Genomic DNA, 66139 nt, shown 5'->3' on the forward strand with positions numbered 1-66139 from the left:
TTTATTATTCGTAGACCGAGAAAAATGATATGTCACAATGGCGTTAAATAAGTTGTCAGAGCGTCTTAATGCTTTATCCTCTCATGGTCGGAGCCTTATATAGTGGATGCATCAACTTAGTGAAAATGGGTCAGTGTTACCAAATGACTTCGTAACTAGCAAAGGGCTTCGACAGGGTTATCCACTGACTCTTTATGACATATGCAAACAAAACAGTGAAAACATTTCTCAAAATCTATGGATCCCAAACAATATGCTTATTAATTTTCTTTGCTCCATTCAGTTTAGTCATTGATGACTTCCTAAAAGTACCTTTTGATGCATCGACTTTTAAAGCCTGGCTGTCCTATATCCTGGTAAACATCCTGTTTATTTTAGAGATGATTCATAATATAGCAGTTTAGAGAGAAAAACTCAATCTATAGCGTTCCTTTTTATAACCAGTGACAGAACAGTATTTGATAACCGGTGTAGTCATTTTGAAAAGTGATCCAGTAAATAATTCAGCAAGTTTCTGTTGAATTACCTTTAGTCCAGATTTGAACACTAATTAAAAACCATCGCATTCACGCACCGTTCTTTATACCTCCACCTATTTTTACACACCTCACATGACGTTGCTGTCAGACGCTCATTATTTGTTTTAGAAACTACTGTGGTTCATCCCCTCAACTACGCAAATATTTATGGATGTATTGAATCTCTTGCTCATTTTCCCCACTTTCCACAGCTACTGAGCCATCTCCCTTTATAACCGATAACCATACAATATTAATCGAAAATCTCACTGTTTTGTTTTCTTATTTTTCTTGTAGTTTTCAATAGCTCAGCATAATATGTCCCCTGTATGTCTCATGGTTTCCTCGAAACTCTCGGCTTCTCTGAAATAAGTCTTTTTCCATTTGTGACGTCTTTTCTTCCACATTTTTCACGACTTGCACATATTTTCGTTTCGGCCTAAGTGAAAGTAAAGCTGTATTGAAAGTTCCAAAACTGCGACTGTTGGCTTCACTTGATTCTGTTGCATCGAGTGGCTTTGCACTGCCTTACCTATCAATTTATGGTGGACATAATGTTTAATGTGACTTGCGAACCATTGTGCACCTTCCCTTTTTTTTTCAACTATAAGTCACTGCCAGAGGTAAAAGAAGTAATAAATGAGAGAGCAAATCGTAGTACAGACTGAGACGTGAACTCTGTACATCTGAATTTGGTACTTAGCCAGAATTTGTCTAAATGTTTATGTTAAAAAATGGTGTCCGCCTTTCGTCAAAGTATAGCCATGATTTTGTAAGATTTTGTAATCGTTGCTTGATTTTTATCTGTCGTATGTTCATTTTCCTCATAGATTCTCAGTTTGCATATCTCACTTCCTGCAAAATGAGTTACTATCTTTGTAGCTTTCAGTAAACTTTTACTCTGGATATTACTCATATATTACAGCTAAAAGTTCTATTCTAAAGTGATTTAAAGCAGTCAAATCCTATACACATTCATTAATATCGAGTTTAATACAGGCGGAAGTCGCAAGTTGTTTTTGCGTTTGGTGGTTCAAAAAATGGCTCTGAGCACTATGGGACTTAACATCTGAGGTCATAAGTCCCCTAGAACTTAGAACTACTTAAACCTAACTAACCTAAGGACATCACATACATCCATGTCCGAGGCAGAATTCGAACCTGCGACCGTATTGCGTTTGGTGGTGTTCTAGAATAATATGGAATACTTTTTTTTTATTTTCATTTATATCGAAGCGACTGCAGCGTACAATCGCGGGAGATGCATGATGAAGAAAACATGTACTTAATAGTATCATTATTTTTAGGACACCATTCGAAGAAAAAATGAATAGACATAGACAGTCACATTTTTAATGTGATAATTAGAGATAATTCACACCAAAAATATTTTTGAGTGACATCATCTTCAGTTCTTACATATAACTACAACAATATTTTAGTTATCAATATCTGGAAATGTTTAAGGATTTTTCTTTTGTTTGAGCCAGGTCTGACTTGACAGAGAATTTTTATGTAGGTATATCTAAATAATTCGATATTATATTTGCTCTTTGGGAGGATAACGTATTTATCGATTGGAAAGTATGTTTATAAGACATTTGAGTATTGTCTTTGCACATGTGCCATAATGTGTAAGGTATACAGAAATTTTGTCATTGTAAATAACATAAACTTTAAAACAGAAAAAATAGACATACCGCTCAATTTAGTGTACAGATAAAATTAATTCATTTTTACAACAATTTTAATAAGTTTTCTTTCTGTGGCTATCGCGTTTGTTCAAATTCCAAAGCACTCCCCAAGAACTTCTCACGAAGACATTGGCTGTTATCTGCTACACTCCAGCTGACAGCGGTAGATGTTGCATACTTTCTTGACGATTTTGACGTCACTTCAGAAATTAGTTTTGAAATATTAGGCACTTAAGTGATGCTGTGACAGGAAGTGACGGGCCACTCAGCCGATCAGAGAAAGTGCGGTGTTGCTACCAAGGAACACCACATGTGGGACCGGGAATTCGTTCGGCGGCGGCGACGGCGGCGGAGATGTGGGGCGCACCGCGACGGGTCCTGTGCCGAAAGAGACTTTGGGCCGGTAGCCGTTCTCGTCGGCCTCGTAGGTGACGCTGTAGGTGACGCCGCCCGCGTCCGACGGCTGCCACGAGAAGCTGCCCCTCAAGCTAGTGCCGTCCCCCTCAGAGCCGAACTGCTCCTGCCGGATGCCGTTGCTCGTCTCGTACCTGCACAGGCATTAGTGTAAGAACAGAAACAGGGCCGCGCGGGATTAGCCGAGCGGTCTTAGGCGCTGCAGTCATGGACTGTGCGGCTGGTCCCGGCGGAGGTTCGAGTCCTCCCTCGGGCATGGGTGTCTGTGTTAGTCCTCAGGATAATTTAGGTTAAGTAGTGTGGAAGCTTAAGCCGTCGGCACACGGACCGTGCATCCGAACGTTAAGCGTTTAGCGTGCCGAGTTTTTGACGTCGTAGAGTGGAATAGCACGTTCGGGAGTCTTTCCGAACGTGCAGAGCAAGATCTGGCATGTCAGATGTTCTGAGGGTGCGTCTGAGCGTTGACCAATGAGATGGCACAACGCCACCTACGCCACACGCACGCCGTCTCCCTTCAGTACAGAGTTGTGAGGCGCCATATTGGCATTCATTTCAAGCCTGTTTGTATATATGTCGTTTCTGAGCGCCAGCAAATTGAGAATCACTGGAAAACCCCTTGTTAACTATGTGATTCGTTCCAATAAAATAATGAGAAACATCATATTCGTGGCAAAAGATTATTGTAACTTCCGTATTGTGAGAATAGGCTATTTGAAGGAAGCGACACACTGAAGATGCACCCAAAACGCATTGTTCTTGGTACAATTTGTTATAATTAAATTTCAATTAGTAGCATATCTACGACTAAGGTTTTCAGCAAGCTATAATATAATATGAATAAACAAGAGCAATGTGATGTTGGTTTAGCGTAATGAGTGGCGTTAATGTTTTGTAGACATTTTCGTCGGGGCGATGGTTCGCGTCTTGACACTTCCAATTTTTTTCTTGTCATTTGCGTTTTTATTAGGTTCTGATACGTTATTATTAGTTTAATATAGGTATACAGGGTGAGTCACCTAACGTCACCGCTGGATATATTTCGTAAACCACATCAAATACTGACGAACCGATTCCACAGACCGAACGTGAGGAGAGCGGCTAGTGTAATTGTTTAATACAAACCATAAAAAAATGCACGGAAGTATGTTTTTTAACACAAACCTACGTTATTCTAAATGGAACCACGTTAGTTTTGTTAGCACATCTGAACATATAAACAAATACGTAATCAGTGCCGTTTGTTGCATTGTAAAATGTTAATTACATCCGGAAATATTGTAAGCTAAAGTTGACGCTTGAAACCTCCGACGTTCAGTTGCGTGTTGTAACAGACACGGGCCACGGTCGGCGAGCTGCATCTGCAGGGACATGTTTACGATGACGACCGTGTTTACGAGTATGGCTGTAGTGCACTGTTGCGGTTTGGTCTAGCTGTCTCAGTGTCCGCATGTAGCGCTTTTTGCTATTGTTATTCTGCATTCGTCTCCGCACGCAGACCAACTGTAGTACACCGTGTTACCAGACGTCTGTGATAGTGTAGTGTTGTAGGAACTGTGACCATGGAGTATTCGAACTCTGAAAAGGCGGAGATGATACTCATCTATGGCAAGTGTCGACGAAATGCAGCTGAAGCCTGCAGGGTGTATGCAGAACGGTACCCGGACAGAGAGCATCCAACGTGCCGCACATTGCAAAACATCTATCGCCAACTGTATGCAACAGGTATGGTCGTAGCACGCAAACGGGTCCGCAACAGGCCCGTCACAGGAGAAGCGGGTGCAGTTGGTGTGTTAGCTGCTGTTGCCATGAACCCACTCATGAGTGCAAGGGACATTGCGAGAGCCGGTGGACTGAGTCAAAGTGGTGTCATGCGCATACTGCATCGTCACCGCTTTCACCCGTTTCATGTGTCGCTACATCAGCAATTACATGGTGATGACTTTAATCATCGAGTGCAATTCTGTCAATGGGCATTAACAGACAATGCGTTGCAGTTCTACCTGTTTACCGATGAAGCGGGTTTCACAAACCACGGGGCAGTGAATCTACGGAACATGCATTACTGGTCCGTGGACAATCCTCGCTGGCTCAGACAGGTAGAGCGACAGCGACCGTGGACTGTAAATGTATGGTGCGGAATCATTGGCGACCACCTCATTGGTCCTCACTTCATTGCAGGGGCCCAAACAGCTGCAACATACATCGCGTTTCTACAGAATGATCTGCCAACGTTGCTAGAAAATGTCCCACTGGAAACGCGTCGACGTATGTGGTATCAGCTTGATGGTGCACCTGCACATTCTGCAATTAACACTAGGCTGACCCTTGACAGGATGTTCGACGGGCGTTTCATAGGACGTGGAGGACGCATAAATTGGCCAGCCCGTTCTCCTGATCTTACACCTCTGGACTTCTTTCTGTGGGGTACGTTAAAGGAGAATGTGTACCGTGATGTGCCTACAACCCCAGAGGATATGAAACAACGTATTGTAGCAGCCTGCGGCGACATTACACCAGATGTACTGCGGCGTGTACATTCATTACGCCAGAGATTGCAATTGTGTGCAGCAAATGATGGCCACCACATTGAACATCAATTGGTCTGACATGTCGGGACACACTCTATTCCACTCCGTAATTGAAAACGGAAACCACGTGTGTACGTGTACCTCACCCCTCATGGTAATGTACATGTGCGTCAGTGAAAAAGACCAATAAAAAGGTGTTAGCATGTGGACGTAATGTGCTGTTCCAGTCCCTTCTGTACCTAAGGTCCATCACCGTTCCCTTTGGATCTCTACGTAATTCGGTGCTCTCCGATACACACGATCGAACAGCGGAGGAGTGGTACTCAAGCGTCAACTTTAGGTTACAATATATCCGGATGTAATTAACATTTTACAATGCAAAAAACGGCACTGATTACGTATTTGTTTATATGTTCAGATGTGCTAACAAAACTAACGGGGTTCCATTTAAAAAAAACGTAGGTTTGTGTTAAAAAACATACTTTCGTGCATTTTTTTATGGTTTGTATTAACCAATTACACTAGCCCATCTCCTCACGTTCGATCTGTGGAATCGATTCGTCAGTATTTGATGTGGTTTACGAAATATATCCAGCGGTAATGTTATTTGACTCACCCTGTATACTATAATATTTGCTGTTATGTAAATATAAGTTAACCTTTTTTGAGGGGTGACTTTGTTCGATTGGCTTAATCTACAGGACAGCTTGCGATACTTGTACAAAGTTTTTTTCGCTCCTTTTTCTTTTACGCTTCGTAGTTCACATGTTGCAGAGGTTCTGCTACTGCGTAGGAACAGTGGTCAAGTAACACTGACTTTGGGGTTTTACTAAAATGTGGAAATGATGAAAAATATTTATCTGATGCGGAGAAGCATTCCGAATTTGCACCGCACTGTTTGTAATGGACATGGTACTTCCCTTTTCGTGGACGTTTGTGGAAATGTACGTTTTAATAGAGCTAACGTGGGAATTTTACCCGCGCCCGTTGAGTAAACAGCGTGATTTACGAACTAGAAACATCCCTCAACTGCCGCTGGAGTGCGTTGCGATCGGGTATACCACGTTGGGGCCCACGTACCGTATGCGGAAGTCGCATCGTTCCTGAGCGTTCTACACCACGTTGAACTTGACACGCTCAACGTCAACGTTCGACAGCACAGTCCATGTGCCGACGGCTTTAGGGACTGACGACCTTAGCAGTTAAGTCCCATAAGATTTCACACACATTTGAACATTTTTTTTTTAACAGAAACAATGCCGGCCTTATCTGCGTGCCGATCAGCTGTGTTGTCCAGCGCGGTCTCGAGCCTACGGCTACACATACAGATTACTGGTTATCCCGCTAGTCACGGTGCAACAGTGCCACGTCGCGCCCGCACCTGCTGCTCTGCACTATTTCTCCCACGATTTCAAAGAAACTATTCGTTAAAAAATGTTTGATTTCTACGCTAATTACGGACTTTTACGCTACCTTCATGATAAAGTGCTGATCATTTCGTTATTCGTCATAGTTAGTGATATTTTGCGTATAAGTAACACACTGCATGAAATTCTAAGATGCCGCAATTAAAAATACAGGTCGTTATGAATTTGCTTTTGGCACATGTTACACCACACATGATGTGTACGACATATAGTTAATGTACTGAACTTTTCTTTAAACTTGCAAGGCATTCAGTATCTGCCTAAAAATTCCGATCGTGCGCCAGAGGATGAAATACTCATAATATCCTTCACATCACCTCAACGGTTCGAGAGCCTAAAACGAGAGTTTGGTAAATGACATGAGGCAACAGGAGAATATTTTTGCATATGGTTAACATACAGATTTACATTATCTAACATGATATACGGTACAAGTAACTATGGAATTTTTCAGTGGAATAATGTAATTTTTTAAATGTCGAAAGGAGAGTTAGCTTCAATTGATATGGATTTTTTCGTAAAATATTGACTACACACATCTGGATAAATGAAATCTGACATTTGTTTTCTACCATTACTTCATATGTTTGTCGTTTTGCGACAAGACAAGTGAATAAATGACATGTTTATTTATATACTCAGAAAGTTGTTTTCATTAAGCTATTGATCTGATTTGTCAGCAGTACCTTGTTGAATAAACCACGGTCTCATGATTCTGCTGTAACTGCAACTGCGTTAGCATATTAGTGAGGTGACATTATGTAAACTCCGCTTTGTTACTACAAAATAAGTAAATTTTAAGATGCCAACAAGATACATCTTTGCGTTACCCAAAATGCGCCACTGGTGACGCTCTTCTGAAGAAGAACAAAGGTAAGAAGTCTGGCGCTCGTAAATCACTCCTACTATGATTTCGGTAAAGTACTGTAACCTAACGCAATTTTAATAGTGACCAGCGGGGATTAAAGACTTCCAAAGGAATCTGCAAAGGAATTTATTTTGCACTTCAATGACCTGAGAAATACGAAAACAATTCACAGTACACAGTGCACCACCTTTTTGTTTCTACCCTCATTCAAAATGGATTACTGAACTGTTTCATCTCAAATATCCTTTGATGTGTTAATGATATAATCTATTTTCATCTTCATGAGTAGTTGCAGCTGGTTTTCAAGAGGAATTTACTGCGTTCTAGCAATGAACCTATGTTCCTTTTTTTTGGCTCCAGAGTAATAGTCGTTGTTGAGAGATTATGTTTCGTAGCTATGAAGTTGTGCACTCTGCCAATCTGCCAAAACTGACCACTAGTCAAGGAAAAATACATTATCAGCATCTTTGATGAACTAAAACGCATGTGAGGTGAGCGCCTTTAGCCGTTAACTCACAGGATCTGAAAGATCGTGTACTGTTCGGTTTGTATCTATTCATATTTCCCAAATCATTGAGCTGTAGAAACATAATACTATCGTAAACTTCAGTACCATCAGTTAATTATTAAGAACAGACTGGGTTACAAGAAACCATTAAAACCGCAATAAAAGGAGCAATTTACTTTCACCTCACCGTTTAATCTTTAAGTAGTTTCAGAAAAGCGTAATCAGTAATGAATATTCAGTAGTACCTACATATCTCCAATTAAATATTAAAATTAGCCGTTTATGTACAAAGCTATCATTGTAGCAATTTTGAATTGATTAAGTTACAAAATTGAAAAACGTATCGGTTCTATCATATTTGGACTAACACAAAATTCCGATTGTAAACTGTCTGTTGCATCCGCTTGTTACCCTTTCAGGTATTAGGGTGTGACGATACCTAGTAAAAGTGCCCAAAAATCAGAAAAACAAACGTGTAGCCCCTTAGACTTCAGAATATGTTATTTTCATTTTCACTTAAAAATAATTGGTGTGATACCCTACAATTGTAGTTTCAAAGCGTGTAAGTGGTGAACTTCTACTAATAACCATAGTTTGCTGAAAATTGAATATCTGTTTGAATGATCACTTGCCCCCCCCCTCTGCCCCCCCCCCCCTCGTCACCCTCTCTTAAGCGGCCCCAGGTGTTACCCTAGAACGTCAATATTGGAACTTAAGCAGATAAGTTTAACAACCACTGCTTAATACAATCCATTTTCTCGAGATGGGAGGCCAATACTGATCCCCTCTCAACATTCAAGGTGAATTCAATACTTTAGCTAAGTCTCCAAAAGAGCAATATGCACTTACTTACCTGTGGCGTGCGTGAATAGGAGCACAACGTCTGCAATTCTGGAGGACCGGGCGCCGACGCTGCAGGTTCCGGCATTGGCATTCGCCATCGCCGAGTTCAGCCGAAGGCCCGCTGTGTATCGTCGATTTAATAAAGTCAATTACACACTAGCCTGTGTTTCTCTGCACGCTTCGGCGCGAGGTTTTCCTTTCTCCCAAACCATACCTCTCTGTCGTGACTTGTTACGACCCCTGAGCTGGGGGGGTTGTAACAAATGTGTGGCCTAACGTGAAGCAAATGCAAATTCGTAGAGACTTCTAGTTTTCATTGAACGCTATTCGAATTTTGTAAAGTCATTTACGTAGTCCCTTAATATCACAATAACTATGACCTTTAACTAAAAGGCAGAGAGTTCTTCAAGACATATGAAGCTGTAAGTAACAGAGAACCTAAACGTTTCACTGAATAGTTCATGTAATATCGTTTGACAAAGACTGCAGGGTAGCTGACGTGAGCGAGCCTCCATTCTGACAGACTAGCAGGCAGGCAGATTTCGGTCAATTCAGGTAGCAGCAGGTATGTGTCCGCAGCCGTCAGTGTCGCTGCCCTGCTGCCTGTGTGTGCTTCCTCATTGGAAAACATGCGGCCATTCTTCGCAGAGGCTCAAGCCGCATTGTTCTGGCTTACGCCATAGAAGCAGCCGCCCGACCGAGTCTCGAACTCGGTACCTGCCAGGGAGTGCTAGTTCTGCAAGTTTAGCAGGAGAGTTTCTGTGAAATTTGGAAGGTAGGAGTCGAGGTACTGGCGGAAGTGAAGCTGTGAAGACGTGCATGGGTAGCTTAGTTAGCAGTCGAGGACAGGCTCCTCGCACCGGAGTTTTTTTCATCCGCGTCGCGGTACTTGTGGCGTGTAGCGTGCATTATTATTGTACCTCATGGCGCACTGTTACCGCCGAGCGACATTTAAAGTAACATTCCAAACCGAACACGCATGACTATGCGCTTATGAAATCGCACAATGCACTCGCGAAGAGCTAAGCTTAGACGCACAATAAGTGATAGGTATTCTCTTCTCTATCACTGGCAGTACCGTCTATATTAAAATGACAACGGAGGAAGCATGTGCTGCCTTAGTTCCACAACACACACACGAACTCAAGCTTAAGCATCCTGACGGGCATATTGGGGAGCTGGTTTCGATCTTTGAACAATTCAGGTTTTTGAGCTCGCTTTCGAAGTGCTTCAAGACGTGGTCATCGAAGCCTATCGACCATACACCGGTGTTCTGGTCCACATCGCGTAAAAATGGCAGACGTTCACGACATACCCCGTGTTGAATGGAGTCCGTCAAGTGAAGTTCGATCTGTCGTAACAGCTGATAGTTGGCGTGCGAGCCATCGTTGTGTATGATGGCCAGCTGCGGGCGTGTGCTGGATGTGGACGAGAGGGCCTTGTTCGGTCTGATTGTCTCCGTCGCCGTTTGCTACAGATCCCGACCAGTGACGCAGATCCAAAAGCGACGTCACTTCTTTGCCAGACAGCTAGCCATAGCGGTGCGCAACCCGATTCGTCACTTCGTCACTTCACCGGCACTCCTCAGTGGGAATGACGGTGCCGCCGAGGCCTCACCGGCACCATCTCCTCCGGCAACTGCGCGACCGTCAATTCTCCAGAGCTTGATGGCCAGCCCACCCGCTGCCATGGACATCGATGAGAGTGAGGTGCCTGACTCTGCTTTTCTTCAGACAGGCACGACCTTCGACAGTGAACGTCCACATTCTGACACAGACCAGCGTCTCTGAAAGCAGCGGTCACCCTGAAAACGGAAGAAAAGTCGAACGCCCTCCGACGATAAACTTCTTCATGTGGCATCACGGGCAGTGGACCAGATACGAGGCAGTGATCTCCCTTTGAGCGCCCAGACGACAGGAGTGGCCGCTCCTGATGTCCCATCTGAGGAGCGTCTTTTCCACTGCCTGTTATCCCACCTGACCACGATGGACCCCATGGAGAGAGGATCCCGCCACGGCTGTCTCACCACAACCAGCCCACAATGAGTACGACAGTCGCCTGCCACCTTTTCCAGTCTCCTGGACTGACGATACAGCAGATCAAGATAGTGGCTTACCTATCAGGCAGTGTCCCACAATGATGCCTGACCCACCTTCGAACTAGTGATTGCCACAGTGTTTGCACCGGATGTTTCATGCTGGCCAGACATCTCTGCCAGACTTTTGTGCCAATAGCGGGAGCACGTCCACGGCACCACTGCATCGCGACGGTGAACCTGGCCACCATTGGCAATGTTCTGAGAGACCATTTACGCTGCTTATGTCGACATTGCCCTCCTCCAAGAACTGTCACTGATTTCTACGCCCCCACTGGTTACACGGCACACATCTCCCATGCCTCTCACAATGGTAGCGGAACCGCCACCCTCCTCCACTCAGGACTCCCTGCGGAAGACGTAGTGTACCTACGTAATGCTTCAGGTATAGCCCTCACGCTGTTCGGCATCTGCATCCTCAATGTATATGCGCCATCAGGTTCCAGTCGACGTCATAAATGATTCACCCTTTTTGCTGGCGAGGTAACGCTGCTTTTTGAGGGTAACGTGGATGAAATGGTCCTCGGTGGAGATTCCAGCTTCACACAAGGGCCTACTGACCAATTTCCACGACATTACCTGTGTGCGGCCCTCTGTCATCATCGACCAACTTCAACTTGTTGACACTTTCCTACATTCTTCCTTTCCTACACCTTTTCAGTACGATGTTAGTTGTTTTGGGATAGTAGTAGATAGGCGCAAACGCCTAAAGAGTTGCAGTTCCTTTTTTGGTTAGGACACAAGTGGCAGTGGCAAGTCGACCTTTTTTTATTTTCCCTTTCCTGTCCTGGGGCGGAAAAAAAAGTTGGTACAGCAAAGAGCCCAGGTTCGAGTCTCCATCTGGCACACAGTTTTAATCTGCAAGGAAATTTCATATCAGCCCACATTGCGCTTCAGAGTGAAAATTTCATTCTGGAAACATCCCACAGGCCGTGGCAGAGCCATGTCTCGGCAGTTTCTTTTCTGTCAGGAGTTAGATCAGGTTCTGCCGGAAGTGAAGCTGTGAGGACGGGTCACAGGCGTGCTTAGTTAGCTCAGTTGACAGTCTGCCGCCGGCAGTGCTGCGAGGCGATCACACGCCAGAGCGCTGCAGGCGAGGAGCTCACCGTGTGTTTGTGTTTACTTCGGCCGCTGTAAGTGCCGTTTTCCTTCTAGTCTACCGTGGTGTACAACTATCGGAAGAAGAAATTACATTTCAACTTTTGTTCCGACTTCACCCGATCCAACGGCCTGGAGGTAGAACGATTTATTCGCGATGAAGTTAAAATACCACGCTGCGGTGTGCGACAAGGTGCTTCAGGAGGCAAAACGTGGACTGCGCTTCTGTCATTCCGACGGCAACGTCGGACCCGTTACCGTCGATCACGCATGTCTCGGCACACGAACGATAAGGATCTTCTAACTGCCGTTCGAACTACCTGCAGACGTCGTCATCGCGGAGCTCTGTCCGTTCAGGAACATGTCGCCGAACGATGGGTACAATTTCAAATCCATCCCATTTTAAACGATGTCAGAGAGGTCCGCATCGAGTTGCAGAAACACATGCCTTCCTATCTACGTATCGGAGGCTGCCGTGCCATTATAATGTACGACGGGCAACCTTGCACCTGTTCCGGTTGCGGGAAAGGTCATCTACGGTCGGATTGCATTCAACGACGTGTCGCGCAGTTCCCGTTGTCGGAAGCGTCCGTCACACCCATGATAACCACCTTACCGGTCACTGACGCAGCGGCTCTTGCCACGTCTACAGTTTCGTCCAGTCCATCGCCCCACCTCCTGCCCCCCCCCCCCCCCCCCCCCCCCCGTCGATCGGCATCGGCACGTCCCAGTCACCTTCAGACGGTGCAGACGTCCCACCTGACAACGTTGCCGCCGAAGAACAGGTTCCCGCACCGGACGCTGAGGAGACCTGTACTTCTTCACGACACCTGTTTGACAATTTCATTGTACCCACCGACGCCTTCGAACCAGATCGACTCTCCTTCTTGCCGTCGTCCGACACTGCGGAATACGTGCGCAAACAACGCTCACCACGGGCTGTTAAGGCGTCGCCACCCAAGACGACGAAGATGACCCCACGCAGAGGTCGGCGGACAGCTTCCACGATAAACAAGGCGTTTCGCACGACGAGACCACCGTGGAGGTCGCCACGCACAATGAAACGATCGGTGCGCAGGTTGAGACGCCTGTCTCCCCGCCGACAGCTCCAGATATCTCTCACCACGATGCAATTCCCATGGACATTGGGCAGACCCACGGCACAGGAGCACGTTGAGGAATGTACGCCCCTCCTCCGGATGAGTTGCCTCCCCCGACGAGGCTGCCTGTTAACATCAAAAGCGAGGCACTGCAGCAGATGGGACCGGACTTCCTATCGATGCCGTCCTGATATTTCCCTTGATGATGGTAGATGCGCGTCCACCACCACTGAAACAAACGTACCGGTTCGTCTCACTGAACATCAACATGATAGGCACTGTACCAATCCTGCAGCTCCTATGTGACATGCTTCGGGCCTCTGACGTCTACGCCGGCCGGAGTGGCCGCGCGGTTAAAGGCGCTACAGTCTGGAACCGCACGACCGCTACGGTCGCAGGTTCGAATCCTGCCTCGGGCATGGATGTGTGTGATGTCCCTTAGGTTAGCTAGGTTTAAGTAGTTCTGAGTTCTAGGGGACTTATGACCACAGCAGTCGAGTCCCATAGTGCTCAGAGCCATTTGAACCATTTTCTGACGTCTACGTCGCCTTATTCAGGAAGTACGCGTAGCAACACTACCACCGGTCTACGACTACGACTCATACACGTCTACATGTGATCAATCTGGTCATGGAGTGGATTTCTACATACTATCGAACCATAAATATTGAATCCATACTGATGGAATTTACAGAAGGAATACCAAAGTTATTCTAAGCAGACACAATCTTACAAAATGGTCCATTTGTTTCACCTATAAAATATGGATGGAAAATAATAATCTAAGAGCATCTCAGCAATAATATGAACGTACCTATCTTTCTAGCATTTGTAGACTTACAGAAAGCTTTTGGCAATGTTGACTGGAATACTCTCTTTCAAATTCTGAAGGCGGCAGGTGTAAAATACAGTGAGTGAGGCCGACCGCCGTGGCCGAGCAGTTCTAGGCGCTTCAGTCTGGAACCGACGACCGCTACGGTCACAGGTTCGAATCCTGCCTGGGGCATGGATCTGTGTGATGTCCTTAGGTTAGTTAGGTTTAAAAAGTTGGGGGACTGATGACCTCAGATGTTGAGTGCTCAGAGCCATTTGAACCATTTTGTAATTACGTATGTTGAATTCTCTTAACCGTTGTTAAACCATTGTTGAACCAAATAGTCTCTCTTTTTTTCTTTTTGTTTAACACAGTTATAACTTTCTTATGTAAAGCCGGTCCAAAACTCTTGATAGGTTGAGAACAATGACACGAACGAGTCTTAATGATGACTTTGAATAATTCAGTAGAGCGCGAAATGTGCTACAATTGAGAAAACAAGGAAGCAGGAACTGGCTGTTGCAATGTAAACAGTGCTAAGTTCGGCTCTCTTACCACGCTCCGCCATTGTGTGTATGTGTGTATGTATGTGACAAGACGGTCACCAAGATAATTTGTATTTTATCTTGGCGATGCTTTATATGACATAGATACGGTACATGGTCAGCTATGGTTCTTGTAAATGGAACTAAACGCTAACTTCGTCCGAAAGAGTTACTCCGAAATGAAGGTATTTCTGCAGAAGAGAAAATTTAGCAGAAGAAAAAATACATACTCCCTTCTGTTTGTGGAGACAGGGATGGTGACAGGTAATCATAATTCTGAGATAGCTGCAGTACGTTCAATACGAATTTGAACCTACGAAAAACAATGTGGAAGACGACAGACATCTAACTTCATTCCACCAGATCTCACTACCAACTTCAGGACATTTGCGTGATCGATCGCGGCCAAAATTTCACACGGATAGACATGTAATTACTGCGGAGTAGATTTATGATCCTCAAACTTCCCAACGTGAAACTACCTTACCCGCTCTAGAATTGGCTCAGCAAAGAATGCACTAAATCTAGCACCTGGAAGAGAAACAAAAAATTCTGCGTAAAATCTTTTACCTTACATTAATATTACGATGAATCTATAAAAGATTACACATTTTTTAGTACATCCAGAATACACAATTTTAAAAACGTATAAATGTCTTTTTTGCGCTAGGAGCTGATTTCAATTCATTTTATATCTAATAGACGACTGGGATAAATAAGTAACTGGGAACGCTGAGCAGTCAATTTATGTTATCTGCGGCAGTAAAGATCTTCCAAAGTTTAGTATAGATTACGAAGTTTTACGGAAATGCCAGGAGAAGTATTAGGTTGGTGCGTAAGTTCGTAGCGTTCTCGTTTTGCATGTTCGTATTCTGGGTGCTACGTGTTTGTTTATCGATTGCCATTTTCTCTTTGTAGTTAAAAAAAATAAATTAAAATGGCCTTCGGGGAAAAGAGAAGCAACTATACGGATATCAAGAGCTCAGATAGAAACCAGTCCTAAGCAAAGAGAAAGCTGAAAGATGGAGGGAGTTTATGGATGGTCTATACAATGGAGATGAACTTGTAGGCAATAGTATAGAAAGGGAAAGTGGACGGAGACCGAGATGAGATAGGGAATATGATGCTGCGTGAAGAATATGACACCGTTCTGAAACGTCTAAGTCGAAACTATGCCAAGGATTAGACTTCGCCAGAACTACTGATAGCTTTGGGAGAGGCAGCCACGAACTGGTGTGCAAGTTGTATGAGACAGGTGGTATACCACCGGACTTAGATATGAATTTAGTAATTCCATTTGCAAAGAAAGCAGGTGCTTAACGTGTGCATATTATCGAACTATCAGTTTAAATAAGCCATGGATGCAAAATACTAACACAAATTCCTTACAGAGGAATGGAAAAACTGGTAGAAACCGACTTCGGGGAAGAGAAATGTAGGAACACCGGAGGTAGAACCGATCCTCCTACTGCTCACAGAAGAGAGGTTGAGCAAAGGCAAACCGACATTAATAGCACCTTCAGAAAGCTTTTGACAATGTTGACTGGAATACTCTCTTGAAATTCTGAAGGTAGCAGGGAGCGAAAGACTATTTACAACTTGTACAGGAAACAGAAGGCAATTATAACAGCCGAGGGCATGAAAGGAAGTCCTGGTTGAGAAGGGAGTGAGACAGGGTTGTAACCTGTCCCCGATGTTACTTTGTCTGTACATTAAACAAGCAACAGGAATTAAAGTTCAGAGTAAAGAAATAAAAATCTTAAGGTTTCTCGATGGCACTGTTATTCTGTCAGAGGCAGAAAAAGGAAGAGCAGTGGAGAGGGATGGACAGTGTCTTCAAAGAAGGATTTAAGATGAACATCAACAAACGCAAAAGAAGGTTAATGGAATGTAGTCGAATTAAACCAGATAATGCTAAGGGAATTAGATTAGGAAACGAGACAAAATGGTAGATGAGTTTTGCTATTTGGGTAGCAAGACAGTGATGATGCCCAAAGTAGAGAGGATATAAAATGTAGACTGGCAATGGCGAGAAAAACGTTTCCGAAGAAGAGAAATTTGTTATCATCGAATATAGATTTATGTGTTGGGAGGTCTTTCCTGGAGGTATTTGTCTGTAATGCAGCTATGTCTAGAAATGAAATTTGGGTGATGAACACCTTAGACGAAAAGAGAACAGAAGCTTTCGAATGTGGTGCTGCTAAAGAATTTTGAAGATTACATGGGTCAATCATATACCTATTGAGGAGATACTGAATGGAATTGGGAGACTAGAAATTTGTGGCAAAACTTGACCAAATGAAGGGGTTACTTGAAAGAATACATTCTGAGACATCAAGGGAACACACCTTTAGTAGTAGTATTAGACAGAAGTGTGTGTGTGTGTGGAGGGGGGGGGGGAGGGGGGGAGGGGCAGATTTAGAAGGATGTAGGTTCAGTAGCTGTTCGGATAATAAGAAGGTCGTACGGGATAGAGTAGCACGTAAAGCTGCATCAAACTAGTCTTCGGACTGAAGACGACAACAACAACAACGGCGATTACAATTCAATGTTGGCATTTGAGTTTATACATTGTCACTTTGACATTTGGAGGCACTGATTGGAGCTGTGGACGCTAGAAAATGGAGTGCTAAGCGGAGAAATCGTAACGTTTCCCACATATTCTTCTGTTTGAGCTCAATAGAGTGGCGACAATAGCGGAGGCAGTCAGGAAAACTTGCGTCGTGTGTAGGGATAATGGTATTGGACAGAGCACTCCAAGAAAAGTATTTTCTCGTATTAAGGAGGATCGTTTTGTTGTTATTGAGTCTCCATGTTCAGAAAGACCTACAGGGTTTAATGAAGATCGTTTAAACACAATAATCCACATCGATCCGCGTCAGTGTACTTGATAACGGGCAAATATGATGAACTGTGATTATTCCAGAGTAGTGCAACATTTCTCCCAATGGGGAAGGTTTAAAAATCGGGTGTATGCTCTAAGCCGAAATCACAGGAATGAGCAAATGTCCAGATACTCATCTCCGCTTGCTCATAATCAACTAGCTCATGAACAACACCGACTGTTCATATCCTGAGTCGTTACTGGTGACGAGAAGTGGTGCCTTTATGCTAACACAAGGAAAAGAAAGAAGTGGTTGAGCCCCAAAAAGGAGTATATACCTGCGGCATCCACCAAAGATAATGCTTCGTATCTGATGAAACAGCACAGTGAGGCGTACTACGAACAGGTTTTTCGAGCTCTAACCATCACTGCTAGCATTTATTGTCAAAAACTGAAACGTGTTGCAGACGCAGTCCAAGAACAACGACCGGAAGATTACGTGAAGTGATGCTACCCCATGATAACGCCAGCCGGCGTTCTGCTAGACTGCCATGAAACACTATATAGGAATTTGTTTGGGCAGTCATTTGGCACCCACTTTATGCGCCTAATATTACGCTCTGATTTTCACCTTTCCCATTCTCTGTCGTACAATCTTCAAGGAATTTCCTTTCCGGATGAAAATGCGCTCCGACCATGGCTCGGCGATTTCTTCACCTCAAAACTACGTGATTTCTACAGCCGCTGAATCGAATAGCTATCCAAGGGATGGCGACTGTTGTAAATAGCGAACGTGAATATTTTTTCAATGACTTAAGTCTGCGGTGTACATCTCTGTTGTGTTTATTAAGCTTACTGAAAAACGTTTGGAAATTACGCATCTAACCAATACAAAAATTACAGTGTGTGTGTTAAGCAGTTACGGCAAAGAATCCAATATACAACCAAATGCTTCATAGAAAACGCTATAGAAGATACGTGCTATCGATTTCAGATGTCTCAAAACGTACTGCAAATATACGTCAAAAACTAAATGCATGAAACAAGAAACAAAACGCAAAAAGCAAGATCACAAACAAGTGCACATCAAATTTAGAAGAGAATTTTACACAGGTGGCAGAGTTCTGCTTACAAACTAGTAAAATACTGAAATATGTAAACTGAAGTCCAAGCATACATAAAGGACTACAGAGAAGTACAAAAGACATAACAGTGAAAAAACTGGAATTAGAGAAGTACCGTATAATTTGCAAGAAATGGCAACAGAAAATCTTCAAGAAGCCGCTACGTATATAGTTCGATTTTAGAAAACATCTCTTTGACCAGGATATGATGAAATGTGTCTGAAGATTATCTAAGTCCTCGAAAGCAGAGCGAGATGTCAGAGATAAGGAGGCAATTATTTTAGAGATTGGTAAAACTGGGCATTTTATTCAAACAGCCGCCGTTGATAACATCAAACGTAAAACGAGTTGGCGATGGTAAGAGGAAAGATTTGTTTCGGTCGGTGTGAATATTTCTGTGAATTTTACATTGGTGAGTCATTGCATTATGATCACATCATTAATATTGTGTTGGTGCACCTCTGGACAGCAATAAAGAATGGATTACAGATTGTAGCTTGCCGATGATATAAAGCAACAGATGTATAGACACAGGTCACGTAGTTCCCATAAGTGTCGGAATAGCGGTTTGTGTGTCGAACTGGTGCTCGAGAGAGTCCTAAGTATGCTCCATCGGCGTTCAGATAAGGCAAATTTGGTATCTATGTTGTCAAATGAGTTCACTATCATGCATCCTAAATCACTTTAACAAGGTTCTTGCTGGAAAATGTCATTGCCGTCGGAGAAAACATCAAGCACGAAACGACGTAGGTGGTCCTCGTTCTCTGGCGACGAGCCACAATCATCTGCCATTTATGGAATTCGTTTGTGTCAGTGGCTTTCCTCATTTCCGGCCCTTATCGTCGGTAGAATAATTCGCATTCGTCTCTGCTCCGGTTGTATACGGAGTCCCAGAAGAAATAGTCAGTATTCTGGGATATAACAGGAACGATCATTCGGTGCAAAAAATTCTAGAATAAATGTGTGCTAAAATGGGTGCCTTAGGCCCCGGGAGTGGACAACATTCCATTGGAACTACTGACGGCCTTGGGAGAGCCAGTGCTGACAAAACACTACCATCTGGTGAGCAAGATGTATGAGACAGGCGAAATACCCTCAAACTTCAAGAAGAATACAATAATTCCAATCCCAAAGAAAGCACGTGTTAACAGATCTGAAAAGTGCCGAACTATCAGTTTAATAAGTCACAGCTGCAAAATACTAACGCGAATTCTTTACAGACGGATGGAAAAACTGGTAGAAGACGACCTCGACGAAGATCAGTTTGGATTCCGCAGAAATGTTGGAACACGTGAGGCAATACTGACCCTACGACTTACCTTCGAAAATAGATTAAGGAAAGGCAAACCTACATTTCTAGCATTTGTAGACTTAGAGAAAGCTTTTGACTGGAATACTCTCTTTCAAATTCTGAAGGTGGCAGGGGTAAAATACAGGGAGCGAAAGGCTGTTTACAATTTGTACAGAAACCAGATGGCAGTTATAAGAGTCGAGGGGCATGAAAGGGAAGCAGCGGTTGGGAAGGGAGTGAGCAGGGTTGTTGCCTATCGCCGATGTTATTCAATGTCTATATTGAGCAAGCAGTAAAGGAAGCAAAAGAAAAATTCGGAGTAGGTATTAAAGTCCATGGAGAAGAAATAAAGACTTTGAGGTTCGCCGATGACATTGTAATTCTGTCAGAGACAGCAAAGGACTTGGAAGAGCAGTTGAACGGAAGGACAGTGTCTTTAGAGGAGGATATAAGATGAACATCAACAAAAGCAAAACGAGGATAATGGAATGTAGTCGAATTAGGTCGGGTGATGCTGAGGGAATTAGATTAGGAAATGAGACACTTAAAGTAGTAAAGGAGTTTTGCTATTTAGGGAGCAGAATAACTGATGATGGTCGAAGTAGAGAGGATATAAAATGTAGACTGGCAATGGCGAGGAAAGCGTTTCAGAAGAAGAAATATTTGTTAACATGGAGTATAGATTTAAATGTCAGGAAGTAGTTTCTGAAAGTATTTGTATGGAGTGTAGCCATGTATGGAAGTGAAACATGGACGATAAATAGTTTAAACAAGAAGAGAATAGAAGCTTTCGAAATGTGGTGCTACAGAAGAATGCTGAAGATTAGATGGGTAGATCACATAACTAATGTGGAGGTATTGGATAGAATTGGGGAGGAGTTTGTGGCACAACTTGACAAGAAGAAGGGACTGGTTGGTAGGACATGTTCTGAGGCATCAAGGGATCACAAATTTAGCATTGGAGGGCAGCGTGGAGGGTAAAACTCGTAGAGGGAGACCAAGAGATGAATACGCTAAGCAGATTCAGAAGGATGTAGGTTGCAGTAAGTACTGGGAGATGAAGAAGCTTGCAGAGGATAGAGTAGCATGGAGAGCTGCATCAAACCAGTCTCAGGACTGAAGACAACAACAACAACAAGAGTTACGAGCACTTGTTCATGTTCTCTACATGTGAAACACATGTCTCCTACTGAATAAGAGTTCATAGCTGTTAAGGCATGCCTTTAATAGCTCTTCTTTATTAGACTTTTTGCTTCGAATTATCGTTCCTGTCACATCCCTGGCAATTCCCTGTAGGACAGCCTGCATAATGATACACACACCCTACCAGGCCACGTGCGCGCAACGCTACAGTATGTCATGGGATATTGCAGTGAGTGGGCAGCGATCGTAATGTTTTGCCTCATCTATGTTTCATGTGCGTGAAGATGGTCTTCACTATCTTGCTGCTAGGTGATCGGCGTGACGAGGGCCTGGGAGAAAGACTCACGGCAGGGATAGGAGGAGGCAGACTGCAAATTTTAAACAAGTTGCAGTACAACTGTGGCAAAAGTTTCTGCTCGACGATCCGTTATCAGTGTCGTAACAAAATCTGTGAATGACGTGACTACGTTCAGGGAAGAGGTTTTAGTTTTGATCACAAGCTATCAGCAGTGAAAGGCGTTTGTACACTTACAGCAGATACGACAGAGGAAACTTATCTTGCCGAATTTTGACGGCAGTAGCACCACAAAAACAAGAGCATTTCGCCTAAGGAGACGGTAGCCCTTCGTCACTTACAAGTAGACACGGTTGGGGAAAAATGCGGTTATTTTGTGACACTTCTCTGCCAATGGAAGTTATTGAGATTTTTGTGCTTCTTTCTTTTGTCGATCAGTTGAAATATTCGCTCCGTCATTCAAGTTTTCTTCTGAGTTATGTTACTTGTTTCTGTGTTTGACTGTCCAATATCTCTGACTGCACTTTCTAGAGAAGTCCAGTCCTCTGACTTGCCAACTCTGGTATTCCTTATTGCAGTATCACCATCCTTAGCGAATGTCAAAGGCGTCTTATGTTTTCTCAGAACTTCAGTACCCCACTTCCTTCCACACTGATCCTTCCTGACGATTCTCTTAAACTTCACTTTACTCCTCATCACCAATAAATTGTGATTTGAGTCTATATCTGATCCTGAATATGACTAACAATCCAATATCCGACGTTGGAATCTGTCTGACCAGAAGTAATCTATTGGAATCTTCGTGTTTTCGGGTCTCTTCGAAGTATACCTCCTCATCTTCTGATTCTTGAACAGAACATTCGCTATTACCACTCAAAATTTATTGCAGAACGCAGTTAGTCCTTCTCCTCTCTCATTCCAACAGCCAAGCCCATGTTGTCCTGTAGCACTTTCTTCTATTCCTTCACCTAGAACCAAGTTTTGTTTTCATCTCTCTTAACATAAAGGATTACCCACACAATATCCTCATACACTTCCTCTGTCTCTACAATTTATGGTTGCGACGTCGGTATGTATACGCGAACTGTTGTTGTCGACGTTGATTTACTGTTGTCTGATGAAAACAACCGTATCACTGAACTGTTCACAGCAGCTCAGTGACTGCCCTTCTTTCGTATTCATAACGAATGCTGCCCCAGTTATACTATTTTCTGTTGTTGAACACAAATGCTTTACTGTAACTGGGCTTATTGATGAGGTAAATGTAGATCCTTCTTCTAAAACTTCTAAAATAAGAACTGTATTAGTCTTGTAGAACTTACATCGACAATCCTGTGTTATGTAGTAACATTTGTGAGTACCTTTCAAAGGTCCATGGTTCTACGGACTAGTAATGTAGATGCAAAATTTTTTGAATTCTGGAAATGCGAACAGTTTAAAGCATCACACATACAGCCCCATTGATGTTTCTGTACAAAGATTGTGATTCACACGGATAACAATTTAGTAATAATTAAGTTGAGCTTTAGAGAAATTTCAGGAAGAATCAATGTGGAATATTCCACTGCGGAAGTATTGATGACTGTTTGCAGTTACCTAATGCTGTAGATAATATCTCAATACTCAATTCTGTTAAAGATCTCAAACAAGACAAACCACAGAAGTTGGACAGCACACGTACAACGAAGGTAAACACGAACAAAACCAGGGTAACTTAATAAATCAGTTGATCGACGACACAATGGAGTAAGTAAACCTAGAGGTGGCTGGTTCTATGGAACCAAAGAAAACTGCATAATGCTTACGGCTTTGGGTTCGCATTCTGTAAGTGCGAGGATCACACCTCTATCTAACTGTTTACAATTATATTTTCCGGCCGCGCGGTCTATGGCGTCTTGTCACATCCGCGCGGCTCCCCTCGTTGGAGGTTCGAGTCCTCCCTCGGGTACGGGTGTGTGTGTGCCGTCCTTAGCGTAAGTTAGTTTAAGTTAGATTAAGTAGTGTGTAAGCCTAGGGACCGATGACCTCAGTAGTTTGGTCCCATAAGACTTTACGACACATTTATAAATTTTCAATTAGATTTTCAGTGGTTTTCTTCAAGGAGGACGTGACCGATTCCTTTTTCTTCACTTGTCAATAATGAGTCTACACACCACCACCGACAACGCTGTAATGTCGGAGTGAAAACACACTTCATTCTTTCAACCTCTGGAACGCTGGACAAATGTTTCATTATAAGTCACTTGAAATGAGAGGCCAGATGTTGGTGCAAACAAAGCACCAATGTCCTGCCTTTGATTTTGACATCATGTACTTTATCTCTAAAAGCTTGTATATCAGAAACAACTTAGGCCTCTTTCCAGAACTGGTCATTTCCCTAAAATTTATGTCTGTAACACCATTACCGTACCGAACTTCAGCATGTTACTCTGCAAAAGAACGCTTTAGAGTCTTCTGTTTTACACGACTAAACGTTAGGCGTGGCACATAGGAATTACTACATAAGGAATAGCAAAGAGAAGGGCTGCAACAAAAACAGGACTTAGTAATCCTGAAAAGCAACAAAATACTTTGGCGAATGGCCTCGCCATAGTGATGACACAGATACCCGTCATATCATCGAAGAGTTGTTGGGGTTGGCTAACACATGGAGATGTCACTGTCCGGGTCTGCCGAGAGCTGTTGGTAAGCAGGGTGCACTCGACCCTTGTGATGACAGTGAAGAAGCTACTTGACTGAGAAGTGGCGCCTCCTGTCACGAAAACTGATGACGGCCGGCACAGAGGTGTGCTGAACATTCCGTCCATACCCACATTCAGTGACGCCTATTGGCTGACGGTGATACACTGGTCGGCCTGTACCGTTAGGCTTCCTGAGGTCTATTTGGATGGAGTTAGAGGTTTCGTTTTGTCTGTGTGGAAACTGAAAATGATTAGTAGAAGAACCTAAGTCAATATATTTATAGTTGGTAACAGTTGTATCTGTGAAGCTCTTCTTGAGGGACAATAGTACATATGTTTGGAACAATGTGTCTGTAAAAGAAAATACCTGAGTAGTTTCATTTGTCTACTCTAGCGGTACCGAGCGAACGTCTCCGTTTTTAAGCAGTAGTCGTGGGAAAAATTTTACTTAAGTATATTGATGTCAAGTGCGAAACGGTGTGTCTTGGGTATAAGACGTTAGTGACATACCTCCAATGCCACGGATCGACTCCATTGAAGTCATTCTCCAGCACCACAACTGTAGCATCTCTTGGATTCAACTGCGGCGCTGCTAGAATAGCATTAAGGAGAGCAGCAATCAGGAGAATCTGAAAAATATGTACAACACAAACGTTACCAGCACGAGAAACACTTAACCTCTCTGAATCCATTTTCTAACTCTCTCTCTCTCCCTTCTAACTCTCTCTCTCTCTCTCTCTCTCTCTCTCTCTCTCTCTGACTCCTCTCTGACACACACACACACACACACACACACACACACAGAGAGAGAGAGAGAGAGAGAGAGAGAGAGAAAGAGAGAGAGAGCGAGAGAGAGGGGGGGGGGGAGGAGGGAGAGAGAGGGAACGTACATACAAAAATTATAGACTCACAGTCACACTGCTACATTGCAGACCAGTTTTCGGTAACAAGAAATGTAATAACTCAGAGTGAACCAATGTTTTCGGTTTTTGTTTTTTCATTGTTCGTCTTTGAGGGTCAAACTAGTTGCTAAAAGACATTGTCATAATTCAGCTGGCTTGTACGCTTCAATTATAACTATTGTGCACGAGGGCGTAATTTTAGATGATTTGAAGTAAACTGTTTCATTACCACCGATAAGCTGATATCGCCTACATTGAGGTTATCATGTTGTACCAGACCGAAAATTATGTTGAGCTTACAGTATTTCATAGTCCATGCGGCTGTGTGGGAAGAACGACAGCTGAAAGTTTTCTTAGTAAAATTTCGGCATTGTCATGGTTGACAGGGTCGCACCTAATACGGAGGTGAAGTTTTGTATGTAAAATGGAAGAAGTACAACCCATAAGTGGCATTTATATCCCTACCAGCATATATGAAACACATATACCTCTTGAATCGGAAAACAGGTTGCGTGTTCGCTTCTGTATTGGGTGATTTACAGTTCCTTTTACAGACATCTAGGGCTTACAGATAAGACTTAGTAGATAAAGTTCTGATATGGAATCCATATCTTGAAATGCACCGTTTGGACATAAAATAAAATTTTAAAATGGGATCACTTTCAAAACTCACGCTTCGCGGTATGCACACGAACTGAGCCCCTGTATTAATTATGAGATGACATACCACTTCCGTTCCACTACCACAACGTCTGCGAGAAACGCAATTTCGCAACTAGGGGGGCTAACTGTGACACGCCGCACCCTCGAATTTGAAGAGGACGTCCTCCGTCACATATGAGAGAACCCGGCAACGAGTACTCGAAACACAGCCCATGTCATGGGTGCCTCTGGAGCACACACATCATATATCTCACTGTCTCCCCTCTGTGCGTGCCGTGAACTGGGAAATTTGATAATGATGCAATCTTCAACGTTATTAAATCCAAACTGGACACTTACGGAAATGAGTTGCTTATCAGAACTTTACCTACGAAGGCCCTCCATAACCTCTAGAATCCTGTAATATGAACTGTGAAAAGCCTAGTGTGTGAAACTTCATACGCGTATTGGTCATATCATACTGCTGTGTGATCCATGATTTGGAGTAAGAATAATGTAACATTCGTGTGATCTTGAAAGGTCGACAGAATTGCAATTTAACGTTCTTCTTCAGTCTTCTACTACTCTAGAGTGAGCTGGTGAAAGAGACACTAAATTCCCGTTCAGGATGGTCAACGTAAAATTGTGAATGAAGTATTCTCGTGGTTGCCCTCAAACGACTCAGTATCGTCCATCATCCATCTCGACACCGAGTTTTCACTCTGTAATTACCTCGTCCGGCGGGACGTTGAGAAGGAACCTCGTTTGAAGACACTGAAAATCTGGCTTCTGATTAGACTATATGTTGGTTTGAAGCATTAGGTCTGACATTTACGATGTATGAAACTCGTCACCTCCCGTAGCGAGCAAACAATTATCCACGGCAAAATCAGATGTTGATCTAAGCCAAATGTTACAAGAAAACAGAGCATCTACTTTTACGTAATTTGAGAGATCTAAAACAATTCGCGATTTCACTGTACGAAGTGATGTACCGAGTAATGGAGAGTTTTCTTATATGAAACCAAAGTTAAGTGCTTCTGTTCCCTCATCATCCTTTTAAAGCAGAGGTAATCTTCCGACTTTTACAGGTAGTTGATTCCATTACTCTCTCACCTGCAGATGTTCATGGAAGTGCTATTAGGATCTGTTTGTGTCGTAGTCGGTTTGCCACTGTGTCTCAACAGTGCGTCTCGAATGAAAAACAGCCCACAGTTGCACTAAATTATGTTTATTTTAAACCTTGACCATGGTTTCTGCTATAATAATGTAGCCTTCTTGAGAAGTCTTGCACACTGATAAATGAAAAATGTCTTAGCCCAGCGGCTGCGTCAAGACCAATAAAAGCCGGCCGAAGTGGCCGTGCGGTTAAAGGCGCTGCAGTCTGGAACCGCAAGACCGCTACGGTCGCAGGTTCGAATCCTGCCTCGGGCATGGATGTTTGTGATGTCCTTAGGTTAGTTAGGTTTAACTAGTTCTAAGTTCTAGGGGACTAATGACCTCAGCAGTTGAGTCCCATAGTGCTCAGAGCCATTTTTTTTGAAGACCAATAAAATAACTTCAACAGCCATAAGCCTGTTTCGAACATAAGCAAAATTACATATGGCACCGTATGTCTTCCGTCACTACCTCTGTTATACTCACATACGGTTCCATATGTAATTTTACTTATGTTCGAAACAGGTTTATGTCTGTTGAAGTTATTTTATTGGTCTTGACGCAGCCGCTGGGCTAGGACATTTTTCATTTACCAGTGACTTCTCAAGAAGGCTATATTATTATAGCAGAAACCATGGTCAAGGTTTAAAATAAACATAATTTAGTGCAATTGTGGTCCTTTTTCATTCGAGACAGTTTAGTAACAGTTTCTGTTGTCGCTGCCATGATGAAAATAATCAACATTGCGTGTTCAAAATCATCTAATGCAAATATTGCTTTCGTCTCGCTCATCTAGATGGCTGAAACAAAGACAAAATCTGAGAGAAAAATAAGTGCTCGTGTTACGAAAAGTGACAACAGTTACGTAAAAAGCGGTGCTCAAAACATATGTCACAGCAGTATTTATATCCACTGACTCTTCAAGCAGAGAACGACGCCTCAATTGGACGGCATGAGAGTACCGCGTAGTAGTATTAATCAACAGCCTTTAGTAATGTAGATCAGATATTTTAAATAGGCCCAGAAGGTATCCGAAACTGAAGAATCACTTCCAGGGCCCATGACGCGAGTAAAACTTGTGAACCTTTAATATATCACAGTTTAGTTAAGTTTGTGCCATGTTCAGCAACACAGTTTTCCGTCCTCACTCAGCATTACGCTTAGCGACTTGTTGCGCTGGTGCCGCAAGACGAAGTGTTTTCCGCGCACATGACTGAGAGGTGTTGGGACCATGGCGGAAGGAGCTGTGGATAAGCACAGCCAGTTGGTGGATATCCAAGAACAGGAACCTCCCTACAACTCACACGCCAAAGAGCCGCCCTTGGGACCTCACTAATGGTCAGCACAGGGCCGTTGCGTGGACACAGAGAACCCATTGATGTAGTCGGTGTCTGTGGGCTAGAGGACGGGATTCAACTGGAGACGCACACAAGGGTTCCCTATTAACTGTGTGTTTTAGTACCCGACAGCAGTAAGTAGACCAGTCGAGTGAGGGAAGACAGTGTATTGTGAATTGTATAGGCTCTGAATTAAGTGTATTGGTGAACAGCAGTATTTCACACGAAAGAACCATCTGTACCGTAGGGCATACAATGGTTTTCTTTACAAGCGACGACGATATGGATTTTCTTGTCTACATCCTTTAAGGGTGACTATTTTGTATGTGCCATTGCACAGAAGGTGATCTTGTTATTAAGAGTACATGCTGAAAAATAAAGCCTTTAAAGTGCAACTTCTAAATCTTTTTAAATCGAAAACCGTTGTTTTGTAACATTCTACAACGTAATTCTTCACGTCTACATATTTACATAGTCATCCAGGCGATGAATACATTTCTCCCAACGAGAGACCAATATGGTGATATCGTCACTGACAATGTCTGCTGGCGGTTTTATAACGTCACCTCTCGTTGCACCGCTTCGTCACTATTAAAGTGAAGTACTCGAAGGTTTTCTTTAAGTTTTAGAAACAGATGGAAATCGGCCCAAATCATGACTGTATGGAGGATGAACGATGACAGCGAACACAAGGCATCGAACTGTTGCAGATGTCGCAACGCTCGTGTGTGCTCCATATGTGGACGAATTCGAACCTCGATTCCAGCACGTTGTTCTTCACTCATAGACACAATTACATTATACACTGCCACGTTACACGCTACAGTTTGGAGGCCTCTAGCTGCAGAAAGTTGAAATACACTAACGGAAAACAAGCGCGACACCAAGGGGAAGTGCGACATAAACTAAAGTGGCTACAAGTGTTTCTACATCCGAAAGATGATGTCTGTTGAAATTTTGCGCCAGTCGTATAAGAATGGCGCTAGTAGTGCACTATAAGGATGCAAATCAGGTTTGCTTTAAATACACGCTGTTACTGTCGGGAGCATGTATTATCTTTGAAATTGGAAGTAGGGATTTTATGACAGTCAAGAATGTCTTTAGGGCTACAGTTTGTGGGCTGGAGCCTGTTGCACTTCGTCGGTTAATTACTGCTGTTGACCGATACACTTAATGCAAAGTCTGTACAATTCACTTTACATTGTGTTCCATCACTCGACTGGTCTAATTACTGCTGTCTGGCACTAAAACACAGTTAACATGGAACCCTTGTGTGCTTCTCCAGCTGAATCCCACCCTCTCGCCCAGGAAAAGACACCGACTACATCAGTGGGTTCTTTGTGTCCATAAAATGGCCCTGTGCTGACCATTCGTGAGGTGCCATGTGCGGCTCATTGGTTTGCGAGCTTTAAGGAGGGCTCCTGCTCTTGAATGTCCACCAATTGGCTCTACAGCTCCTTTCGCCATGGCCACAACACCTCTCACGTTACTCGTGTGTGCGGGTTTCCCTCTCGCGGTACCAGAGCAACAAGTTGCTAAGCATATTGCTGACAAGGGAACCTCCACATTGCACCCCCTTCAGATTTAGTTATAAGTTGGCACAGTGGACAAGCCTTGAAAAACTGAACACAGATCAATCGAGAAAACAGGAAGAAGTTGTATGGAACTATGAAAAAATAAGCAAAATATACAAACTGAGTAGTCCATGTGCAAGATAGGCAACATCAAGTTTTATATGTGTGAAGGAGCGCCATGGTCCCGTGGTTAGCGGGAGTAGCTGCGGAACGAGAGGTCCTTGGTACAAGTCTTTTCTTGAGTGAAAATTTTTATTCTTCATTTTCAGTTTATGTGACAAACTCTTTTGTTTTCATCACTTTTTGGGAGTGATTATCACAACCACAAGAAAACCTAAATCGAGCAAGGTAGAAGAATCTTTTTACCCATTCGCCAAGTATACAAGTTAGGTGGGACGACAACATATTCCTGTCATGTGACGCACATGCCGTCAACAGTGTCGTATAGAATATATCAGACGTGTTTTCCTGTGGAGGAATCGGTTGACATATGACCTTGCGATCAAATGTTTTCGATTCCCATTGGAGAGGCACGTCCTTTCGTCTACTAATCGCACGGTCGCACGCTTATGCGGTGCGGTCGCAAAGCACAGACACTAAACTTATTACAGAGAACAGAGACGTCAATGAACGAACGGACAGATCATAAATTTTCGGAAATAAATAAAGTAAAATTTTCACTCCAGGGAAGACTTGAACCAAGGACCTCTCGTTCCGGAGCTGCTCACGCTAACCACGGGACCAGGGCGCTCCCTCACACACGTGAAACTTCATGTTGCCTATCTTGCACATGGACTACTCAGTTTGTATATTTTGCTTATTTTTTCATAGTTCCATAGAACTTCTTCCTGTTTTCTCGATTGATCTGTGTTCAGTTTTTCAAGGCCTGTCCACTGTGCCAACTTATAACTAAATCTGAAGGGGGTGCGATGGGGAGGTTCCCTTGTGAGCAAGGACGAAACAATGCTGTTGCTCAATATGGCACAAAGTTAACAACATTGTGACACATTATAGGTTCACACGTTGCACCCGCGTCATCGGCCGTGATAGTGATTCGGATACCTTCTGGGCCCATTTAAAATTTCTCATCTATGTTAATAAACGATGTTGATTTCTACTGCTACATGGCGTTCTCGTGGCGTTCGATAGAGGCGTCGTTCTCTGCTTAAAGAGTCAGTGGATACAAGTATCGCAGTGGCATGTGTTTTGGAGCAGCGCTTTTTTCGTAACAACTGTCACTTTTCTTAAAACTAGTACGTATTTTTCTCTCACATTTTGTCTTTAATTCAGCCATCCAGATGAGAGAGAAGAAAGGAATATTTGTATTAGAGCAGTATCAACACGCACTGTTAAGTCACAGTGACACGCCGACTACGACAACGACAGACGTTAACAGCACCTAACGGCTGAGAGAGAGTTATGGAATCAACTACTAGTAGAACACAATGCATGCGTGTTTGCATGTTTGCATTCAGCATTCACGCGGTTACGCCAGTTATTAATGTACAAGCATTTCACATCTTCTATGGTTTATTACACGTTTACATTATCTTGTGATGTTGCAATGTTAATCCGTTAAATATGTTATCCAGACAAATGTATTCCCGGAATTCCATTACTCTATATTACTTTTTGGTGTTGCGTGTATGCGGATATGAAGAATAAAGGTGTAGAATATTAATAGTGATTGCTTTATTTATAAAGCTATAAGATTTCACATAAATAATCTACATCTACATCTACATTTATACTCCGCAAGCCACCCAACGGTGTGTGGCGGAGGGCACTTTACGTGCCACTGTCATTACCTCCCTTTCCTGTTCCAGTCGCGTATGGTTCGCGGGAAGAACGACTGCCTGAAAGCCTCCGTACGCGCTCTAATCTCTCTAATTTTACATTCGTGATCTCCTCGGGAGGTATAAGTAGGGGGAAGCAATATATTCGATACCTCATCCAGAAACGCACCCTCTCGAAACCTGGCGAGCAAGCTACACCGCGATGCAGAGCGCCTCTCTTGCAGAGTCTGCCACTTGAGTTTGTTATACATCTCCGTAACGCTATCACGGTTACTAAATAACCCTGTGACGAAACGCGCCGCTCTTCTTTGGATCTTCTCTATCTCCTCCGTCAACTCGATCTGGTACGGATCCCACACTGATGAGCAATACTCAAGTATAGGTCGAACGAGTGTTTTGTAAGCCACCTCCTTTGTTGATGGACTACATTTTCTAAGGACTCTCCCAATTAATCTCAACCTGGTACCCGCCTTACCAACAATTAATTTTATATGATCGTTCCACTTCAAATCGTTCCGCACTCATACTCCCAGATATTTTACAGAAGTAACTGCTACCAGTGTTTGTTCCACTATCAAATAATCATACAATAAAGGATCCTTCTGTCTATGTATTCGCAATACATTACATTTGTCTATGTTAAGGGTCAGTTGCCACTCCCTGCACCAAGTGCCTATCCGCTGCAGATCTTCCTGCATTTCGCTAGAATTTTCTAATGCTGCAACTTCTCTGTATACTACAGCATCATCCGCGAAAAGCCGCATGGGACTTCCGACACTATCTACTAGGTCATTTATATATATTGTGAAAAGCAATGGTCCCATAACACTCCCCTGTGGCACGCCAGAGGTTACTTTAACGTCTGTAGACGTCTCTCCATTGATAACAACATGCTGTCTTCTGTTTACTAAAAACTCTTCAATCCAGCCACACAGCTGGTCTGATATTCCGTAGGCTCTTACTTTGTTTATCAGGCGACAGTGCGGAACTGTATCGAACGCCTTCCGGAAGTCAAGAAAAATAGCATCTACCTGGGAGCCTGTAACTAATATTTTCTGGGTCTCATGAACAAATAAAGCGAGTTGGGCCTCACACGATCGCTGTTTCCGGAATCCATGTTGATTCCTACATAGTAGATTCTGGGTTTCCAAAAACGACATGATACTCGAGTAAAAAACATGTTCTAAAATTCTACAACAGATCGACGTCAGAGATATAGGTCTATAGTTTTGCGCATCTGCTCGACGACCCCTCTTGAAGACTGGGACTACCTGTGCTCTTTTCCAATCATTTGCAATAAATGATACAAACTGCCGAATGGTTAGATGATTTTTAATTTTATAAACCTTAACCAGGTTTCTGGACCACTCGGGGTATCTTCTTCCGAAGAAATGAAGTCACTTGACTTACATTACATCAAAATCATAAGCATACATTATGAGCGGAAACGCTCAAGTAGCATTTTATCTCATAATGTGTGCTTTTAATTTTAACGTAATGGAAGTTATGACTTTATTCTTTCTGGAGAAGATACACGTAATGGTATTGTAACCTGGTCAAGCCTTATTACATTGTACCTTATGCAGTTGACTATCACCATTCGTCGTCTCATGCTCCAGGCAATGTCATTGTCCATCAATATGAGATCTGAAGACGATCATGTGATAATCGAAACGGGTCACAGTCCAATAAAGGTGCCTTGGTATGTAGACTGCTATAATTAATTTCTAAACTGATATCTCTAGTGATGTTTTCTAAATTAAAATGTGCTCATGTCTGTGTCCACAAATTACTACTATTTCAACGCTACTATACAAAGGAACTAAGAGGGACGCCAACTATATTTTGGGTATAAGGACATTTTACGCAGCTTAGAAATCGCATTTGTACGTTGTTTGTTTGTGATACGCTCATGTAAGAAGGACAAACGCCTAACAGATGTCGGAACACGACAGCAGGCTTATGGATTATTGATATACCTTATTAATAAAGGAAAAATTTCCTGTAGGAGTCAACGACCATGGTGAATATTTTTGTGAAGTAAATGATCTAGATCACTAAATATATGTCTCTATTTATAACGTCGTTTCGGCTACTGTCATCACCATGTCAAAACTTAGATCCTGTAAAACAAGATCAGTTTCAATATAAATGAAAACCTGCACCACATGCTGGAATTTAGTGAATTGAAGGCCCGATTAGGTGTAGGAGTTATTGATACTGACACTTAGACTTTATTTTGTGAGTTCCAAGTTTTGATCTGATGATGGCACTACCCAAAATGACATTATAAATGTATTAAGCGATGTAGACTCTTTTATTAAAAAAATTAACAAGTTTGTGTTTATGTTTTCTTGATGTAGCTACTCACTTTGTGCTGGATCCCACAACTGTCATAAGAGTATGAACTCGCTGAGTTCAAGAGGACCACACTCAACGCCTCTCAAGATCTCCTACGCCCCAAGTGATTGGGACATAAAAAGTCAGGTACACACAGCCCAGTCACGCACTTTTTGTGACGATACGGACTGTCTCCGGTAAAAGAAGTATTCACTTGGAGAGGAGTGCGACGATGTTTGGACCACGAAGGACTACTGTTAGCTTGGCGATCACTGTTGCGGCTCCACGTGACGTGACGGCTTGGAGAGGCACGATGGCAGTGGTGAAAGAAAGAACATAAGGATAGCATCACGTTATCTTATCAGACATTCCGGTTCGGCGTACAGCATCACGTAAGTGCTCAGGACAACGGCAGATTGCATCCATCATTGCCATCGGGAGCAACAACCTAGGCGTGAGACTATGCTATTCCTTAGAGTACACTATCATCTCTGGTTTGCATAGCCGGTGATTTTCACGGCATGCAGTACACTACAGACTTGTTAAGGCCGGCAGATTTCTTTCGACAAGACAATGCAAGATTACTTGTTGCTCAAGTTGTTCTGACCCATCAATACAGAGTGAGTTAGACTGTTGATCTGGTTGTCACGTTCTCTATATCTCTCAACCTTTGGAAACATCTGGTCATGGGTTGTCGAGCATTTGCCACATCCCCAGTCATCATCCTCTATGGTTGAGGTGCATGGAGGGGACCCGTATTTGTCATCAAAACTCATTTCGACACGATAGCCTACCGGTTTAGACCCGTTTCTGCTGATAGATATGATACCGCCGCGTAATAAACTTTCCAGCCTATATGCCCCCATATCACCTACAACTTTAATCATGTGTTCTTCTTACTATACTGTAACACACTACAAGTAAAATTTTGATATTTATTGTGGTTAGTTGTATGATATTTTGCACTGTATAAAAATAATAGTATTTACAATTATAATAATCGCTTCTGAGGCTGTTAGATCTTCATTGAGCGCTACGTTCACAGGCAGGTACGGATGTATTCCAGAACTGTAGAGCATCACGGAAATCAGGTACCTAGGCTGAACAAACACTGTCTAAAGAAGGAGAACCCAGACAGAAAAAGCTTGGTGAGCTGCAGCTTCAACGGTGGAAGGACATCACAGATTCCAATGCAGTCCATTGCAATCTACAACATGTTTCCCGCTTTCTGGTGAGGCCCATGTTACCCTTGTAGTAAGCTAAAAATACATACCGACTAAAACGGAGGGATATGCTTAAAGACGCCTTAGAGGATCTCAGGATCTTTCGTCGAGGGAGACAACATACGAGCTGACAGTGGTGGACATGAACATAAATGTCTCTCCTCCCCCCTCCCCCCCAATGCATCAAAGGGAGTATCCATCACAGCATACACACTCAATCACTATCTGCGGTACTTGTGTAGCAGCCGGACGACAATCAACTACAGATCAGTAGCCACCCAAAAAGTGTGACAAAATTTGAGTGCACATGAAATAAAACTGTCATAGATGTTCTGATCAAAAGCATCTCGACATCCCAACGTACTGTGTAACCGACCACTAGGTGTCACGAGAGGCAGAGCCACCAATGTTTGAGGATGCGGTCAGGTATTGTGTGGTCAGTAGAGAAGCAGTAATAGCAGAATGGGTCTGGTCTGGAAAGCTTAGTGACTTCCAAAGTGGGCTAGTGATTGGAATTAACCTAAGTAGATACCTGTCAGGGACATTTCAGTCTTTCTGAAGCTGCCAAGTGGAATGTTGGTGATTTAATTACGCAGTGGCAACGCAAAGGAGCAACCACAAAAAAATGACAGCAGCCAGACCTCATCTAATGGCGGAAACGGACCGTAGAGCAATGTAGAAGGTAGTTATGGCTGTGAAGAACTGCAAGAAATCAGCGGAATGAATCAGTCATCATTTCCAACGAGCTACCAGCAATCCAGCTAGCACAACGAGTATGGGTAAGCAGTTGAAAATAATAGATAGCTTTAATAATTCCTTATAAGCCACAATATCTGTAGTTAAGGGTAAGTAATGGATAAGCTGGAGCTAAGACCGACGTCACAGAACAATCGATGACTACAAGTGAGTTATTTAGAATGATGAATCACGCTGTAGCTGTGGTAATCCAACGGAAAGGTTTGGATTTGGCAAATTCCTGGATGTCACTAACTGCCATAATACCAACAGTGAAGTACAGAGGAGGTTTCGTTATGGTATTAGGGTGTTTCTGCAATAGCGGCCCCTTAGCAGTTAGAGGGCCCGCACAAGCGATAAGCAAGATGGGCTGCCGACCTCCTTTCAAGAGCGCAGAGTGAAACATCGCCAGTGGATATAAACATCAACAGGCTTTCCGAATAAACATGGAACTACATCGCCAGACACGTGACAGTGTTCAAACAATCGTGGCTCACGTAGCACTCCGCCGACTCGGCCTTATAAGCACACCCGGATAGTCAGACTGGCAGTGTTTACCTACCTCTAGGGACAGCTCCAGCCAGTACTTACGACGGATCTAGCATAGTATACACTGGCCATAACATTCAGTAACATGCTGTTCATTGTAATTCGTAGAGATGATTTTGGTCATTATTTTCTTTCATTATGTAGTTTCCTTATTTGGTTTTGCCACCACAATAGTTGTGGGCATTTCATTTTCTTGGCTTTGACAATTAGTGCCTGCCAAGAAGGCATTTCTTCAAATTATAATATAGTTCGTTCATACTTGGCTGTTAGTTTTTTCCTGCCGTCCGCAGGACATCACATTTTCGTTGTCAGCGCGTGGTCCCATTATTGTGCTTAAGAAAACGTTAAATGCAGAAGAACATGAGCATACACTCCTGGAAATGGAAAAAAGAACACATTGACACCGGTGTGTCAGACCCACCATACCTGCTCCGGACACTGCGAGAGGGCTGTACAAGCAATGATCACACGCACGGCACAGCGGACACACCAGGAACCGCGGTGTTGGCCGTCGAATGGCGCTAGCTGCGCAGCATTTGTGCACCGCCGCCGTCAGTGTCAGCCAGTTTTCCGTGGCATACGGAGCTCCATCGCAGTCTTTAACACTGGTAGCATGCCGCGACAGCGTGGACGTGAACCGTATGTGCAGTTGACGGACTTTGAGCGAGGGCGTATAGTGGGCATGCGGGAGGCCGGGTGGACGTACCGCCGAATTGCTCAACACGTGGGGCGTGAGGTCTCCACAGTACATCGATGTTGTCGCCAGTGGTCGGCGGAAGGTGCACGTGCCCATCGACCTGGGACCGGACCGCAGCGACGCACGGATGCATGCCAAGACCGTAGGATCCTACGCAGTGCCGTAGGGGACCGCACCGCCACTTCCCAGCAAATTAGGGACACTGTTGCTCCTGGGGTATCGGCGAGGACCATTCGCAACCGTCTCCATGAAGCTGGGCTACGGTCCCGCACACCGTTAGGCCGTCTTCCGCTCACGCCCCAACATCGTGCAGCCCGCCTCCAGTGGTGTCGCGACAGGCGTGAATGGAGGGACGAATGGAGACGTGTCGTCTTCAGCGATGAGAGTCGCTTCTGCCTTGGTGCCAATGATGGTCGTATGCGTGTTTGGCGCCGTGCAGGTGAGCGCCACAATCAGGACTGCATACGACCGAGGCACACAGGGCCAACACCCGGCATCATGGTGTGGGGAGCGATCTCCTACACTGGCCGTACACCACTGGTGATCGTCGAGCGGACACTGAATAGTGCACGGTACATCCAAACCGTCATCGAACCCATCGTTCTACCATTCCTAGACCGGCAAGGGAACTTGCTGTTCCAACAGGACAATGCACGTCCGCATGTATCCCGTGCCACCCAACGTGCTCTAGAAGGTGTAAGTCAACTACTCTGGCCAGCAAGATCTCCGGATCTGTCCCCCATTGAGCATGTTTGGGACTGGATGAAGCGTCGTCTCACGCGGTCTGCACGTCCAGCACGAACGCTGGTCCAACTGAGGCGCCAGGTGGAAATGGCATGGCAAGCCGTTCCACAGGACTATATCCAGCATCTCTACGATCGTCTCCATGGGAGAATAGCAGCCTGCATTGCTGCGAAAGGTGGATATGCACTGTACTAGTGCCGACATTGTGCATGCTCTGTTGCCTGTGTCTATGTGCCTGTGGTTCTGTCAGTGTGATCATGTGATGTATCTGACCCCAGGAATGTGTCAATAAAGTTTCCCCTTCCTGGGACAATGAATTCACGGTGTTCTTATTTCAATTTCCAGGAGTGTATTTCACAGTATCGTGTACTGAATACAATGTAGGCACAGTTCGGAGACGTTGACTGTTTGTTTCAGCATGACACTGCACCCTGTCATGAGGCAGAATCTGTGAGAAAATGGTCTGTGGACAGTAACATATCTGAAACTGACTGGACTGCCAGGAGTCCCAACCTGAACCCAATGGAAAACCTTTGTGGAAATAACACGTTTAATTCGCTCCACACTTCAGCTTCCGACATCACTACCTTCTCTAGTTTTGGTCCTCGAGGAAAAATAATGGACTGCCATTCTTCTGCAGACATTCTAACATTTTACGGAATGAGTCCCCAGTAGAGTTGAAGGCGTCAAAAGGCGAAGGCTGGACACACCCACTAATAGGTATCTCCATACTTTTGATCACACAATGAATAAGAGTTTTAATTACGTGCCACTACTGCTCAGTTATTAAAATTGAGTCAAATTACAAAGCAGAACTACGTGTATACTTTTGTGAATAGTAAAGTAAAATGATCATAATTAAGGATGTTTGTTCGAGCACCAGAGTACTAGGCATCGTACTACTGGAGATGGTCTGTCCTTGCCTTCTTCCAACTTTTGGATCGACCTGCCGGCCAATTACAGAGAAACTTACAGTTTAACGTGGACTCCGAACTACGATAAGTCTATCACGATTAGAAATCACTGTCAAAGGTAAGTAGCAGAAAATTTTGTGTGATGGACAAAATTTGAATCCGCGACATTTGTCCTCTGACGTTAAACTAATTGTCCATTGATGTGAACACAACAGACATTTGCGCACCAGCGACGTGCTGTTGTAACACGGATACCGATACCAATAATTCTTCTTCATGAACCTTTGCTGTAGGCAGCCACATAATGTACAAAGAGACTCCACTCCGAAAATAGGTAAATACGGGAATACGTCAGATGACGTAAATATTATGTGAAAAGTTAAGTATATGTCTACTTTATACCGGTTTTTATTGTTTTCTTCGGTGTTACGACAAAACGAACTTGGAAGAGTTTGAGTGAACTAAAAGTGAGTCCTCTCTGTTGGCCATTACACAAGGTAGTTGTTGGGAACACTTACAGGTTAACTCTGACATACTGATAATATATTGCTTGAACCAGTATTTTTAATTCAGTACTGTGTTAATTAATGATAATCTGCTATGAAGTAAAAGAATTTGCTCATTACCAGGTAAGCCATCAAAGGTTTTACAAGAGTATTATCCACGAATATCTATATTAAATGAAGTTGTAATGAATTGTTTATAACGACATTCTAATGAGGATACATCTATTATAATGAGCGGCTTAAGTAACATTGTTATGAAACACGATCGTGGGTGATCATCGGACATTACCCTAGCTGCAATTTCTTGCAACGAAAAGTACATTACCCGAAAATACGATTCAATAGGACACTATCGATCGCAAAAATGAGGGGTGTTAGTTTCTCTCCTCAACTTCTAATCACACAAAGTAAAGAATTGAGTAAATAGACGTGTTGCTGTCCACGACTTGCAAATTCATTAAATAAGGAGAGATAAGAGAAACTTTTAACAATCTGTCAAATATGTTTCTTTTAAAAATAGAATAATTCTCTCCAAAACCTAGACACAAAATACTGTTTCGTAGTTATTACCTGTTACCCATGAAATATCATTGGTACTGTAGCCTCTAATGTGAGGACTAAGCTGCTACTTTTATTAACAGACAAATAATGTTGAGGATGTCAGTGAACATACTGTTTGCAGATATTATTTATAGGTTCTTCTGCTTATGTTCGTATTCTGGTATTGATTATAACACTCGCCTGGAAAATATATTAATGCAGCTTGTTGTGTATTAACCCTTTGAGTCAGAACAATGGAAAAAAATAGAAATTTTTTACAGAATTAAACTTTATCATCATAGTAAGTAACAAATAAGAGAAGAAATTGACAAAAGTAAATCTGTTGTCTTAAGGAGGTGATTTCACTTTGGAACCACTGGGAGACAGTTTAAGCACCCGTCATTTCATGTTACATATTTCAAAACAATTTCGCGTTTCTCCAAGACACAGTCCCACATCTCGAAGCTGCCTTGACCTTATACCGCCTAAAACAAATTATAGCCGTAAACAGCAAGCAAAAAGGGCCTAAAATTTAATAAATTTATTTCAAACATACACATTACGCCAGTGATTTCATTTCGAAACTACTCTTGAAAGTGGTGTGCAAACTTAAGTTTGTGTTACAACAACTTTGAATTTATTTACTTTCACTGTCAATGATCTGCTCAGTATGACCACCATAGAAAAAATCACAATCCCCTACAATCGCGTTGCATTACGTCAGAGCCGACCGTTGCTCTAACGCTGTTAATGACGGCTACAATGCACCACTTTCGAAGAAGGGGCTCTGTGTATGATTCGAAGTCTTCGATTTGTAATAGCATCGGTGGTTTCATCTGGAAAGCACTGGTACTTCAAATTTAAAAAAGTAATAATCATACCAGTGATTTCTATCTCAAACCAAGATTTTATGATTTTTACTTTTTTAAATGTGAAGTACCAGTACCTCCCAGATGTAACCACGGATGCTATTACAAATAAAAGACATCTAACCAGTGGGTTAAACGAGTGTTTACGTATATTAGGTACGATAGCAGACCTAACACGGAAACTCATGGAAATCCTTTAATGTGTCTCTCCAATCAGGAGAAAGTCCCCTTTCTACGTATGTAGCACAAACCATTTTATCCATTTCGTTAACTAAAGCGTGAACAATTTGATAGTTACATAGTGAACCTGCAATAGCGTTTCAAGCAAGATTGTGCAATTCATTCAGTAAAATGTCTTGGACAGGTCACAAAAAAGAAGTTTAAAACCAAGTTGACCTACTATGATGTACTTACTTGTAATAATTTGCTAAGTGAACGCGTAAATAGTGTTCAGTATCTACAAGCCTACTGAAATGCGAGACGACAGGCCTGCTCTACGACACCAGTGACAGTAACAGTAGCGAACAGACTTTAACGTAATGAAGGCCACCACAAGAGAACCAGCCAATATCTCGGTGACTCACCCTGGTGACGACCATTTCCTCTGGATGCGTCTGGAGGACTAGTGCCCTTCGATACACGCGCCGTATTATATAAGGCCTTCGGAGGGCATCGCTCCCCACTCACCAGTATGCACGTATGGCCTGCTCTAGGCATTTCCAAGGCGCTGTTCCGGAAACCTGTTTGTAATGGCTTCACTTTTTATAGCCCTTGTGTTTGGGATAGCTAACCATACGAAGCTTCCGATACACAGTAAACTGCAGGTCTCGGCTTTCAGAAGTTAATTCTAAGAATTGATCGATTATGGTAACAAAAACTCGACAGCACAAGTCTCTACTGAAGAAACAACAAGTATAGCAACTCCCAAAACTCAATGCGAACGTACAATCTGTTTCGCTGTTGACTAACATCGCCAGCCTGTTTACCGCTAGAGAAGTGAGTAACAAAGTATGCGAGAAATCTACATAGGAGTCACCATATCCTGCCGATGACTGCAAAAAAGGAAGTAGAGAAACGCTGTTTGAAGACAGCTCAAAAGTTCCAGATGATACCTGCATTTTATAAAATTAAGAACAGTGTCTTGCAAAAAAGCACTGCTAGGGCTTTTATTGACTTATCTTACAGAATACCGATGTAGGTACGGGTATCGTATTTGGAGATGCAAAGTCGTATTTACTTCTTTGAAACAATCGTACAGAACGTCTTGTTGCAAGACGGCGATTTCAACTGGTGACCTGGGTACACCACACGTACGTTACTAAATAGTAGGTGCGAATGGCAGTTCAGGGCCTACCATAAAATTGTAATTAGAAAATTTTTCTTAATGACTAATACAAAACAGTGAATGTTCTACTGTTGCTCAGAATTTTTGCACCATATAATGTAGGGAGGTTCTAATAAATTAACAGCAATAAAGTACAGATAAGTTGGCCAGTCTGTAGTCTTTCACACATCTAGATTACATGTAATCAACCCACGGAAATTGAAGAAAAATGAAAATAAAACAAAGCATTCTTTAATACTTGAGCACTACAGTGGACGATACAAGCTCCTGTAAGAAAACTGACCGTTACGTGTTAGTCGAGTGCATCAAGCTCTCCTAATTGGCTTTCTTGGTGACCCCAAAACTTAAGGCTGTGGTTTGCAGAAAATGGTTCCGTCGAAATGTTTCGGTGTTCAGTGAGAGACTATGTAACACGCCTTTTATAATAGATACCAGCCACTAACTTGATAATATATTCTCAAAATACAGTTTTGTCAAATGATGTCATGGTTTGAGACTGTGGCTGTTATTCGAAAAGAAAAGTTGATAGTGTTGAGCCAGCAATCAGCCAAAAATTTATTTTAAGTTCCTTTATTCAAAAGGTACCGTTACCTGTTTCGAATCTTTACAGTTTATCGTCAGACGGCTTTCATGCTTTCATTGGAACATGTGGTGCATTTTTTACTGATTAGTTGTCCTAAAATATAAATAATACGTAATTATAAGCACGTCACACAGAGGGTTGCGTTACAGATTTGCATTGGGATGTGACTCACGTGAAATTCCGGCTTCGAGTACTTGTTTTCATAGCTTTCATCCAGCAGACGGTGTTCGTAGTTTTCGCCACATTCCCATCATTGCACACATAAACTTGTATAATTGAGCGCTTCAGATTTATCGCTGAATACATGTAATTTTACCTTTTGAATAAAGGAACTTAAAATAAATTTGTGGCTTGTTGCTGTTTCAACACCATCAACATTTGTGTTCTCAAAATGCTAATTTCCTTTTATCGGTTTCGGAAATTCCGTTGCTCTATCGACGGCTTCATTGCACCTGAAACAAAGGAAAGCCATGATGCCCTCAAGTAAAAATCATTCGGACTGTGGTATATTCGAAATGGAAATGAAGATTGAGTATAAACTCTACTTCAAATAACAGGCCAAATAAATCGTCTACGTACTTGCAGCTAAAAAGTGCCCAGTTATTTCTGAAAACCTGCATGTCATGTGTAGCGTGAAATACGCTCAGCAGGCGGAAGTTATGAAGCTGAATTGATATGTATGTCAGTGGTGCCTCGTGAACGAGCCTGGTGGACGTGCTGTTTCCTTGATCACCAAATTGAAGGATGGAGGAAGGGGGGGGGGGGGGAAGGTTTGGGGGGAAGATTGTATCCAGGGCCCAATCTACTTACAAAACATCCACTTGTACATCAGTTGAATTCTTCTTTGCTAGGACAAACGTAATAATTTCTCTATGACGTTGTCGTAAGACAGGGGCTTCCACTTCAGAGTGGTAAGGTTTTGATTCTCTATGGAAAGTAGACTTACCCAACTCAGTCTTTCCTGAGACTATTTGCTTCTTAGTCATACACTAAATCTCCTGAGAGCCGGGAAAGATCGTTTCATTAAAGATGTAGTACATGGAATTGTCAGTATCGAAGTTGATAATTTATACAGCTCCGAACCTTGAAATCATATCATGCTCGTTCAATATTGAAAGTACCTCGTCCATCAGAGGTTGAAAATACGGCTTCAGTTGTAAAATTCTTTTATTATCACACGATCGGTTTCGGGCTCTTGTAAGCCGATCTTCAGGTGTCGTAACTTGGTGCTGTGGCCCCCGAGCACCGCGGTGGACGTGTACTGGGCTTACAAGGGCCCGAAACAGGTGGTGTGATAATAATAGAATTGTACAACTGAAGCCGTATTTTCAACCTCTGGTATAATGCTCAGTTACGGATGTTCCTCCAACAGGATTGTTTGTACCTCACGCATATTCTTTGAAGAGAACTCGGATGATCTGTATATTACAATAATTCATTTTTCAAAGCAACATAGTCTTAAAGTGGTCCGTAAACTGACGACAGTTTATAGAAAAGCTGGTCAGGAAATCTTCGACTGTAATTTTCGTTGTTCTCAGATATGACAGGTAAAAAATTCCAGCGTATCGGAAGAAGATAAACTTTGGCCTATCCTATAGAAAATGTGATCAGTTGTTTCAAAAAACATACAACGTTAAATCCCCGCTGCTGTTTTATTAGAACGGCTTCTCTTATCTCTGCTTTTATAATTGCATCACAGGTTTAAGTCACAGATGATATCCCCCAAAATAATTAAATAAATAAATACAAGTAAAATAAAATAAAAATAAAAAAATCAGTAGAAAACAGAATATGCGTAAGTGTGTTCCCTGGCAAATTACAACTGTTCAGAAATCTCTTTAATATTACTGTTGCAGCACACATCATAGCTCTTCGTTTTCGGTATGTTATACAGGGCATGTGTCTAACTGTTTTTCCAGCAAATATTTTACAGTTACATTTGATTCTATTGTCAGTTTTGAATTGGAACAAAAAAGGTTAAAACTACCATAGTTTTTGAAACAAAACACCTCACTCTAGTTTGGATGATCTATATCTAACAACAAAACTGTCTTAGTGAACGTGTCTAGAAGGCACAGCACCAACGTTCGAGGGCGTACTTGACATACCGAACATGTTGGAGCGGTGGTCAGCACAATGGACCCGCATTTGGCAGGACGACGGTTCATATCCGAGTCCGGCCATCCAGATATAGGTTTTTCGTGATGACAGGATTGTTTCTTCGGAAGGGTAGCGCCGATTTCCTTCTACGTCCTTGAAACATTGCGAGCTGGTCGTCAGTCTCTAATGGCCTTCCTGCAGTCGAGACGCAATCATCCTTTCTTCCGTCCTTGACAGCTGAAGCGGTGCTTTCACCGCACACCATCAGTCTAGTCGGTCCCCCTCCACGAAACCGACTGCGCAACCCCCTCCCTCCCGTTTTCCCCCTCCTGCCACATTTTCTATACGATGTCTGCGGGCTCGCTACAGCACGCCTCTCCCTGCACGAGACTCACAAACAGCTTGCCACGTGCGCTTGTTCCCCAGGCCGTAAAATGTTTCTGGGCAAAGATACTCTCTGTTTCTATGAAGCGAAAGCTAAAACCAGTAGAAACTCAGTTCTGCCTAGCGATATATTTTCCCAGCCAAAGGTATTCATTAAGAACCATCATTTGGAACATTTTATGAGTGGTGTAATGCTACCGACAGACGACGCTGTCGTCACTATGTACAATTTATTCTGCCCTCTTAGGTTCTTGACTAACGACATCCTTGGAAACTGCGTCATATTCGAAAATAAACAGCCAAATATCTGTGACAAGCATCGAATATCTGCCTTACCACACACTATATCTGCCTTACCACACACTCGTATTTTGCGCCATACTCGAAAATAAATAGCGAAATATTTGCGTCAGGCAAGGAATATGCAAGTCCTTCCGACTCGTTTCACTGACAGCTGTTTAAGCAGTGTTCTTAGATTATTGCCAAACCCTCAGAAATCGCTCATATTAAGAAAAACCGGATAAATATTTTTGACAAGCAGCAACAAAAATGTTAGTGCTGATCATTTAATCTATAGAAATTTCACCCTTCGTTTTCTAATCAGACATAAGAAGCAAAATCGAAGAAATTCATTTTGAAACACACCATTCTCATATGTAAATAACATAAAATATTACGGACCATACTTCTATTACATCAATGAGAAAGTCCCAAAATGTGTTACAAAATCTAAGACGAAAAAAGAAGTATTATCTTGTAGTAGTCCACGAACATTCTTCATTGCATACTAAAGTCAACGCTCTTTAACACTGCCGGTATGCAACACCGAAAATTTGGAATATCGGACTTCAGTATAGTTTATCTCGCTCTTGAGACTTTTACCGCTGTTACATAAATATTCACATTTAATTATGAGAAATCGATCCGAGGTTGATATTTTTGTGATAATTTTCAGTGTGGCCCTTGTCCTGAAACGACATATTGAAGTATATAATAACAAAACAGCGAAAAGCAAGTAATTTATACGACGTCTGTCGCATGAACACGTGGAGTAACACTCATTCTGACGTCACTTCTTGGTATGCCGAGCGTGGTGCTGACACGTCACATGGTTGTCACTTGCTAGTACGACAAGTGTGGCGCTAAGTTCTCCTGCTGCCGAAGCTCTCCCTACAGAAGCTCTTTGAAGTTGAGAAGCTGCTCATTGGCTAAAAGCATAGAGAGTTCAAGTCTGCTCACAAGGTAGTGGTAAGTAGCTATGCGACCAAACTGCTGAGGTCATCGGTCCCTAGGCTTACACACTACTTAATCCAACTTAAACTAACTAACGGTAAGGACAACACACAAACCTATGCCCGAGGGAGGACTCGAACCTCCGACGGGGGCAGCAGCGCGAACCGTGGCAACGTGCTCACAAGGGAACTGTAGTCCCGCAGTACGTATAGTGACGAGCTCTGCCACAGGTTGTTCTTAGCCGTACTCGTATGCAGTAAAAAACCAGAGCACACTGCTGTTCCCTGTCCCTCCTACAATTAATGAACAAAATTTTCAAACCCAGAAGTCGTGTTTGCCGTTGGAGCAGTACAGCGTTTAATTCGCAGTTTATGGAAGGTGTAGGTCGTAGGCAGTTCTCTGAAATGCTGAGGTATTTTTCATACTACATCCTGTCCCAGTCATTTAGATTACTGGGAACGTGAACCAGGATGTCTGTTTCAACTTACTCCTTGAAAAAGTGTTTACATTGCTTCAGACGTCTTTGTGATGAGTATGGTGAGGAAATTTATGTCTTTCGGGACAACAAAATGAAACGGAACCGTGTTTACCTGTGCAAATATGCGATCGATAGCTGCGTCGAATCTGGCTGAAAAGCCGGCCAGAGTGGCCGTGCGGTTGTAAGCGCTACAGTTTGGAACCGCGTGATCGCTACGGTCGCAGGTTCGAATCCTGCCTCGGGCATGGATGTGTGTGATGCCCTTAGGTTAGTCAGGTTTAAGTAGTTCTACGTTCTAGGGGACTGATGACCTCAGAAGTTAAACCCCCGCCATTTGAACCATTTTATGGCTGAAAAGTAGTTGTCTAAAGTGGTCTGTTTTCAATTATGTGTCTCACACCAAGTTTGCAGTTCAAGAAATTTAACTGCACTTAGATGTTGAATAAACTACAATTTATGGCCAGATCAATTTTAATTTATTGTGATGCATTCGGAGATAAAGAGTTAGCCATGTACAACGGTCAGTCAATGTCCTATAACGAGAGTGTTCGAGTACAGCGACCTAGGATCTGCTGAATGGAATGAACCGTCTAATGAGCACAGAACATTGGTTGAGAGCAAATGGAAGAAAGACGAAAGTAATAAGAAGTAGCAGGCATGAGAACAAAGAGAGAATTAATATCAGTGACGATGAACACTAGCTAGATGCACTTAATGAATTTTGCTAGCTAAGCAACAAAATAACTCATAACGTACGGAGCAAGGACGACATAAAAAGCACACCAGCACTGGAAAAAATAGCGTTCTTAGCTAAGAGAAGGTGATTAGTATCAAAAATGTGCCTTAATTTGTGAAAGAAATTTCTGAGGATGAACGTTTGGAGCACAGAATTGTGTGGTAGTGAAACATGGAGTGCGGGGAAAACCGGAAAAGAAGAGAATCGAAGGATTTGAGATGTGGTGCTACAGACGAATAATGAAAATTAGTTGGGCTGGTAAGGTAAGGAATGAGGAGATTCTGCGCAGACTGAGACAGAAAAGGAATATGTGGAGAAATATGACAGAATGGTAGGATAACTGATAAAGCATCAAGGAATATGTTCCATGGTACTAGAGATAGCTAAAAAAAGTAAAAACCTGTAGAGGAAAACAGTGTCTGGAATGCATGCAGCAAATAATTGAGGATGTGAGCAGCAAGTGCTATAAAGCATCACAAAGGAGACGCATTCGTGGCGGGCCGCATCAGACCAGGCAGATGTAATCAATATATTTAAATTATAAAAATAAGTGTACAATGTGCGTGCCGCTAAAACCCAGAAACGATTCCCGGTGCGATCAAGAGAGTTACATGGTGTGGAAGCCCTTTATCGCCCATCTATGAAGAAGGTTCCCGTTTTCACCTGAAGGACGTGCTTTTGAAGGCATACGGACTGGGAAGTTTCACCCTCTAGAAATATCTAGAACATCCCAGAGCATTCGAGAGTATCCAAGAGCATTCTACAGCATTCCAGAGTGTTCCGGAACGTGCCACAATGATCCAGGATTTTATGGCATGTTCAGGATTAGTTTGGAACATTCGGGAAGATTCCAGAATGTTCGGGAGCATCCCGGAACGCGCCAGGTCGTGATGGACCATCCAGAACGCACTCGAATATTTTGGAATATTCTGGAACATTGTGGATCATTCGAAGGCTTTTCGATATGTTCTGGAATTCTTCACTGGTGGGGCTACCCTTTTGTAATGGAATACTAGCATAAAGCAAGACTCGGCGTGCGTCTGAGCGCCAGTTTCTTATCGGTGACGAAGGGAGGAACCGAAAAGGTAGTGCAGTGAGTGAATAAAAACAAACAGTGAAGTCTGAATAGTCAGAATGATACAGTGACTGAATATAAATAGAAAATGATGTGTGCTAAGTGTACTTAGTGTATTTGTTAAACTTGATTTCATTTATATTTTAAGCAATGCCCAAACGTAAAGGAGGAGGAGATCTTGCCAGTACTGAAGAAAAACGGCGAAACAAAAAGAACAACCAAGAAATGAAACAGACGAAGAGCGCGAAGCATGTTTCAGCTCCCAAAGAACATGAGTGAGCACTGTCAGAAACGGAGAAACCAAAGAACAACAAAATGAAAGAACTGAAGAATCAAGAATTGCGACACACTATTTAATAAAAGACTGCACACTGAAGCCAGCCATGAAAATATCAGGCCACAATAACGTTCAGCTGTTGTGTGTTTATGGTGCCATGAAATCCTACATTGGAAAACTGTTTCCAACAGATGCACTAGCAGATCAAAGGTATCAGAACACTTATTAATGCACATTAATTTGGTGTGTCACCAGCTCTCGCTTTGTGACGGCTTTATCTCTGCTCTAAGCAATTTCAACGATGTGTCTGATTGTTTGTGCTGGGATGGCAGCCCGTTAATTCTCCAAAGCAGAACCAAGAGGAAGCAGTGACAATAGAATACGCGATGTGGAGCGATGGGAAATCCTGCCTTGTACCAAAGGTGTTCCATTGGGCTCAGATCGAGACTCAGGGCAGGCTAGTCAATTTCAGGAATGTTACTGTCCACAGATCATTCGTAAATGGAAGCTGCTTAATGACAGGTTGCTTATCATATTGATAGAATCAGTCTCTGCTTTGTTTTTGTAGTGTGCGTAGTGCGGTATGTGTTCACGTTTTTCTGCATTTAACGTTTTCTTTTTTTTTAAGCATCATAGTAAGAGAACAAACACCTCCCCCCCCCCCCCCCCCCCCTTCCGTAGCAACATTCGTCACTCTTGGCATTACGCACAGTAGGAGGTAACATTCTGCAGGTTCAAGAATGAGATTTTCACTCTGCATCGGAGTGTGCGCATATATGAAACTTCCTGGTAGATTAAAACTGTGTGCCGGATCGAGATTCGAACTCGGGACCTTTGCCGTGGTCGTGCGGTAGCGTTCTCGTTTCCCACGCCCGGGTTCCCGGGTTAGATTCCCGGCGGGGTCAGGGATTTTCTCTGCCTCGTGATGGCTGGGTGTTGTGTGATGTCCTTAGGTTAGATAGGTTTAAGTAGTTCTAAGTTATAGGGGACTTATGACCACAGCAGTCGAGTCCCATAGTGCTCAGAGCCATTTGAACCATTTTTTGATCGGGACCTTTGCCTTTCGCTGGCAAGTGCTCTACCATCTGAGCTACCCAAGGACGACTCACGTCCCGTCCTCACAGCTTTACTTCTGTCAGTATCTCGTCTCCCACCTTCCAGATTTCACAGAAGCTCAAATTTCACAGAAGCTCTCCTGCGCAGGAGGACGGGGCGTGAGTCGTGCTTGGGTAGCCCAGGTGGTAGAGCACTTGCTCACGAAAGGCAAAGATCCCTAGTTCGAGTCTCGGTCCGGCACACAGTTTTAATCTACCAGGAAGTTTCATTCTGCAGGAGTTCATGAAATCGAAACGCTTCCATCACATTTCGAAGTGTTTTAGCGTATTCATCAGTCCACGTCACTCGTTTCCAGTCAGTTACTCCACAGTGGCGTCCATCTTTACATCATTCCAAGCCTCGGTTAACACTGACTGCTGAAACTGTGGCTCATGAGGAAACGCTCGACAGTTCTATCCCATTTATTTTAGCTCTGTAACCGCACTCACTAAGCTAACTGAACTGCTGGGTGCACTTTGGAACTCAAGAGTGATTCCATCCGCCGATATCATGCGACTTTTCGTAACCACCTTTCCCGATGCTGAACAGTTCAAATGGTTCAAATGGCTCTGAGCACTATGGGACTTAACTTCTGAGGTCGTCAGTCCCCTAGAATATAGAACTACTTAAACCTAACTAACCTAAGGACATCACACACAACCATGCCCGAGGCAGGATTCGAATCTGCGACCGTAGCAGTCACGCGGTTCCAGACTGTAGCGCCTAGAACCGCTCGGCCACCCCGGCCGGCACTGAACAATCTTTGCCCGTCAGTGCATGATGTCTGCCCGGTCTTGGTTTGGCTGGAGTTGTTCCTTCGTGTTTCTACTTCGAAATCACATCACCAACAATTGTCATGGACTGGTTTAGAGCGGTTGAAATGTCCGTGACTGATTTCTTACACGGGTGGCGTCCGATGACTAGCCCACTTCTGATATCACTTGGCTCTCTTAACCAAACCATTCTGCCGTCACTGCTTCTCTACTGACAACGCAATACTCCTAGCCTCCTTGCTTAATGGCAGTTGCTCCTCTCGTTATATCTCGTGGTCAGTTCCGTACTTCTTACCGGTATCCGGATACTTTTGAGCAGATAGCGTATTTTCGAAACGGAAATGAACCTCGAGGATAAATTCTCCTAGAAATTGCAAGATAAATGATTGGCCTTCATACTTACAGTTCATTCATTTTGTTTCCCATCGAGCGAGGTGGCGTGGTGATTAACAGACTGGACTCTGATTCGTGAGATTGACGGTTCAAAATTTTCCTTCCTCAATCCAAACTCAGGTTTCCCGCGATGTCTAATCTCTGCAGGCAAATACCGGGATGCCTCCTTTGAAATGGGCACTGACGATTTCCTTCCTCATCCTATCGTAATCTGATCTTGTGTTTCTCTAACGACCGCGCTACTGACGGGACGTTAAGCTCTAAACTTCCCTTCTTTATTTCCTTTCCCTTTTGTTGGTTGTTTCCCATTAAACGTTTCAGACCTGTAATGATTTCCTCCCATTCGTAAAAACAGTCGCAGATCGCATCTGCAGAGTATTCCCAAGAGGACGGGCTCAGACACGGCCAACCATTGGGCTCATGTTTGGCAAGTTGACACGTATAGTCTAAACTGGAAGATACCTTGGCTCAACACCCCAGAGTTTCAGATATACAGTCGACTCAGAATTTAAGGGATCGATAAAAGATTGATAGCTGAACATTTTTAATCAACATGCTTGGGGGTGTTCTAACACATGTGTTCCAAGAAATCGAGGAAACAATTTTTTTTCAGCTCCTCATATAGTAGTAGTGCTGTTAACCGAAAGGACCACTTGCGTAGCAACCAAGGTATCTGGGTGGGAAGGAAAGAACCTCTGATCGATTTTCAGTTGCAGTTCCCAGCTTTTTTTCTTTCATTTGTATTTTTTGAGGTATCGAAACTGGTAGGAATAAGGGTGTTAACAAGGTAACTTAATCAATAAGAAATAGCAAAAAGTAAGCATATAACCTTCTCAAGAGGTATATGAAGACAGTAACTGTTCTCGAAAGAACAGATACCACTGATGACCGTGCAGCTTCTCTAGAATAAATGACATGTAAGCAGGAGATCCCGGGTTCGAGTCACACTCGGGGCACACATTTTCAGCTGTCCCCATACAGGTATATCAACAACACCTCTCGGCATCTGAGGATTTCCACTAATTATCATTTTCTCCAACGACTTGCTTTAGTAAGGAATTAAAATTTTAAGTCTCGTTGTATGGAAATAATTACTACTAGAGTGCTGCGAAGACGAACCCCTTGTCTGAATTGGCAGTGTACGTGAAATAACGCATTATCTACCGCCCCATATTACATCACAGGATCTGTAAAACTGTGTCTAATATTTTTCTGCTACTAAGAAACCGATGAATAATTTGGTCCTCGCCCTAAAGAAGACCTCAGCCATTCAACAGATTCGTTAAAAATTGCTTAATATACTTGCTCCACATACGGGAAACGGAATAATTCAGCTTACAAAACATATCTTGGGAACGTTGTAAAACCATACGTCGCTCATAACAAGATTTGTCTGGTATTGGATTCCTGGAATGGACAACACTGTCATGTGTGATAGCAAATTTATAGATGACAAAGGTAAACCGAGTTGTATGGTAGAACTAATACCGTCAAACCGCACATGTGTGCCGATCATCTATTGTTTACTTTTATCGAAAAGTTAAAAACTTCTTTTCGAGGCTTCAAAATTACAGTCTGCTTCTGGAAACCCAGCGGGTATTGTACAACCGATTGGATGCAGTAGCGTCTCACAACATAATTCGTTATCAGCTTTCAGCACGGATTTTTCAAACAATGCACTTATATTATGGCCGATACGCATCGAAAGTAATTCCCGAGAAAGAAATACGTTTAAACGTATGTCAAGCTCGTTTTCCTCCAAATCATCGAAAGGAATGATGTTGCTGCTCGAAGATGGTACTTGTTAAATATTTTTGCTTCCATGAGTTTATTTGCTACGAATGTATATGTGACAAGTACCATCCATACAGGAAACAAAGGACATGTAACTAAGCTAGTGAGACATATTAAATCGACCAGGATACAATTTTTAATTCCTTATTAATCCAAGCCGTTTGAGAAATTTAATTGTATACCTAGCAATTATCCTATGTTGATTTACTTACTTTATTAACCCACATAGTCCTACCATTTTCGAAACGGAAAAAAATACAAATAAAAGAAATGGTGGAGTGCAATTAGGAATCGAAGACGGGACCTGTCGTCCGCAGCCATACGCCTTAGTTACGACCCGAACGTCCCTTTCGTTGAATAGAAATTACCTTATCGGCACGTAAACGGAAATCATAGAGTAGGAAAATATAAGTTTGCGGACCCCATATATGTTGATGAAAAGTGCCCAGTTTCCAGTTACCGTCGAACCAATCAATTCTGTGTCGATGGCGTATTTAAACTTTATGGGTAGTTTTCTCAAAAAATGGGGGCCAAAATATTGTACACAAGCAACCTGCCACAAGTGAGCTCAGTCTTGTCAGAAGAAACGCTATTGATCAAGTGTTTAAATTAACTAGAAAGGGGTGCGAACATTTGAACACTGGAAAAAGACAATCGTTCACTGCACAGTAGGTACTACAGAAGGATCCAGCTAAAGGGGCAGTCCAGGGGGTGGGAACCTCTCCCTATCACCTAAATGAAATTATTTATATTTTCTGCTAGCAATCACTTTTATTTACTTTATTCTTAGTATAACATATTGCAACGAGTTTCGAGCTTTCTCTGCCAATTTTCAGACGTTCATGAATGGACAAAAACGTCACTTAACAATAAACAGTTTTAAACTAAATTAACATAACACTTTTTGTTTGCTGTTCTCAGCTGGAGGGCGTGTTGGGATATTTGGAGAAGGAATGGACCGTGGTTGGTCAGAAATTGATGGCCAATGATCTCGCTTACTGATGAGAAGCTGTGTCTTGTTGTTTATTATGATTGACATCACTATCTGTGAAGGGCGCGGAGAGCTCTGCATCAGTTATTACGTTGCGAAAATCGTGTGATACACTTTTTCGTATGTCAGTTCTTCAATTACGATTGTGAGGCCTTAAAGCTTCGTTTCTCATCTTTGGCACAGTGGCTGAGCTGTTGTATGAGATTTAACGACTGTACTATTTATTTTGTCACTGTTTTTTGGTGTAATTTACTGCAGAAATTTTTCTACATACATTTACACACTATACGCTTAATACAATATGGTGACCTTGCAGCGTGCTGATGAGACGCTACTGTATCCAATCGTTTGTACAATACCCGCTGGGTTTCCAGAAGCAGACTGTAATTTTGAAGCCTCGAAAAGAAGTTTTTAACTTTTAGATAAAAATAAACAATACTGACAGTCTGGTAGTAGTTTGTTTCATATTTAGACATAATAATTGATAGCATTAGGAACGGATTAAGACCAAGGAAGAATTTTGAATCTTTGAATTCGGTTATCTCATATTTATCACCGTGGTTTCATTTCCATTTCTTCCATGATATCCATTTTATAATGTTTTGGTTTTGTGTAAAATTTAAAGGTAGTCATCCATTTTAAAAGAGCGACCTGCGTCTTTAACGTGTGTTGCTGTTTATTATTTGTACGATTACCCAATCTGTAGCAGTCTATATGTTCCTTAAATCGATTTCTACAATTTCTGCCTCTTTGGCCTGTATGATATTTATTGCGTTGGCTGCAGGAAACTTTATAAATGCAACATGCATGAAGATCTGGATTTGGCGTTTTTCTATTGTGAATAAGCTACATACTTAGGTTATTGTTGGTGCTGAACTGATTTTTACATCTGTGTTTTTGAACAGCCTTGTTAATTTTTCAGACATTATGCTAAGATATTGAATTTTCATACATATAACTGCCGGGGTGCTGTGACTTACGAGTGTAATTTGAAGTTGTCCAGTTTAGTTTTTACCTGTTGTGACAGCGTATTAATGAGTGAAGAAGCAAATCCATTGTGAATTGCGGTACAGTTTATGGGTACTATTTCCTGTTCGAGTTCTGTGTGTAGAAGTGACAGTTTGTTGGCTCTGTATGGGATTGATCTGTATGCAGGTTTTTTGTATGAGGTGGAATTTGTAGAGGAGTTTGGTATAGTGGTGTGTGTACAGGTAGGTTTTCTGTAAATACTGGAAGACAACGTACGGTTTTGTTTTGATTTTTTCATCTAAACAAAAGATATGGTGTTGTTATTTTAAGCATAAGGGTAAACTAGTTATTTTTATTTAGGCTACTGAATTTATTACAAAGGTTTGCTACTCCATCTGTACCATCTAACAAATGAGGGTGTCTTCTACATACCTCTTACAGAATTTAACTGTAATTGTGATGCTATCTTTTAGTGATAGTATTTTATTCTCTATATGGTTGGTATATATTTTTATTTTAGGCCACTAAGAGGATTTCCCATTGGTAGCCCTGGGTCCTGCTTGTAAAATTTCTTGTTGAAAGCGAAAGTATTATGAGAGAGTGCTAACTGAAGAACATCTATAAGCCCTATTATTTCTGGTCTTGACACTGTCTTGCCTTTCAATAGGTTCTTTCTTATTGTTTCATCTGCTGGGATACTGTTGTTGCCGTGTAGTGCAAGGCCATCGGCAGATTTAAACTATCGACATGCCGATAGCACTATCAGCTACTACTCAACTATATTTAAGCTAAAACCAGCTATTGTACGTTGTTAGGCACATCTGAGCTGTTGTTTTGTCAATCAGCTCTGTTCTTACTGGCAGTTTAATTTAATGTAAGTGCTGCAGTTTATCATTTTTGTGCTGTTTGTTGTTGTGATAGTCTCTAATTAGGAATAAGTTGATAGCAAGAAAGAAGAGGAAAACCAATTCTGATTCGCCCTCTAGCGTTATGGGAAGTTGTGGAGAGCGCAAGGGTATGTGATGACAGCGTTTGTGTCAAAAATATTTTTCAGCGGTCTGATGGATTCGTCAGAGCCGACTGCGCCCTGCATTCTCCTTCCCCCCCCCCCCTCCCCTCTCTTTTTGGCAAAAAAAATTTATATGCTCTTCTAGTGTTTTTATAACCGAAGACAAAAGTTACACGTTGAATGAAATCTTAAAATTTGAATTCATGCTCTATCAATTTTTTTTCCAAGATTTCCATCGACCGGTATAGCTCTGCGCATTGAGGCTGGATTCCGGAGGCGAGGTTGTTGCAATGTATCTGCTGGCAAGTTTGGAAATGGTGTTCTGTTGTTTCCCATTTTCAGTTTAGGTGAATGCTGGTGCTGGTCCCTTACTAAAGGCCACAGCCTCATCCCTCTTAATTCCTCTCATTCCTAACAGTTTCAAATGCAGCCTCTGTGCTTATCGAAATGAACTGCACCAAAGCAAGCCGAAATCTCGCGGCACTAAAAGACATTGGAAGGCAGCTCCCTAACCTCATTTCATACTGTGTTTCTTTGCATGAAGATAGGATAGCTCACTTGTGGAACGGTGAAATATAGTGTCTTCAAGTTTTACTACAAGAACAATATTCTACTGTGAAACACCTGATTGAGAATATTCTTGGAACAGTGAGTCCCACCGTCACAGTTCCAATGTATTAGTAAATAAACGTCACATAAACGACAACTTATGTTGTGCATCACATAGGAGTTCATTAGAATCAAAGACTGTATTACTACATTATCATGCATAGATAAAAACTCATTTATAAAGTTGCATACGTTAGAAGTCTAGTTGAAATAAATGCGAAAAATCGATGTTAAGATTCCAAAACAGTACTTGGAAGAGTGAAGAATTTTAATGAAATGTAAGATACTTTAATTAAATTTAAGACTGTATTGAGGCACTTGGGATGCTTTGATGTGCTGGTTTCAGATGAGGTAATTTTAAATACAAGACTGTAATAGGAGAAACATAGCTCTCATCAAAAGAGATTTGAACCCGATTAACTTTATAAGCTATTCACATCAACGTCACAATTCTTTCATCTGCGACAGTGGACCTTATATTAGAAGACTGAGTTGAGACTTATTGCCAAAGAGGCAAAATATTACATTCGAATTTTAATTCGTTTGACGCAGAATCAAATTAACAAATAAAGAAATTGTGCGTTGCGTATCTCTCTCTCTCTCTCTCTCTCTCTCTGTGTGTGTGTGCGTGTGCGTGTGTGTGTGTGTGTGTGTGTGTGTGTGCGTGTGCGTGTGTGGTGTGTAATTTTATAGCCCAAATACTATCTGTATGAAGACCTCGCAAATACAAACTATGCACAGAAAATTTATAAATAAGTAATCGTGTTTTCAGAATGAAACGAAGAACAGGAGCCTTTTAATGTCCTCTTGAACAAATTGAAAGGCCCGCCCCTCCTTCTTTGACAAAATACTGGCTACACCCTTGAATACAGAAAGAACACTCATCTTCAGGAACACAAGAGGAATTGTCGTCAGGGCAACACTGATAAATTGGCCGTAGCAGATCATGTACTCGGACCAGGGAAATTCAAAATTCGTTTCTTCATTGCTATGGTTTCATCAGGATCCAGTCATTACAATCCTAGAATGTACAGTGAGGCCACAGAAATTTAAAAGCACAAAAACAATATTAATAGAAGGACGAAAGACTGAAATTAGTGGTGGAACTTAGTGTTGAATCCGGTTCCCGTGAGATCACTGAAGTTAAGCGGTGTTGGGCGTGGCCGGAACTTGGATGGGTGACCATCCAGCCACCACGCGCTGTTGCCATTTCTCGGGGTGCACTCAGCCTCGTGATGCCAATTGAGGAGCTACTCGACCGAATAGTAGCGGCTTCGGTCAAGAAGACCGTCATAACGTCCGGGAGATCGGTGTGCTGACCCCACGCCCCTCCTATCCGCATCCTCCTCTGAGGATGACACGGCTGTCGGATGGTCCAGATAGGCCACTCGTGGCCTGAAGACGGAGTGCTTAGTGTTGAATAAAATATACGGTGCCAATTATTCCCCAACACAAGCTCCACGAACCGCTTCAGCGTAAGTCCCTGGTCTTACACAGAGATCTGATGATGTCAAGAATCGAGCTTTACGTGGATACATATAAACAATTCGGCATGCTGAGGTTATTTGAGACAGTAACTGCCTTCTGAGCCGTTAATGCATATGAATATGTCTCTAGACTGAAAGACGAAACCTTAGGCAGAAAATCATGCCTTGGATCATAGCCTAACTCACATAAAACAAAAATCACCATGTGCGTTTAAGTTCTTCTCACAACAGCAGTGCTTGACAGAGAGACAACACCATGAATCTGCACTAACTGTGGATATTGATTACGGAATGACTTTGCGAAGAAGTTTGCAATGATTGGTTTCAAGAGTAAATGAAAACAAAACCGCGTATAAGTTGAAAGTGTTGTTTAACACAAGCTTTAAAAATGATATTGGGGCCTTTGAGAGAAGATTCATCAACGAACACCCGAAAACTTGTCCATGAAACACGAGTTTCATAGAGTACGTTATGAAAAACAGTAGTGGAAGACTTCAACCCCTATCACAAACCACATCTGCAAAAGATGCAACTGTATCAGTGAATTATCCAGTGAAACACTAGAGTGCCGAACTTGGTACATTTTGAATTTATTCACGAATTGAGTTTCTTTCAACAACGATGACGTGTTCTATTGGTGCAACAGGTAAGTCTGAAGTGAAAGATATAATACGTTATGCTTGTCTCAGATCACCAGCAACGATTCTCCTTCAACTTGTCGTGAGGAATTGTGCTAGGCCTCCGCTGGGGTATGTGACTTCAATACCACGGTACCCTATCGCAGCTAGTAATGCCTTAGAACACCTGAACAACAAGTACAACGCATCGCTGAGGAGCGAGGAAAATCTGTGGACGAGCAAAGACGTCAGTGCGTTCTTGAGCTATGATATGTTCTGGATATGGTATTTTATCGTACTTCATGAATAAATTAGATGCCTTCGACTTATTGGTAACGTTCTCTGTTTTGTCTTGTGACATTCCACTGCTTCCAAAACAACAGCGGCATTTCCTTCATCAACTATGGTGAACATCGTGAGTGCATTAAAGCTTTCCTTCCTTCCGTTGATATATTATTCTCGGATGATTCCGATTTCCGCCGAGCTGTCGACATGTTTTGTCTTGCTTTGTCTGTTTGACCCTTCGGAAGGACAAATGTTGATGTTCCGACGGCAATGATGATTTATTGCTGTAGAGGAAGTGGGTTAGGCTTGGTCGCGAAATGTAGACCTTCGCTCAGCACAATGATAGTTTCTTCACAGAGCTGTTCAGACGACATTTTTACTACCACTCGTTTTGGGTCAAGAATGGCGTTTTTCCTGTGGACTCTATGTTCTAATTTCTTATATTTCCTCTTCTGCTTCAGGCGTTGATAAGTGATTCAAAGCAGTACAATAAACGTTGTTCTGTTCACTTTGTGCGTGTGATAAAGAGAAAGAGAGATGTAGTCAGTGAAAAATTTAACTTAATTACTACAGAGGTGATATATTTTTCTATTTCTTTAACGAAGATGAACTTGGCTGGCGCTTTCGTCTGTTTGCTTTCACTGTGTGCACGTGGTGGCTAATTCCAACAAATTTAGGAGTAATGGCATCGTCACGACACCAATAAATGAAAGTCGGACCACAAAGCTGTTTACCTCTTCTTCTGTACAGATTTTCCGGTCTTCTAAGCCACCTATAAATTTCCAGCCCACATAAGCGTTTTATAAAAGTCTGCCGACTTTCGTGGCTGTTGTCACTGATGGTAAAATCGTTCGATTGAAAACAAAATACAGTAGGGGGCCAGCGAGATCGACGTATCTCTCCCCTATAATTTTTTCGTATGTATTTGGATGAAGTCGGTATTATTTGAAACGGCAAAGTAAGTGGGTGAGAAACTACTGACTGTTTCGTTAGACAAAAGGAACATTTCAGAACGTGTATAAAAACTTTACTAACCGTTGGAAAACTTGCATTAGACACTCTGTTGTCACTGTGAATGGCCGCTGTTAGCTTCGGTTGTTCACATTAAAACTAAATACATTCATTTCAGACCGATAGTCACTTATTACTCAGTTTATAGTCCGCTACTAGCATTATAATTTTGACTTTAAATTTTTGTAACATCCTACCGAAAGAAGCACTTGAGTGTCGTTTCAAGAGAGGGCGCTCAGTGCATGTATTACACATGTTTTCAGAGTTAACGATAAAACGTGATGGAGAAGCGTGGGAGATAGAAGACTTCATGTCTTCCAGTGTGGAACTATTACCGTAAGTTTTGAGTAATGATGTTTTTGACGATTATGCGGTAGTGTCTTCCTGCTGATGGGTCTCGTTAATTGAACCTTACCACACTGGTAGCAATTGTTTTCACTTCTTATGTACTTCATGAACATTACCGGTACCAATATTGCTAGCTGCGGTAGTGTTTTGTCGTTCGAGGTGGCAACGACACTCTATAAAGGCTTCGTTGTCTTATACCATGTCGCCCAAAAACTGCAGTACACCTGGCGTATGTTATAAGACCAAATACACATCCTCCAGCAGTAACTGTGATTTCTGCTTTTTTTACGAGCTGCCATGTGACACAGCTTGTCACAAAGTCGACATACGGAATTTTCAACTGTTATGATATTCATTATTTGGCTCCATGTAACTAAACCATTTTAAATGGAGACATGATATTCGAATAATACATTACCGAAGCCCACATATAAATTTTCAGATTGTCTCAAGTACTTCTTGGTTCTACTGTTAATTCTGCATGTTAATTATCAGTCATTCGAAGAAAATAAATATATAGTTTGTTTCTAACAAAACTAGCGCCTACTGAGAAGAATGAAAACTTGCTCTCACGAAGAGAAAATTGAAACCACACATTCACTGAAAGCAAAAAGTTGTACAATGTAACTGATTCGTTATTGGAATTACTCCTAGCACCTTGCAAGTACATGACACCAGTATAAAATCGATCATGTGTAACGTCGCTTCGTCTCACTGGTAGAGCTATGAAAACTGCCATTTGTCCTAAGAGATTCTGGTTTTTAAAGAGCGTAAATCGGACGTTTAATACGAGTAGTGTGAAGACAAGAGTTAACATCGAACTTTAAGATCAACGAATAATGAACTTAGTTTTTTTTTTCTCCGTGTAAATCTTTCTGAATAATACAAAAATTGCCCCAACGCTACAAATCCAATGTAAAGAGTGTTTCACTGGGCGGTCCTGCGCCTTCTCGTGTTGTCCCTCCACCGTTTGATCTGCACAGTATTGGTCTCAGACAATCGCACAATATTTTCCCGTCGATGTCGAAGATCACGTAGCTAAGGACCATGAGTATAGCAGCTCTATCACTACACCATACAAAACGGCTTTCATGACCAATATGGTACTGCGTTTATGACAAAGCTGAATCAGTTTCGACCGAGAGTAAATTTCTTACCATAATGGAAGAGCCACATGACAGTCTGACAGCGTCGCGTATTTCTTCTACGAATGAAATATTTCGTATGTAACGAATCATTTGATCGTTTATGACAAGTTAAAACTTTGTGCAGGAATTGAATTCGGACTGTATCACGACTTCGTCTGTCGTAGCTACCGCTTAAATCTGAAATAAAAGTCTCCATCAAAGGCAGCCAATGACTTATAATGAGTCGCCCTCATCGTGCCACCAACGTTGTTAAAGAGCGCGAAGGTGTGGGGACATTCTTGCCCTTGGGCTTGGAAGCAGCCCCCATAGAGGGAAAAATCAGCATTGAACAACGGGATGCGGACGCAGACGTGCAACCAAAGGACCTGTGTCTCTTTGTTGGCAAAAAATTCCAGACAGATATGTCGTCCATTCGAAAGGGAATGCAGTTATGGCAAAACAATAAAATGACCACAGAAAGGGTAACACACGTTGCGCGGAATTTAAGAACCATGTTTTAGGGATGCCGGCACATAGAAAAAGGGAAGTCCATATGTAGTTGGTGCTAGTGAAATGAAATGGAAAACAATAAAAGGATTGCTCGTCAAATGAACGTGGAATAGCATCAACAGCAGAAATGAGATAGCTTTCGTCATGGCTAGGAAGGCGCGACAGAGAGTCAGTTACTGTGATGAGTTCCAGTGATAGCGTTATTTTATCTGTATCGACAACAAATGTCAACAGGAATACTTCATAGCCATCTTGTGACTGTTGCAGTCCTTATTTCTGTGCTTGTTAAGAACATTGGAGAAGAATTCTGACTTATGGAAGACACCTTTGGCGAAAGAATGCATGGGTAATGACATAAGCAAAAGAATAAGCGCGTTAACTCGACACAAACAAATTAAAAACACCACAACATCAATAACCCCCCCCCCCCCCCACCAAGGACCATGGACCTTGCCGTTGGTGGGGAGACTTGCGTGCCTCAGTGATACAGATAGCCGTACCGTAGGTGCAACCAGAACATAGCGGTATATGTTGAGAGGCCAGACAAACGTCTGGTTCCTGAAGACGGGCAGCAGCCATTTCAATAGTGGCAGGGGCAACAGTCTGGATAATTGACTGATCTGGCATTGTAACACTAACCAAAACGGCCTTGCTGTAGTGGTACTGCGAACAGCTAAAAGCAAGGGGAAACTACAGGTGTAATTTTTCTCGAGGGCATGCAACTTTACTGTATGATTAAATGATGATGGCGTCCTCTTGGGTAAAATATTTCGGAGGTAAAATAGTCCCCCATTCGGATCTCCGGGCGGGGACTACTCAAGAGGACGTCCTTATCAAGAGAAAGCAAACTGGCGTTCTACGGGTCGGAGCGTGGAATGTCAGATCCATTAATCGGGTAGGTAGGTTAGAAAATTTAAAAAGGTAAATGGATAGGTTAAATTTAGATATAGTGAAGTTCGGTGGCAGGAGGAACAAGACTTTAGGTCAGGTGAATACTGGGTTATAAATACAAACTCAAATGAGGGTAATGCAGGAGTAGGTTTAATAATGAATAAAAAAGTAAGAGTGCGGGTAAGCTACTACAAACAACATAGTGAATGCATTATTGTGGCCGAGATAGACACGAAGCCCACGCCTACTACAGTAGTACAAGTTTATATGCCAACTAGCTCTGCAGATGATGAAGAAATTGATGAAATGTATGATGAGATAAAAGAAATTATTCAGGTAGTGAAGGGAGATGAAAATTTAATAGTCATGGGTGACTGGAATTCGACAGTAGGAAAAGGAAGAGAAGAAAACGTAGTAGGTGAGTATGGATTGGGGCTAAGAAATGAAAGAGGGAGCTGCCTGATAGAATTTTGCACAGAGCATAACTTAATCATAGCTAACACTTGGTTCAAGAATCATAAAAGAAGGTTGTATACATGGATGAACCCTGGAAATACTAAAATGTTTCAGATAGATTATATAATGGTAAGACAGAGATTTAGGAACCAGATTTTAAATTGTAAGACATTTACAGGGGCAGATGTGGACTCTGACCACAATCTATTGGTTATGAACTGTAGATTAAAACTGAAGAAACTGCAAAAAGGTGGGAATTTAAGGAGATGGGACCTGGATAAACTGACTAAACCAGAGGTTGTACAGAGTTTCAGGGAGAGCATGAGGGAACAACTGACAGGAATGGGGGAAAGAAATACAGTAGAAGAAGAATGGGTAGCTTTGAGGGATGAAATAGTGAAGGCAGCTGAGGATCAAATAGGTAAAAAGACGAGGGCTAGTAGAAATCCTTGGTTAACAGAAGAGATACTGAATTTAATTGATGAAAGGAAAAAATACAAAAAGGCAGTAAGTGAAGCAGGCAAAAAGGAATACAAACATCTCAAAAATGAGATCGACAGGAAGTGCAAAATGGCTAAGCAAGGATGGCTAGAGGACAAATGTAAGGATGTAGAGGCTTATCCCACGAGGGGTAAGATAGATACTGCCTACAGGAAAATTAAAGAGACCTTTGGAGAAAAGAGAACCACTTGCATGAATATCAAGAGCTCAGATGGAATCCAAGTTCTAAGCAAAGAAGAGAAAGCAGAAAGGTGGAAAGAGTATATAGAGGGTCTATACAGGGGCGATGTACTTGAGGACAATATTATGGAAATGAAAGAGGAGGTAGATGAAGATGAAATGGGAGATATGATACTGCGTGAAGAGTTTGACAGAGCACAGGAGCAGACAACATTCCATTAGAACTATTGACAGCCTTGGGAGAGCTAGTCCTAACAAAATTCTACCATCTGGTGAGCAAGATGTATGAGACAGGCGAAATTCCCTCAGACTTCAAGAAAAATATGGTAATTCCAATCCCAAAGAACGCAGGTGTTGACAGATGTGAAAATTACCGAACTATCAGTTTAATAAGTCACAGCTGCAAAATACTAACGCGAATTCCTTACAGACGAATGGAAAAACTGGTAGAAGCTGACCTCGGGGAAGATCAGTTTGGATTCCGTAGAAATGTTTGAACACGTGAGGCAATACTGACCTTACGACTTATCTTAGAAGAAAGATTAAGGAAAGGCAAACCTACGTTTCTAGCATTTGTAGAATTAGAGAAAGCTTTTGAGAATGTTGACTGGTATACTCTCTTTCGAATTCGGAAGGTGGCAGGGGTAAAATACAGGGAGCGAAAGGCTATTTGCAATTTGTACAGAAACCAGATGGCAGTTACAAGAGTTGAGGGACATGAAAGGGAAGCAGTGGTTGGGAAGGGAGTGAGACGGGGTTGTAGCCTCTCCCCGATGTTATTCAATCTGTATATTGAGCAAGCAGTAAAGGAAACAAAACAAAAAGTCGTAATAGGTATTAAAATCCATGGAGAAGATATAAAAACTTTGAGGTTCACCGATGACACTGTAATTCTGTCAGAGACAGCAAAGGACTGGGAAGAGCAGTTGAACGAAATGGACAGTGTCTTGAAAGGAGGGTATAACATGAACATCAATAAAAGCAAAATGAGGATAATAGAATGTAGTCGAATCAAATCGGATGATGCTGAGAGAATTAGATTCGGAAATGAGACACTTAAAATAGTAAAGGAGTTTTGCTATTTGGGGAGCAAAATAACTAACGATGGTCGAAATAGAGAGGATATAATATGTAGACTGGCAATGGCTAGGAAAGCGTTTCTGAAGAAGAGAAATATGTTAACATCAGGTATTGATTTAAGTGTCAGGAAGTCGTTTCTGAAAGTGTTTGTATGCTGTGTAGCCATGTATGGAAGTGAAACAGGGACGGTAAATAGTTTAGACAAGAAGAGAATAGAAACGTTCGAAATGTGGTGCTACTGAAGAATGCTGAAGATTATATGGGTAGATCACATAAGTAATGGGGAGGTATTGAATAGAATTGGGGAGGAGTTTCTGGCACAACTTGACTATAAGAAGGGATCGGTTGGTAGGACATGTTCTGAGGCATCAAGGGATCACCAATTTGGTACTGGAGGGCAGCGTGGAGGGTAAAAATCGTAGAGGGAGACCAAGAGATGAATAAGCTAAGCAGATTCAGAAGTATGTAGGTTGCAGTAGGTACTAGGAGATGAAGAAGCTTGCACAGGATAGAGTAACATGGAGAGCTGCATCCAACCAGTCTCAGAACTGAAGACCACTACAACAACAACATAAAAAACCATGATAAATTGCAAACTGCGTAGTAAACCGATGGCTATTAGCATAAACTACCAATAGCTTTGTGTGATAATGAAAATAAAGAAATAAATCCACTGAAAGTAGCACAAAAATTGCTGAAACATCTCTGGTTGAGAACAAATCTACAAAGGTGATGTGCATAAAGAAGAATTCCTCTCCAAGCAATACTTCAGGCAACATGCCGACGTCAGAAACCACAAGCAAAAGATGAAGAGAAGCTTTTCGAAATCTGTTGACCTAGAGCTTTTTGAATGCTGTAGCCGGAATAACACATAGAATTATGGGAAAATATGGCATATGTAGAAAAAGTGAGAGAGAAGAAAATCTGATTGATGTCTCCAATACGTTACAGCTAGTAGTAGGGAATACGATGTTCAAAAATAATACGGTGAGGAGATATACTTGGAAGCGCATTGGAGACACTGGAAGACACCGGCCTGGTTACATAATTCTGAGACAGATATTACGAAATAACATATTATATTGTAAGATGTGCTCTGGATGAAATATAGGTTCAGATCATAGTTCAGGAATGAGGAAAACTAGATTGATGTTTAGCCGGCCGTTGTGGCCGAGTGGTTCTAGGCACTTCAGTCCGGAACCGCGCTGCTACTGCGGTCGCAGCTTCGAATCCTGCCTCGGGTATGGATGTGCGTGATGTCCTTAGGTTAGTTAGGTTTAAGTAGTTCTAAGTCTAGGGGACTAATGACCTCAGATGTTAAGTCCCATAGTGCTCAGAGCCAATTGAATTTAACAGAATCGTCAAAGAGAAGCAGTATGTCCGGAACTGGGATAAAGCACTACTCAGAAATGATGATGAGCGTTTGAAGGACTGATTCAGCATAACTGATTCAGCATACATAAGTA

At 42.4% G+C, this 66139-nt stretch overlaps 1 protein-coding gene across 1 annotated transcript; it reads right to left on the reverse strand.

Moving 5' to 3' along the window:
- Nucleotides 1-2009: 2009 nt before the first annotated feature.
- Nucleotides 2010-40945, reverse strand: LOC124711534 (endocuticle structural glycoprotein SgAbd-5-like). The gene is made up of 3 exons (XM_047241663.1): nt 40921-40945; nt 24321-24439; nt 2010-2760 (listed from the first exon to the last, which is right to left on the reverse strand). The coding sequence occupies exons 1-3, from the start codon at nt 40933-40935 to the stop codon at nt 2478-2480; spliced, it is 417 nt and encodes a 138-aa protein (XP_047097619.1). The 5' UTR covers nt 40936-40945; the 3' UTR covers nt 2010-2477.
- Nucleotides 40946-66139: the final 25194 nt, after the last annotated feature.

The sequence above is a fragment of the Schistocerca piceifrons genome, chromosome 8 (genome assembly GCF_021461385.2).
Source record: "Schistocerca piceifrons isolate TAMUIC-IGC-003096 chromosome 8, iqSchPice1.1, whole genome shotgun sequence".
In the NCBI taxonomy this organism is placed as follows: domain Eukaryota; kingdom Metazoa; phylum Arthropoda; class Insecta; order Orthoptera; family Acrididae; genus Schistocerca; species Schistocerca piceifrons.

Coding starts and splice junctions, on each gene's coding strand:
- LOC124711534 (XM_047241663.1), bottom strand. Junction 2,761..24,320: donor GTCGATCCGTGGCATTGGAG/GTATGTCACTAA, acceptor ATGCCTGTGCAG/GTACGAGACGAGCAACGGCA.